A 72,089-nucleotide genomic window follows, 5' to 3' on the forward strand; every position below is an offset into this window, starting at 1 on the left:
CATGGTGTGACAAGACATGGGCAGCGCCAGTGTTTGAGGTGGGGTTGAATTCCTCAAGAGCCTGATGGTGCTTCCAGGAGGGATGCAATGCCTGGGCAGTCCTTGTAGGCTGGGCAGTGCAAGCGCTGTGTCAGGGCTCACCAACTTCATCTTGGTCATGCCTGGGATGATCAGAGCTGTGAGTCATGTCTGAGCAGAACCTCTCATGTGGGCTCACCAAAACCTTGCCACTGATACTGAGATAACTGTATTATATGGTCTAAGCACACTCCAAGCCAGAAAATTGCACATCCAAGTGTGTAACTGCCTTGTTATCCAGTTAGCAAAACCCAAATGATTTCTCTGTGTCAAAGACAAATCCTTGCATATATCCTCTTTCTCCTGTTCCTGTCACAGCAAGGCTTTGGCAGAGCTCATGAGGTCTTGCCTGGAGCTGGCACAGGCACAGGAGGACTTTGGGCATGCTTTGGTGTGCACACTGCTCTGCTCTCAGTGGCACTGAGGTTTTGTCTGGACATAATACTGAGCAACCCAGCAGCATGCTTGGGTCAGGCAGGTCACACAGACCTGTACACTCTGCAGACCCCTACAGCTCAGTGAGTAGATCACCAACGCAGGATTAAAAAGGACTTTTCCTTTTTTATCCTATTATTTCACCCAGGGAGAGCTGCTTTTTCTCTGGGAGACGAGTAGGTCACCCAAATGATCTCTTCAACCCATAGAATTGATATAAGCCGTAGAACTGTTCCTCAGTGGATTAACTTCAGACAGGGCTGCAAACAGAGCAGTCAGTGTTTGCAGTGACCTCACATGTGTCCTAGGGGATGGAGAGTTGTTTAGCACTGGGTAGCAAGGGGTGTGAGTTGGAGCCCAATGTTTGTGTTCAGGGAAAGGAGGAAGAGGATGAAAATGCCCCCTTTTCCTGCCAGTGAAGACAAATGACACCTGTGGATGTAAAACCAGAATGGCAAATAAATAGAAATGTCTCAACATGACATAATCCATGGTTCAAATATATTGCACTCTATCATGAGAGGTGCTGAGGGGCTTTGGCTCTACCATCCTTGTCCTCTGCACTGCTGAACCCCTTGCAGCACAGTACAGTGCTGGAGCACTGGCTCAGGGACAAGGGTTTGCCAGTGGCTGGTGGGCAGTGACACCTTACAAGGAGATACTGATGGTCCAGAGCACTCTGCTCTCCTGACTCACCACCTGTCCTCTGTGCAGGCTCTACTCCAGCTCTCTTGCTTTCACTCCCATGACATGGCAGGAGCAAAAGAAGACTTTGCTGCTGTCCTGGGACTTGATACCAAGGGACACTCAATGTGTCCCTGGTCCATATTCACCTCTACTTCTTGACCACCCATTACCTGTGCATTGCTACAGCCTGATATGACGTGTTGGCCCCCAGTGTTCCTCAGGCAGGGCTTGTTTGGAAAGAAGATAACTGGGGAGACCAGCTGTCGTGTCAGAGGGTCTCCACAGTGTACTTGCTCTCTCCATTCTCTCATTCCCACAGGAACATGGTTCTTTTTTTCCTAAAAGCTTGCCAATTGATCTTAAAAATCCAAAGAGCTTCCTGGCCATGTTAATGCAGCTGTGACCTAAGGGCTGGTCACACGGACCAGCTTCCTGAGCACATCTGAATGATCTATGAGGAGATTTCTGCTCCAACTAATTATTTCATGCACAGGATGAGAACTAGTTAGGGTTGTATTTATGATCTTATTAGACATGTATCCCTTTCCAGCATTGCTTGGGGAGGAAACATTTGTCTAAACTAAAGGGTAGGAGTCAGATAGAGCTGTCTGCAGCCATCAAGCACTCTATCTCAGGAGTCAAGGGAGATTTGAGGCAATTCTCTGCTTTTGATGCTGCCAGACAACTTTGGGAAGGTGTTTTCTTCCTAATCTGTGAAACAGTGAGAAATCATTAGGTGGTGCAGAAAAGCAAGGACACAGGCATCCAATGTGCCTGTGCTGGCAGAGAGTCTCTGCCAGTGTCACCTGGGAGGGAGACTACTAAGATGTGTCTCTGTCAGAGAAGGAGAGCACACACACACAAAGGTTCATCCCAAGCACAACAGTGGTTTTGACATTTGGTTCCCACAAGATTTTCCTTCTCATTAGTGGTCGATTTCGCATTTTGTGTTACTAACAAGTATCTTAACAGTAAAACTGGGGGGAAAGAAAGAAATCTGCAGATCTATTTAATAAGACACAAGCACAAATGGCATTACAAGTTAATTCTCTAATATGTGAAAATTAAATCTGATGGAGAGCTTATGCAATAGAATCACTTACTTATTTAGATGTTCAAAGCACCTATCCATAACAGTTAGTAAATTAAAAATACACAAGCAGGGATAATCCCACAGGATCAAATCACTATTAATCTCTCATCTTCTTGCTGGAGAAAGATTTTTTCCTTTCTCCAATATTCTGGCTCAATTTGATCCCCATTTTGCATGAGGCAAACGTTCCGTATTGCTGTTAAGTTCCTGTTATTAAACCACAATCAGTCTGTTGTAAAACTCAGCCCTTGGAACTACACAACGAGATTTGGTTTCCTCTCCTGGCCGTGATCTACCAGGGATGTCTCTGGGGAGCGAAAGCAAATGCAAGGTTCTTAAATAGAAGAGCTTGTCTCTTTCCCTGGCATTTCAATAGCTAATTGAAGGTGAAGGAAAGAGCTTCAGGCTCTGTGCCAGACTCTATGCCTATAGGAACCCAGACCTTTTGCTTATTTCCTGTAACATTAATATGAATTAAGTATGATTAATTCTTCCTTTTTTATTATTCCTGCGCTGATGCAGCTTCATTATCTCAGCTAGGTAGGCAAGCAGTCTGTTCCAGAGAATGAGGAAGGGAAAGGTCCAATGAAGAGGTTTTAAATACCACCTGTAGGCAAATTGAAAGTTTCCCCTCAAAGTGCTAATCTTTCCTTTATTGCTTTAATGACAGTATTTGTGTTCTCAGCAAATACTGCTACATTTATTTAAAACCCAAGCATAAAAAAACCCTGAAGTGCTTCTAGTAAAAAAAAAAATCAAACCAAACCCAATATTTTATTAATTTTAAACTGTTTTCTCATAGTTGCAGAGAGCCTGTAATTAAGGTGTTGCCGCTTGCAGCTGCAGGGTTTGCTGCCCCTATGCTTTGCAGCACAGGGCTCTGAATTCAAAACTCCTTTCAGAAAGAAAAAAAGTCTGGAGAGATTTAATTTTAGCCTAACAGGAGTCACCCAACAGAGACTTAATATTCTTGCAGAATCAATGGTTAGCAGCCACGGAAGAGACAAGAGAGCTGAGGTCCCATTAATGACTAATGTGGTCATAGCAGAATTCAGGTTGCAGAGTTCTTCAGGAGGTCTCTAGACCAACCTCCTGCTCAGGCGGAGGTTGCTCAGGGCTTTAAATCAACCTGATCTTGAAACCTCCAAGCTCAGAGACTGCACCACCTCAGACATACACATCTGCCCTGCATGGGGACACATAAGTGTTGATCTCTTAGTGCAGGGCCAAAATCCACTCTCAGTTCCATGAAGGAGGCTTTTGCTGGGGCTTCTCTCTCTCTCTTGCACTGGTAGGGTTTATATATATCCCTGGGTGGAGTCAGGTCCTTCTTGAAAGCTTTGCTCTCTTAAAGGCTCCACAAAGACCCAAAATAATCAGGCTACATATAAATGGCTCTTAATTCAATTAATATAATTGATTCAGGAGGACAGACTAGGTGAGATTATTGCTCTCACAAGTAAGAGTTAGAACTCTACCATCCAAAATTTGGGCATAGTCAGTGTCAGTACTTCTGTTTTAGCTTTTTCCCCTGCATCTCCTTTTACTGTCAGGACAGAGAAACTGAAACTTCAGAACAAGAATCACCCATCTGGTCCTCACCCAGGGTCCTGATTCAGGGCATCAAGCCACCCACTTTGTTTTCCCATGGAGGGCCAGGAAGCATTGCTGATGCTCAGCTTTATTCATCCCAGCTTTGGGCAAAGAGCAGTCTCCTATCACCCACCTCACAGAAAGCAGCTCTGGTCAGGCTGTAGTGATGGGCTGGTTGCAGGTGGTGCCTGGCAATGCAGGTCATCAGGATTCTTCAGGAGAGGCACATCAGGAGCGGAAGCTCTCACTGAGGTTTGTGGGCAGCATGTCTTGGTCATGAGAGAGGTGTCTGAGTTACACCATCACAGAATATGATCCAGAGATTTCCACAAGCTATTAGTACCACCTGGGGTATAAGCAGACTCAGCCTGTGTCTGCCCAAGCACCACAGCTTTGTGTCTTAGACGAGCTACCACATCTGTTGTGGCAGACAGACCTCCAGGATGGGGAGTGGCATACTCTGGAGCTCACATCATCAAATGGTGCTGGCCTGGCACATGAACTCTTCCTCTGCCACCCACCTTGATGCCCAGCATGTTGAAAGCTTGGGTGCATGATCTTTGCAGGCTGGGGCTGATCTCTGGAGAACTTCACAGTCTCATACGAGTAGGATGTACCCACAACCTCACAGGGCCTGATGACTGTTTCCACCTGTTTGTGGCCTGGGAGGGACTCTGAAAACAGTTTCTACTATAGACACAAGGCTGGATCTTCATACAGGACCCTTCTCATCCTCTGCTCTCTGCCCTGAACCCAAGATCCCTGCAATCTCAGAGCTGGAACCCATCTGCTAGCTGTCCTTCCCATCAGGATCTCTTCCTGGATATTCAGGCAATTTGGCTCCCTGCCTTCCTAAAGGTAGATCAAAGCCTCCTAATGCATTTTTGTCCAAGGAGAATGAAGTGATTTAGAGCTCAGAGAACCACAACTTGTGAATACCTCAGCTCCTTGCTCTCCCCTGGATGGCTGAGCCATTATAAAACCCAGCTCCTGATAATTTATCCTGACGAAACAAGGAAGATTTTGGTTTAATTGCAGTTGTTAATTAATTTTATCACTGCAGAATCTGTAGCCTGATGGGAAAAGGGAAATTACTTTTAATGAATGGCTCTCATCTATCAGCATCTGGTCGACAGTTCAACAGCATAAGGCATTGACATTCCTGTCCTTGGACAGAGCTGCCTGTCATGCTCCTCAGCTCCTCTTCTCTGAAAGCTCTTCCAAGTTGGGTAAGCTCAGGCTTCCAAATGATCCTCCTTTCCCTGTCCTTCTTGCTCTGGGTCTCTGCATTTACAACAGAAGCCAAGTGGTGTCCAGACTTGTGCATAAAAGTGTTTGGCAAAGGCATGTGCAGTAGGTTCAAGGCTGCAAGCTCCTTGTGAAGGACAATTGGAAGTCTTACTGTATATGAAACAAGAGATGAGTTCAAGCTCTGATTGTCTGTCAGCAATGAAACCAAAGAGATTGTGCTGCTCATGAGGGGATGCATCCTCTTAGTGAACGAAGGTACCACCTTTCCTAGGAGAGCAGAAGAAAATCTTGGTTCCCATAGGTAGCAGCAACAAGATTCTGCATGCAGGGAGCTGGCATAGGGGAATTAGAGCTCCTGCAGGAATGACTGTCTCCAACACAGTCTGCCTGTGGGAGGGCAATTTGGTCATTTTTGTTCTCCCTCACAGTCCAGTTGGCTTCCAGTCCTCTTTCCTAACCAAGACAATGGAGTTCCACCAGCCTGGTTCTGCTTTTCCTCCTTGCTGCTATAGTGCAAGGTTTGCAACCACCATTTCTGTTTACCCATAATGTCTCATTAGTTCTGTTACCCTCTGATCCTCCTTCTGGCTCCAATAAATCCCATCTTACAACATCCACTGTTTCCCATTAATCCTTGTTTACTAGAGATGTACATATTTATTGCTTTTTATCTTGTTTAGTCTACCAGATCTTACAGTCCCTATTCATTGTTGCTGCCTGCCTCCTGTCTCTCAACCATTTGTCTTCCTCCATTATTGCATCTGCTCAAGTACAATTTGATTATCTCCTGCCAGCTCTTGTGCTAGCCCCACCCATGCCCTGTGCTGTGACTTGATTCTACAGAACAGCTGGTCTCTCAAAGTCATCATTACCTAAGTTACAGTGAAGACAGAAAGAGATTCTCTCCAAAGATCTGACGTCCTCTCTTCCCTGTTTTGGGGGCAAATGAGGTTATCTGTTTTTGGGGGACGCCTAAGATTTTCCTAGCTATTTTGTTCCACAACTCCATGCACTCAATAGGCAAATAGCCACGAGAGGTTTACCTAGCTTGGTATCCCTGACAGTAACCTCCAGAAAATCTGTAGAGAAAAGCTTTAAGAAAAGTTAGACATTGAAAACATGGTCCCAAAATGCCTCTTGGCTTCTGTTGTCCTCCTCCATACACCCTCCTGCCAACGAACACCAGGATCTTTGCTTCACTTTCCTTTGTGATGCTCTTGGCTCTGGTCAGTGCTTGCTGTAATTCTGAAGTGATGTCTCTCTTCCAGCTTTCAGGAGCCCAGACTTACTACCACAGAACTTCTGCCAGCACTCTTGGATACTGCAAGGCCTGAGCACAGTCCTGCATGTGCATGGAATGTGATCCCACTGGATCACCTCTTCTTCATGGGAGCCCTGGAAGGAACGTCTTTGCTATGGGACCGTCCACGACCAACCAGGGCTTTTATCTGGGCCATATGAACAAGCTACTGTTTGCTCATAGGCAGCCACCTCTGTCTCTCTAGCCAAAGACAGAATGATTGGGGGTGGACAATTGACTATTCTGGGAAAAAACAAACAAAAAAAGAACTATGAGACACGTGGTACTCAGGCGAAATTACAGACTTCTTTCTGAGCCACAGGTGATCCTCAGCAGAAAGAAGTGGACCTGCAAGGACTGACTAAGGCTTTGAAACTACACCACACTGATTTCAGCACCTCTGCTGTGGCCCTTTTTTCCCAGAAAATGATCCAGAAATTGAACCTGAAACAATCCTCTTTCCATACACCCTGCTGAATGGGATACCAGCATCAAGTATGCCTGGTTTTACTGAGTCCATAGCATGTGCTCAAATCCACAACTCCAGCAGAGGAGGATGATCCTATAGACAGGACAATAGGGTAGGACAGGACTCTGAGTTTCAGCCTTGGTAGGGAACAGACTTCTCACCTGATTTCAGAGGAATCACTCAGTACTAGAAGGGAAAAAAGCAAACCAACCAACCAACCCACCAACTCAAATTCCCTGGCTTTACTGCTTGTAAGTCCCCCACTGTGACACAGCATCTTCAATGAGAAGTGGATCTCCTGCCTCAACTGGGAGCTGAACATGTCCTGAAGGGCTCTGGAGGTCCTGGGAGCTGTCAGCAAGGGAATCCCTGAAGTCCCTTGGTAACTCTGGACACAGGAGTCAGGTTTGACTTTGTAGAGATCTGTACCTCTCTCTAGGATGCACAGCCAGAACTTCTCAAAAGGAGAAGTAATCACCCCTCCCTACCTCAGTTCACCCTGTCCAGAGAGAGTAGGAATCTCTGATACAGTCCTCCATGGCAGTGGTGACAACAGGTATCTTCAACAAGGACATTCCTGGCTCACTCCCAGTGACACTGGAGCAGAAGGATCCTCTCTCCTGGGAGGCTTTTGTGAGAGAAACAAGAGTGGGTGCTCCCATCCCACCTTGGCAAGGGAGGGTAGCGAGCCCTGATCCTGCTGAGCTGTGCTATGGTAGGACACAGGATGGGGTGATTAATGATTATAATAAATATATTAACCTGCAGAAATGAAATATTCCTAATTAAGAAATGTCTTCTGAGGCTTTTGCTGTTTCTTTCTGAAGCTGCTGTGTGAGCACTGAACATCTCCATCCACCCCAATGTGATTAGCAGAGGGACCAGTGGTGCCAAACACACACCATTCATCAAAGTTCAACAAAGGGGATTATTCCCAGCTCCTTCTCCTTGGCAGAAAAGCATAAGTGTGCTCCTGCATCGCTGACTCTCTTCTTGTAACAGTATCAGCTATGCTGGAGAAAAGTAGGATTTAAGCTAATAAAAGGATTAGAATAATCACTATGTAACTCAGGGCTCCATAGCTGCTCAGGATCAGGGTAATATAATGCATAAAATGTAAAATATAATGTCATGTACAGCCACTCATCAGCCACAGCACACCTGTGCAACTGCCACCAGCCTCAGCCCAGGCCCCTCTTGCATGTGCCACATCACTGTCCAGGAAGGGGCTGGGTCAATGAGTCCTCTGAGCTTTGCAGGGATGTCTACAGGGCCCTTCAGTGCTGATTCTGATCATTATTCCACCCACCAGTGCCACACACCAACCTTGGATGTGGATATCATGGCAGTACATGCTCATGCCCATGTATCACACAGCTCATATTACCCCATCCTGTCAGTGTCTCCATGGAGGTTCCTGAATGTTTGCTCTACATTTTCCACTCATGCTCATATATCTTGAGGGACAATAGAAAGGTCCTGGATTTGAAGGCAAATGAGATCCCTGTGTCAGGCTAGACTGACCTCTTCATGCAGTTCAGGCCAGACAGTCCCATCTGGTGTCTCCTGCACAGACCCCATCAGAGAATCACAGAATGGTGGGGATTGGAAGGGACCTTTAGAGCTCATCCAGTCCAAACCCCTTGCCAAAGCAGGTCCCGTCCAGATCAACTCACACAGGAATGTGCCCAGGTGGATTCGGAAACCTTCAAGGAAGGAGCCTCCACATCCTCCCTGGGCAGCCTGGGCCAGGGCTCCCAATTCTCAACAGGGGAAGGGTTTTTCCTTATGTTTCAATGGAACCTTTTGTGTTCCACCTTCATCCCATCATCCCTTGGCCTGTTACTTGATACAATAGAAAAAAATGCTGCCTCAACCACCTGACATCCAACATTTAGACACTTATAAATACTAATGAGGTCCCCCTTCAGTCTCCTCCAGACTGAACAGCCCCAGGTCCCGCAGCCTTTCCTCATAAGGAAGATGCTCCAGTCCCCTGATCATCTTGGTGGCCCTGCACTGGCCTCTCTGCAGCAGTTCCTTGTCCCTCTGAAGCTGGGGAGCCCAGAACTGGACACAGGACTCCAGATGAGGCCTCACCAGGGCAGAGTAGAGGGGGAGCAGAACCTCCCTTGACCTGCTGCCCCCAGGCTGCCATTGCCTTCTTGCCAACAAGGGCACGTTACTGGTTCATTTTCAGTTTATTATCAACCAACACTCCCAGGTCCCTCTCCTGGAACTGCTCTCCAGCAGGTCACTCCCAGCTTGTCCTTGTGCATGGGGCTGTTCCTCCTCAGATGCAGGACTCTGCACTTGTCCTTCACTTCTGTGCTCTAGTATCTCTTGTGTAAAAAGTGCCAGGATTCAACTCACTCCCTATGATGGACCTCTGAGGTTAATCCCCGTTAAATACTGCATTATGTATCCAGCCCAGATACATCCACTTGCAGCTTTTAGTTCATAGGTGCCTTTGCCTGCTGAATGCAATGAGAAGCCTGGCTCTAGGCAGAAATTTCTTTGCTGGTAAGTCTCCAGGAACTGCAGTCATATCATCATTTCACATTTTCATAGAGCATGTCAGTCATGTAAGGGTTCAAACCCTCCTACAGATGTAAGCTCCTTGGATATGTCTGTCTTACCTGACTGGACATCAAAAATTTAGCCTCAGTCTAGTGACTCTGAAAAGTGCAAAATGTAACATCTTTGTCTTTTACTAAAAGACTTTTGCAAGTCTTTCCCGAATTCTTTGGTTTTGATGCTTTCTTAAATATGGACTGTGGAACCAGGCTATATATCATGCTCACTGTCATACAGGAATGGTTGTTGACAAATTGGAGGGCGATGAAAGGGTGGAAGGGATGTTTACGGCAAGGCAGGAAAAAGAAGCTCTGTTGGATGAAAAGAGTAGAGTCTGCTCACTGTTGCTCTTTCTTCTTGTATCCTGGACATCTTTTCTTGCTTTGAGGGCAGAACTACTCAGGTAAGAGCATCACACCGATCATTTCAACATTTAAAAAAAACCAAAAAAACCAACATCCTTTCTTCTGAACATGTTTTCTGTTGGAAAACTCTTTTCTTTTTCAAAGCAAAATTTCAAAGTAGCAGCTATTCTCGGATGAAAAATGCCATATCCCTTTTGTGAAGTCTTATCTAATGGCATAACCATCTGAGTGGAATTATATACAGGGTTAATATCTCAAGAATGGGAACCAAGAAGAAAAGGTTGGAAATGACAGAAGAAAGCTAAAAGGTCCCATTGAAAAAACCAAATTGTCTTACATGTTAGAAAAGTTGTGAATGTAGCTACAGGGAAGTAAAAAAACCCAGTGATCCAGTTTCTAAAGTGGACAAGTTTAATGAAAAGTAAGAATTAAAATTAGATGTTGGGATCTGAGCTCAGCATGGCTTCAAGGTGTCTTTCTGATTAGCTTTCATTCCCTGCAGAAATTATTGCCAAAGTTTCTGGAGGGAGATATATTTTCAGATCCATGATTACTTCACATTTGTAAAGTTGGTCTTAAGCTCCATTTCCTATCAGAAGAAATCTCTTGTGACAAACAATGAAATGGCCCATTCATTAGTTGCTTAGTTGCCTTTGATTCTCTTAAGCTTGTTGCTGTAATTAATGTCTAACTTTATGAAGTATCCTTAAACTGGAATTGTTCCATGTTTAACAGCTGAAATGTCTCATTAAATAAAGTTAATGCAACTGTCTTAGAATGGCAAATAGAGGCTGCAAGGCCTTCCTGTAAGGAGCATATAAATAATCTTAATAGAAAACATGCAAGCTGAAATGTGAATAGAATAATGCCAATATCATTAGAAATAGCCTTTCGCAGGCTTGTGTGAACATGAATTGTTGGGCTTAATGGCTAATTATAACAATAGTCACATTTATATACTGTGATGCACAGGATCACAATACCTGAGCAGAGATGCACGACCTCCCTTCTCCAGCCACCTCCTGAGCTGAACACAAACACCACCATCACCCTAAATCCAAATAGTGCATTGAAGTGACTCCCAAAGGGCAGGAGGGAGATGTGCTTCAGGGACAGATCCTCCTCTGGCAGCAGGGGCTTTGAGTATTGATTCTTGAATCCAACCCAGGACCTCTTCCAGCCAGCTGAGGTTCTGGCTCTTCAGTTTTACGCTTCATGGTGGGAAGACGGTAGCTGGTCAATATAATGGCCCTTTTCCTCTGGCAATATCAATGACGAGAGAAAGGAGAGTGATCTCCAGCCTGCAGCCAGTCAGGCGGCTGCTGGTGTCCCCATCGCTCTGTGCTGTCATACTGGCCAGACAAATGTGAAGTGGGACATGCCTGGCCACTTCCAGCAGTTTCTGTCCTGGCATCACCAAGGAGCAGGCAAAAAAAGATCTCTGAGGTATTTGTCAAACACCAGTTGTACGAGTACTGATACTGTTTTCTGAAGTATTTCTTCAAATTTCTTCACCATTTAGCTCTCTTTTTATTTGCTCTTTAGTTTTAATACCTCATTTTCCAGAAAGTCAAACTGATACATCTTGGTCTGTAAATAAAATCATTAGAGGTTTGTCTCATGGCTTCTCCAGAAGGAATCCAAGACATCTTCCACATCCCACAGGACAGGGGACGTGAATCCTCCAGGGCTTTGGCCATTTGTGGATGAACTACAGTATATATTTTAGGAATACATCCAACTTACTGCACACTTCAAGAAACAGATGAATTACCATCTCCAGCTGTTTTATATATGAATTAACCTGATTTCAGGGTTTTACACTTGATTCTTCATCTGTTCTTGATGTCTGGCTTCAGCACTTCTGTGATTAATTTGTGGTCTCCCTTTCTCATTTAGGTATGAAATTGTGCTCCTTCAGCCTGTCCTCAGCAGAACTGTGACGTTGTGACATGTTTTACTTTTCTACTGCTCCAAACCCTGAGATCCCCCAGGCTTCCTGGTTTTTCTTGGAGTAGTATGGTACACTTTCCCCGGTCTTGAGCTGAGCATTAGGCTGTAACATCTTGCTGTCCATTGCTAATATCTCAATGTTCTCATATACTCTGAGTGTGTGTAGTTATCCTTTTCAGAAATTTGAAGCCAAAGGGCTAAAATCTTCCTGCAACTAGACCTTCTTTAGAAGAATGATCAAAGCATTATAGTCAAAGACTTGTAAAGTGAGAAAAAGGAAATATCTATCTTTCTTCCCTTGAGCTTGTTCATTCTCAAATTATGATCTAGGGGAGCCTGGCACCTTGCTTAGGAGTATGTGTCAGATGACTCTGTTGTACTGCTCACTCAAAACAGCCACTGACTCTCCTGAGAAGGTTTGGCTTTTAGACCAGCTGTTTCTCTTTCTTCTGTGATCGCAAGGCTTTCCTTTCCTTGTTCAAAATAGCTTTGGGAGTTCTGCTGAAATTGAAGAAAAGCAATGTGTCTAAGTGCTTTTGGCAGGATGCCCCTCTGAGTTTGGGAGTCTACCTCCTTCTTCTTTCCTCCAGAAGGTGTCCACTGTCTCAGACCAGAGAGTGGTCACTTGGGAGCTTGTATCAGTAAGAGAAACACCGACGGTTCGCAGATCCTTATGCAAAGATTTTCAGACTTCTAGTTATTTCTGTGGTGATTTGCTGAACTCCTTCCAGTGGATCAACCTCCTTTGAAAACCTGGAACTTATCACTTGATATATGAGCCAGTGACAGTCTCATTATTGCTGTGCCAAAGGAAATGCTATATCTCATCTACATGACTTTGATGCTCATTTTACTCTTTGTCATTGAACTGTGTGTTGACAGCTCACAGTGGTTTGACTTCTGTCATCACTCTGACCTCCTTGGGCCACTGTCCTCCAACAAATGTTTCCACAGACTGGGCCATCTTGATTCTGCTAATGTCATTCTCAACTTGTTTTCTACAAGTTTAAAACATCTGTTGAATCCTGTAACCAAGCAGTAAAGTTGTGTAATTAATTTATTCATCACAGTCATCATTCACTATCCCAACAAATGCCATGACATTGACTAATGTTAGTAACAATATTGAATACTGAATTCACTGTTATCTCAGACTAACTTGTGGTGGAACCTATTAGACGCCTCCAATACACGTCAGATCTCCATGAGAAATATTTATTAAAAAACTTCCCTAAAGCTCTAGAGACATCATTAATTTTTCTTAGTGATAGTCTTTAGATAAAAATCACAGAATCATTTTGATTGGAAAAGCCCTTGAAGCTCCTGGATTCTCAACCCTCCCCTCACCCTGCCAAGCCCACCACTAACCCACGGCCCTCAACACCTGAGCTCCACAGCTTTGGCATCCCTCCAAGGCTGGGCACTCCCCCAGCTCATTCTGCAGCCTGGCACAAGGGCTAATAACCCTCTCAGGGAAAAAGTTCTTCCTCAGCTCCAATCTAAACCTCCCGTGACACAATTTGAGACCATTTCCTCTTGTCATATCACTTGTTACTGTGGAACAGCCTGAAGCATATGGGTGGGAGTCAGCTCACCAAAAGTCTCTTCCTTCAGCACAAATAGCTACAGGTGAAAACATCCATCCGTCTTTCCTGATGGACAATGAACAGGGTTTGATGCTTCATAAAGCAATTTCCTGGTAGGATTAATGGACTCTGATGTCTGCTCTGGTGTTGGGTCTGAGGCTGCTCATCTGCCCCTGTCACAATGGAGTCTCAGTGCGGGTCTCACCTAAGGGATCTCCTCTCTAACACCTAACAAAGCTTCAGGGCTCTCCTGTCACCCTCTGCTGTTACAAAGAAGCTGTTTTTCCTTTGTAATTTTACCTGTTTCTTCTCCAGCATTGGAGCTGTTGACATCTTCCCACACAGATGTTGAGAGATTTCTTCAACCAAAAGAAACAATTATTTTTGTCTATCATCTACCATTTTATTATTTAAATTGCAATAAAGATAGCAAAGTCCTCCCCTCTGTTTGTTCCCAGGTGTATTTTTTGATATATTTAACAAAATACTTCTCCTAGTTTTATTAAGTGTAAAAAGGTCAATTGTAAAACCTAAGAAACAGTCCTCAAAGCTGTTATGTTGCAAATCTAAAGACTAGAAGGGAACTCTGGGGACTTGCTTGTTTTGGGGTTTGTCTCTCTGAGAAAGCTTTAAGGCACGTGGCATTTGATGAGTCTCGTCAGACAGTTTCCTGGGCATGAGAGATGGGGTATTTGGCTGTACACAAATCAGCAGCACTTGCAGGTGATGCTCGGGCATGAGTAGCAAGAATCTGCTCAGCAAATATGCATGAGTTCGGCTTCTCAGCACAACAGAGGGACATTGTTATAGCCAGCAGAAACCTGCCAGGATGCATATTTTCCATCCCTTCATTATTTTGAGTGCTGTGCTCTTGTAGAAGAGCTGGAAGAGTCATAAAATATCTTAGAATTTTTTATATTCAATTTGTTTAAAATCTCCTGTCTGGCGCCTGTAATCTGATTTAGCAAGATACATAAACCAATTTGGTGCAGCCAGTGTGACCTCTTTCCCATTCTGCCTGCACCCAGTGCTGTAGAGGAGGCTGAGTATTGGGTTTTTATTTGCATGTATGAAAAGAAGATAAATAAACATCAGAGGGAAAGATTTTGCCAGAGTCTCTGTTGTCAGTGTTTCAACATTCTTAGTTAAAAATGATGCTTCCTTGAATTGAAGTTTAGGGCAGAAGTGTGTTTATTTTTCCATGTGTGTGTTGAATAATCGTTCTAATTACGCAGAGAAAATCCCAAGAGAGGGGTTGCTGGGTATGCAGGGAAAAGCCCCTCATCCTATGCACCAGTCTGCCCTCACTGGGTGTGCTGAAATGGCACAAGAAACCTAAGGATTAGACTTAGGCTGGTACCCAATTGTCCCTCTGTCTTTGCCCTTTGCTGGGGCCAGTTTGTTGTGATATTAGGGTTCAGACTCCACAGTCTTGCTTGGATAACAGGAGGGTTGATGCCTTTTCTCCCAGGACTGGTTAGCATTTGCATAGTAGTTAATGTGATTCTGAGAATCAGGGTCATTATTTCAAGCATGTCTCTCCAAATGAGAATCATTATTTCAAGTATGTTCCGTGGGGTTAAATAATTAGTTTTAAAATAATATGTACACAATAAACTGTAACAACGTAATTACTTAAAGTTTGTTGCAGCTTCCTGGGACATCGTTCTCGGGAATCCCTAATCACTTCTGATCATTTCTGATCTGCTCTGTTGCTTCCAGCACAACAAACTGACTTGAATCAACTGGAAAAAGCATAATGGGCTGACTAATAGGAAAGAGTGGAGATATTCACAACCCAGCTGGATACAGCCCTGGATTGCTTGCTCCACTGAATCTGCTTGAGCAGAAGAATTTGTGGTCTCCAGAGGTCTCTGACCTCAAATATTCTGGGATTTTGTGAAACTATAGAATGGTTTATGTTGGAAAAGACCTTCTTGAACAATGTCCATCCTTCCTGAACTCAATTGCCCTTCAGAACTGCCTCCCAAGGGACTCTGGCAACCAACTTCTGTAACATGTCAAAGTCTACCCTCTGGAAATCTAAGGTAGCACTTCTACTGATCCCACTCCTTGCTTCTCTAAGAATCCGGAACTTGAACCTTCCTCTTTTTATCTTCTCAAACAATGCCTTTATTTAGTTCTTAAAGATACAGAGAGCTAACAGCCTGACAGGATAGGTCTTCTCCTTTATCCTGGCATGCTGTTGATGATATTAATTAATTATCAAGCCAACAGTATTTTAAGTAGGATGCTTCCTAGTGAGGAATGAAACAGGTACCAGCTCCAGTATGCGAAGGCTGGCAGTACCTGCTCCGTTAGTGAAAACATTGCTTACAACACACAATGACAATAGCTCTCCCTATCCATCATTATGATGTATTATACATACCTGGTGGTTGGTTTGTCACTACCTTAAAATTTGTCCTTCATTTTTAGGTCTTTACATATTTGTCTTTACATATTTTTGTGTTCGGGTCTTTATATATTTGTGCCACTATTGGGCCAAGGCAGTAGCATCCCTCTTACAGCTCTAACAGACTCTGAGCATGTGCGAATTCTGCAAAACACCTGTTATTCCAGTGAAAAAACATGTTGAGCTGGGCAGGTCTTTAGAAAAGATTCCTCAGCGAGGCAGTGTGTTGGGTTTGTGTGGAGGTGGGGTTTTTCTGGTAACAGGGAGAGTGGGTTGCTGTAGTGGTCCCTGTAAGAAGTTACTAAAAACTTGCCCTAGCTCTCAGTCAGACCTACTCTGTCCCAGACTGGGTCAACCTGACACCTCTGCCATCACTATGTAAGATGGGGAAATCTGCAGTGGGAGGAGGATGAAGGAAAGTGATCATGTGGACCCCAAAGTCAGTAAGGGATACAGCCCTCATTCCTCACCTCCAGAGCTGCTGAGGGGTAGGAGGTAGAGATATCAGCATTAGGTGTGCAAGCCCAGGAAGAGGGGAGGGATGGGGTGGTGGAGATATTAAAGGATCGGCTGTATTTTTCTCATCCGACTGTTTTGTTTTCTGTTTGTTCTACTTTTGGATGGTGGCAGATTAAATTGATTGTGTTTTCTGCACTAGGTCAAGTAGTTGAGTCTGTTCTACTCAGGACCATAATTAGTGAGCAAACCCTCCATGTCCTTGTGAATTTCCATGAAGCCCTTGATTACCTTTACTCTTTCTCATCTCACCACAGGGTGCTTGTGGGAAGGAATGAGCAAGTGTCTGTGTGGCTCTTTGTGTCTGTCTGGGCTTCAGCCACAATGGGCAGGCAAATATATCTGCAAATGTCAGCAGATCATGACCAAACAAGATCTGTAGTGGTTGTTGGCAAGACCAAATGCCATAACATCAGCCGGGCCATAACAAAAATAATGATAATGGAAACTCTTTGGAACACAAGTAGAAAAACGTCACCTGAGTTCAGTCATGGCCCAGCACTCCCTAATTACATCCGTGTCAGCCAGGGGAAACCGCAGTGCACTCCAATCTGGCTTATCCAGCCTCCCCACCACACAATTGTGCACAACACTATTGTGGACAGTATCCCACAAATGTTGCTATGACATTTGCTGTGCAGATCAAAGCAAGCACAGTGTCAGAATCCATGTCCTTCTGCTGTTATTTTAATTTCTGAAAGTCAAACTGGGAAAGCTCAACTGAAAAAATTGATGCTGTCTCACAAGAGACAAAGCAGTAGGGAATCACAGACAGGTTTTTCATAGTAGTGTGTGCTCTCTCTAGCAAGCACTTTCCATTTGTTGTAGAAGGAATTACACATCAAGATTCTTATCTAAAATAGCTGAATTGTATATGAAAATTAGCATGTGCATGAAATGGCTCCATTTTCCAAAGAAACTATTGCAGCCAGCAGAGAACTGGTTAATGCAGTGATGGAAGCAGTACAGTGCCATGACAGTCCAGACTCATGGATGATAATGTTGATGGAGGATGATGATGTCTTTCTGAAACACCACCACTTCTGATCTCTGGTATTCATTGGTAGACTGGAAAAGCACTGCCATGCACAGAAAAATCAGTGTCCCAAATGATGCACTGCAGTGGGTATCTAATACCAGTTAGTTTGGGCAGTCAGTATATGTGGACAGGAGTGCACCATGGCATGCTGCTGGAGCAGGCAGCAATTAGACTAAATACACAAACCAAAGAGTGCACAGTCTTGTTGAAAATCACACAGTCACTGTGGGAGTGTTGCCAGGATTCGTAACAGAGAAGAAGGACTTGTATGGCTCCTGCTTCCTAACTGTTCAGTTTGGAGGACTGCTTGACTTAGGACCTCTTGAACAAACTTGCTCTCATTTGTCCTTATCTGTCACAATGGCTTCATCAGTAGTGATGTGGGATCTTCCATGCAGCGCAGGACTGTGGCCAATCTTGTACATCCACAAACTAACAGCAGGGTCTAGAACAAGTGCTGGGACTTGTTCTATATGAGAGGTTTAACCATGACCTCTGTGTGTTGGCTTTGAAGGTCGTGTTTCCTAGTGTTCCTTGATAATCAGATGATTAAGTTAACTGAACAAATTCACCTGAAATTGTGAAATGGCTGTGGTGTTGGTGTTTTTGGTTTTGTTTTTTTTTAAGGGAGTTATTTCTTCTTGCGATGAAATGTTGAGATTTGGTAACCTCTGAGCTGCAGAAGTTCCAAATACCCTATGCAAGTACTGAGTCCATCTGCTCATGCAGAGGGAGACCAAGCAATTCAGCCTCCTCTAAAGCTGTGATGGTCTATGATGTCTCTGATAGGGGGATGAATTGGTTTTTTTTGCTAACCACTCTAATTCACTTATACTAGCAAAGGAAAGATGTGACAGTAACCCTTCTTCCACTTTACCAATTCCACTTCTCTTACTTCACTGAGCATGCTACTGTGGGAAGCACAAGCTTATTTTTACACTGTAAATGGAAAAATAATTAAAAAATATAGAGCTCAAAGATTCAAAGGTCAATGGTTGACCTGGGACAGTTGACTGCCCATTTCTGGAAATCATTTTCAAGGAGGACAACCGAGAGAACAGAAGACATCAATGACATCCAAAAATGCTTAACAGGCTTTATAGACTAAAGATTAAACCAAGTCATGTACAAGAATTACTCCAAACAGCACAGCGAAGCTGCAGGCAGCTTTGGGGAGTGGATGGTAAAAGGAACAAAAACTGTGGGTGGGATCTTAGGAGAAAAAAGGTCTGACATTTGAGAGGAAAAAAAACCCTTAGCATTTATTGAGAGCTCATTTCTCAGTTGAATTATTTAGATTTTCATTAGCTTAATTTCATTGGGTTTTTTTGTTGAGTAATGAAAGTATTTTATTTTAAAAAGTTCCCAGGTTCTAAAACCCCAAAACCTCCAAAGGTTTGATTTAATTTCTTTAATTAAAGCCTCCCTTGTTTTTTTTTTTTTTTGATAGGAGAAAGTGCTACTTTAGTCATGTGGGACATAGGATGAGATGTTGCAGGCAAGGAAAGCCTGTTTAGGAGATGTTCAGGAAGGCAGAAGGCAGAAGCTGCTGAGGCAGTGTGTAAGGAGGGCTACTGACATCAACACCATCCCTGTCCTGAAAGATGCTATGGGCTTTGAGATAAGGCAAACACCCAGAGCCTCTGCTTTAGTTCTCAGACAAGTACCAGCACATGCAGACTATGGTAGGTTCAAGGCTGGAGTCTGAGTCCAGAGTGATGCTGTTGTTCCATGGGATCCTCAGCACATCTTCCTGTCACTGTTCTAGGTGAATTGTCTTTAAAATAGACTTTTGTTATTGACCCAGTTTGTAGCCTGGATCTCACCCAGTGGCACTTAAGTGCAGAGAGATTGGGAAGTTGCATCTTGGGCAGCCCCTGTCTGGCTTTGCTGCCACATTCACTTCTTTTTGGGGGTTTGGGAATGGTGAAACACCATTTTATTTGAGAGGGAGCTATGGCAGAATCCCTGCACAACCCCTCTGAGCCCTGACAGCTGATACACTCCTAATCTTTGGGATCATCAGTGATGCTCAAAAATTGGCAAGAGTGTGAGGTAAGCACAAATGCTGCTGCAGAAGCACTGGATACTTCATACACTTTGCTCATGCAAAGACTTTCTCAGAGTTTTTCTTTGCAAATATCTGGACATCGAAACTCATGTCCCAAAGAGCAGTCAACCAACCTGGTCTAGAAGAGCTGTTCACAGCTACTAGAGAAAAAATGGGACATGGTACATTACATAGATCCACATTAGAAATGAAGTGGGATTTTGTGTGGAGAGCTTTGTATAAGCTGTGTGAGGAATCAGTCAGGACAGGGTAGGGGTGACCTGCTGGAGAGCAGCTCCAGGAGAGAGACCTGGGAATCCTGGTTGATAATAAACTAACCATGAGCCAGCAACTTGCCCTCGTGGGCAAGAAGCCAATGACATCCTGGAGGCATCAAGAAGAGTGTGGCCAGTAGGTCAAGGGAGGTTCTGCTTCCCCTCTACTCTGCCCTGGGGAAGTCTCATCTGGAGTCCTGTGTCCAGGTCTGGGCTCCGCAGGTCAAGAGGGACAGGGAACTGCTGGAGAGAGGCCAGTGCAGGGACACCAAGATGATCAGGGGACTGCTTCTGAGGAAAGGCTGTGGGACCTGGTGCTGTTTAGCCTGGAGAAGAGGAGACTGAAGGGGAATCTCATTAATATTGACAAATATCTCAATGTTGGGTGTTGGGGCAGCACTTTTTTTTCTGTTGTATCCAGTATCAGGACAAGGGGTGATGGAAAGAAGCTGGAACACAAAAAGTTCCATTGCAACATAAGGAGGAGTTCTCTCACTGTGAGCTGAGGGAGCCCTGGCCGAGGCCGCCCAGGGAAAGCGTGGAGGCTCCTTCTCAGGAGGTTCCCAAACCCACCTGGACATATGTGTGTGCATATCCAGACATATATCTGTGCCCCCTTGACTGAGACGAACTTACTTTGGCAGGGGGTTTGACTGGATGAGCTCTGTAGGGCCCTTCCAACCCCCCCATTCTCTGATTCTGTAATCTAATCTGCTTTTAAAATTAGGGTACTATGTGGTACACTTAACATGCTTTTTTTCCGGTGATGACTTTTTTCCTGTGTAGTGGGTCTGGGACGGTAGTGATGCAGGAGCTGCTGTGGAAAATCACTACCGTCCCAGACCCACTACGTCCTGTAGTGCTTATATTCAAACATATTACACACAGAATTCTGTTAAAGTTGACCAGATATTAATTAACCAGATATTGTCAGTAAGAAAAGGTAGACAAGTAGATATCAAATTAATTTTAGATTTCTTGGGAGAATTATAATGAAGCACATGAGGTCTACACAGCCCTGGTTCTAGTGTGGTAGAGGGAAGACTAATACTCTTTTTGCAAAAGGCAGCAGGGGATTGAGGCTCAGGAGGAATACACTGTCAGGCTGTCAGCACTGAGACACTGGGCTGAGCTTCACAAAGATAGGCAACCCCCAGGACAATTACAATAAAGGAATAAGTTGGTCTTGTTAACATTTTTATACATCTTGTATCATCTTCTCTTCAGTAGTGTCGATTTGAATAAAAAACTATGCATTTTATTTGTCAGGTTTGCTTGACACTTCAAATTGTGGAGAACATCTTGGGAAATAAATAAATTAACTAATTAATAAAGAGGTCTTTAAACTAAGGAACTTGGGGGGTGGAGGGAGAAGCAAAACAGAACAAGCTGTCCCCTCTAGCTGGGAAACAGGGCAGGACAGGGAACGCAATGATAAGTGTCCCTCATCTGCACACTGGGCTGAGGTATGGAAGGCTGAGCACCCTGAGAAAGTGTCAAACTGGGGAGGAACCTCCTGCACCCGCCCAGGGAAACCTGCGTGTTTGAGTCAGCCCCTGAGCTGCCTCTACACCAACGCAGCAGCCTGGGGAATAAGCAGCAGGAGCTGGAGGTGTGGGTGCGGATGCAGAGCTACGACCCCATTGTGGTCACAGAGACATGGTGGCACAGCTGCCATGGCTGCAGCACGGCCAGGGAGGGTTATGGATTGCTCAGGAAGGACAGGCTGACAAGGCGTGGAGGGGGAGTTGCTGTCTGTGTGAGGGAGCAATTAATGTGCGCTGAACTGTGCCTGGGTGGGGATGAGGAGTGGGCAGAGTGCTTATGGGTGAGAATCTATGGGCAGGGCAAGGCAGGTGATGTCGTTGCAGGAGTTTGCTACAGGCCACCTGAGCAGGAGGAGGATGTGGATGAGGCCTTCGACGAACAGCTGGGAGCTGCCTCACCATCACAGTCCCTGGTCCTCATGGGGGACTCCAACCTCCCTGATATTTGCTGGGAACCCCACACAGCCAAGCACACGCAGTCCAGGAGGTTCCTGCAGATTGTTGACGACAAATTCCTGTCACAGATCATCGAGGAACCAACGAGGAGGGGTGTGCTGCTGGGCCTGGGGCTGATGGATAGACAGGGCCTGGCTGGGGATGTGAAGGCTGGAGGCAACCTCAGCTGCAGTGACCATGAGATGGTAGAGTTCAAGATCCTGTGTGGAAGAGGCAGGACACAAAGCAGGACCATGACCCTGGATTTCAGGTGAGCCGACTTTGGCCTCTTCAAAGACCTACTTGGACGGATCTCATGGGATGTGATTCTAGAAGACAGAAGTGCCATGAGAGCTGGTCAGTCTTCAAGCACCACTTCCTCCAAGCCCAGGATCAGTGTGTCCCAATGCACAAGAAAGGAGGAAAAGGAGGTAGGAGGCCTCCATGGATGAGCAAGGATCTGCTGGGACAACTCAGGCAGAAAGCAGCCGTCTATGAGAGGTGGAAACAGGGGCTGTCTCCTTGGGAAGAGTACAGGAACATTGCCAGGGCATGCAGGGGTGCAACTGGGAAGGCCAGAGCCCTTCTAGAATTAAATTTAGCTGGGGATGTTAAGGCAGTAATGAGGCATTTGTCAAGTACATCAGCAGCAGAAGGAAGACAAGGGGGAATGTGGCCCCGCTGCTAAATGCTGAAGGTGTCCTGGTGACCAAGGATGCAGAGAAGGCTGAACTACTGAATGCCTTCTTTGCTTCAGTCTTTATGGCCAAGGCCAGCCCTTGGGAAGCCCAGTCCAGCAGGGATAACAGGATGGCCTGGACAGCAGAGGACTTGCCCTGGGTGGAAGAGGAAGAGGTTAAAGACTTGTTGGCCAAGCTTGAGGCTCATAAGTCAATGGGTCCTTATGGGATGCATCCTAGAGCACAGAGGGAGCTGCTGATGTGATTGCTAAGCCTCTCTCTATAATTTTTGAACAATCATGGAGGACAGGCGAGGTGTTTGAGGGCTGGAGAAAGGCCAATGTCACTGCAGGCTGCAACAAGGGCAGGAAGGATGACCCAGGAAACTACAGACTGGTCAGCCTCACCTCCATCCCTGGAAAGGTGATGGAACAACTCCTGAATGTTATCACTGAACAGATGAAGGAAAAGGTGGTTATCAGGGGAGTCAACATGGATTCACCAAGGGGAAATCCTGTTTGACCAACCTGATGCCTTCTATGAGTGCAGAACTGGCTGGCTGGATGAGGGGAGAGCAGTGGATGTCATCTGCCTTGACTTCAGCAAGGCTTTGAACAGTCTCCCATCACATCCTCATCAGAAAGCTCAGGCAGTGTGGCTGGGATGAGTGGACAGTGAGGTGGATGGAGAGCTGCTGAATGACAGAGCCCAGAGGGGGGTGACCAATGGCACAGAATGGAGTTGGAGGCCTGTGACCAGTGGAGTTCCACAGGGATGGGTTCTGGGGCCAGTTTTGTTCAACATCTTCATGAGACCCTCAGCACATTCCCTCATGACACCAAACTGAGAGGACTGGCTGATTTCCCAGAAGGCTGTGCTGCCATTCAGCGGGATTTGGAGAGTTGGGCAGAGAGGAACCTCATGAGGTTCAACAAGGGCAAGTGCAGAGTCCTGCATCTGGGAAGGAACAACCCCCTGCACCAGGACAGGCTGTGGGTCGAACTGCTGAAGAGCAGCTGTGCAGAGAGAGACCTGGGAGTCCTGATTGATAACAAGCTAAACATGAGCCAGCAGTGTGTCCTCGTGGCAAAGGCGGCCAAGGGCATCCTGGGATGTATCAAGAAGAGTGTGGGCAGCAGGTCAAGGGAGGTTCTTCTCCCTCTCTGCTCTGCCCTGCTGAGGCCTCATCTGGAGTCCTGTGTCCAGTTCTGGGCTCCTCAGCTCAAGAGGGACAGGGAACTGCTGGAGAGAGTCCAGCGCAGGGCCACCAACATGATCAAGGGTATAGAACATCTTTCATACGAGGAAAGGCTGCAGGACCTGGGGCTGTTTAGTCTGGAGAAGAGGAGATTGAGGGGTGATCTTATTAACATTTACAAATATCTAAGGGTGTCAGGAGGTTGGAACATCCCTTTTTTCTATAGTAGCCAGCAACAGGACAAGGGCTGATGGGATGAAGCTGGAACACAAAAAGTTCCACTTTAATGTAAGAAAAAACTATTTCACTATGAGGTGAGGGAGCCCTGGCACAGGCTGCCCAGGGTGGGTGTGGAGTCTCCTTCCTTGGGGGTCTTCAAGACCCACCTGGACATGTTCCTATGCAACCTGACCTAGGTGAACCTGATTCTGAATGAGAATTGTACTAGATGATCTCTAAAGGTCCCTTTCGACCCTCACCATTCTATGATTCTATGATTCTAGAAATGCATACGATTGGACTGGAGTGGACTTCCATGGGGTTAACAGAAGAACAAGTTGTTAAAAGATTGTGATCCTGCAGAGACTGTTTGCTCAAAAGTGAGCAACTGGAAATCCATGGAGGAATTCCACATCCTTCCCAGTTGCTCCTCCCAACTACAGTATCAAGTGGTCTTTTGGGAAAGACCTCTCCTAGTGGCAAGGAAGCCTGTGAGTCACAAAGCTGCATGATGAGTATTCCTGTCAATTACCTACTATCCTTTGTAATATTGAAATTATTTCTAAAATTATAGTGTCCTTGGGGAAGAAGAAAAACTGTATTCCACTAAGTAACGTCTTATTAATCAGATTCTATATGGCACTAAATGAATGACTGAAATCAAGTCTGTCCATTAGAAAGGATCATGAATGTCAGATTAGCTCAGTAATTATTGAAATGCTCAGTAATACAGGTCTTGAATGAAGACATGGAAAATTATTTTCCTTCCTTTGAATCAGAGCCTTGTGTGCCATGAGGACTTTTTTAGAACATGGTACTTTGAGAAGGGCTGAGTTCGCTTCTATAGAACAAGGCATATGTTTTGTATGCAAGTCTGTACTGAAGGAGCTTTACAGCTCACATCTAGCAATACGTTTGTAGCCACAGACTGCTCTGGAGATGCAGGAGATGACAAATTGCAGCTTTGCGAGAGACAGAGTAGCTGAGATAGGTCACAAGAGCAGGTCTTGAGAGAGAAACTGGTAGAGGATGTTCTGAGGCAGAAGCAAAGGCAGGCAGATCTAAGCACCAGCTTTGGTGCTTTCAAAGGGCCTGGCAGGGAGGACTCTGTCATTTGTTCTTCAGGCAGTGACTCTAATCTGTGGTTCTGGCTTTGGCTTGTCTCTAGATAAATGTCAGAACAGCCAGGTGCAACCTGACAATATCAGTGGGCTCTGAACAGTGGGCTCTTTTTGTCCCAGTCAGATTTGGAAAAAAGATTGAACTCTTATACATCAAACTAAGTTAAAAAAAACCCACAAACTTTAACAATCATTCTGGAAGAACTTGGCAGTGTTTTTGGGTTTGGTGTAAAAGAGAAGAACTGACAAGATGCCTTGCTGAATTTTGTGCATTCTCTATCTGAAAATGCAAAGGCTGACAAGTTATTGTTTTGAAAGGAATAAGTAAAACATTTTGTTGGGAAATGTTCTACTTTTCAAAGTCGATTAAAACTTCAGCTGAAGAAATCTTTGCATTTTTGTCTGGTTTTGCAAAAGGTTCCAGCAGGCAAACAGAAAGAAAGACGCAAGCTCCTCTCTGCCTAGAGGATTTGCTGCTACGCCAAGGGAAGCACATTTCTTCCAGAACTGCTGGACTGAAGCTCTCCAGCTGCTCTTGTATGGTACCTGGACTCTCATAGCCCTGTGAAGAACAGCAGAAGCATACAGTGTGTTGATTCTACCAATTGTACTTGAAGATTTTAGTTGAGGGATCCATGAAAAGTAAAAACTATATCTCAGCTGAGATTACTGCCAGCACAGGGACACTAGGAAGTGAGCTTATCTTGAACCTTGGACTCATCCAGCTGCACAGACCTGCACAGAGATGCTTGGAGGCAGCCAGAGCCAGGCTGTCATTGACCTGTGACACAGAAAAACAATCAATACTCTGATATCAATCCAGGGATATTAGGCCAGAAGATGACAAGGCTACCAGTGAAATGATCTCTAGGCTAGACCAGAAAAAAAGATTCCAGGAAAGAAGTTAAAATGCAAATGCCAGGGTCATCCTGGTAGATCCCAGCTCAGATAAATTGTTTTTAATTGAAAGAAGAGTGTAATGTTTCTGCCTAAGGCACAGAGCATGACAACTGTACTCCAAGCCAAGTTTTTGATTAAGAGTGAAGACTGTACCAAGGCAAAGTCCTTAATTCCCCAGGAGATCAGCCAGTGTAGGACACTGACCCTCCTGCAGTGTCTTCTCCAGAACAAACTTTCCTGTTGGATTCAGGGACACATCCAAGGTAGGACTTACCTTTCCTGAAAGCAGTGAGCTCTCTACAGCATCTATTCATCTAGTCATAGATGCCTAATTGCTGTTGCAATCTAGTCTGGTCACATCTGGCTCCCCTTCTGTCTTTGCAGAAAGGCAGGTGCCTCAGAGCTGTCCCCTTTAGTGAAGAGGTAAATATTCCTGGGTACCTAAGATGAGTATTGGCTATCCAGACTGCAAAGCTAAGGCAGCAGAAAGCTACACCCTGAACACAAAGCTGTTTTGTGCTGGTTGGATCTGCATGGAGACGAACAGCACCATGGCTGACTGCAGTCACTACTAAAATGCTACAGAGCAAGCAGCAGCAGCAACAAAACATCATCCCTTTCTCTTCATGCAGGAGAATGTAAAAGATCAGAAAAGGGATTGTGAACAGGTCTCTACTCTTTTAATTAATTTTCAGCGAACTACATTGAAATTGTGCCTCAGAGTGTTTATCATTAAGACAATTATTTTAGGCTGACTCTCTCTGTCTCTTTAATAACATGGGCCACATCATTAGATTTGTACATGAGCAGCAGAGAAAGAAAGCTAATTGGTTGCAGCCTCTTTAAGAAATAAAGCAGCTTAATCGTTTGCCTCCTCACGTTCTTCCATTACAGCTGAGGAACTGCAGAAGATGTTCACTGATTAGTCTGTTGAATTATGAATTAGGCTTCTGGTCCCAGTGCAGCTGTTTTCTCCATGTCATTCCTAGCACTTTATTTCCCCATCTGCTTATAAAACCAGGAGCTTGATCCTGCAATAAACACTTCAAATGCTTTTTTTAGAGGCTAATTAATTGTGTTGCATTTCTTGAATGCATATAGCTACCCTGGCTTGCATCAAATTAACAATGCTAATTTCTCCACTGCTCTGTGCCCAAACAATCCCTCCTACAGCTGAGCTGGAAAATAACGAGGAGTACATCAAACAATTTTTATGTTTCAAGTTCTTACCATTTTGATCATTTTTGTGCACAATGCAGAAGGAATGTCATCAGAGGAGCTGCATTTGCAAACCAGGTTTACCACTCCCAAAGCTACTTGGACTGATGTCTTCTTGCAGGAGCCAAAACAGTAGGGTAACATTTGCAACTATCTCATGCCTAATGTTTGGTCCTAATCTCCAGTTGCTGCCTTGGCCATTGGGCCATGTGAGATGGAAAGGGCACTGCTTGGCACCTGTGAGCTGGATGTACAGTTTCAGATGACGTGGCTCTAATGGGGTACATGGTGGCCTGACTGAGTGATGAGTGAGGCTGCTTAAAAGCAACAACTAAATAGGAGACTAGTTTAAATTAATGATCCCTTTAACATATACAAGGCACTATGGCCCACAGTAATTAGATGATAAATGGTATCTTACAGCCCATATGGAGCTCACCGTGAACCAGCTCCATGTGCCTTGGGTTAATGTGCAAAGACATTGGACATAGCACCCTGAGCAAGCCATAACATTTAGTGCAGGTGAGATTTGGGTGCCAATGGTGTGTTGCATATGCAAGCAAGTGTACTGGCTTTCCAAGCTCACTTAGAACTCACATGAAGTCTCAGGGACTCACACAAATCAGCTGTCTGGGCCTGAGTCTGTACCTGAAGGAGAAAACCAGAGGGTGAGCAAAAGCAAGCACAAGAGACACCTCCTTTCTGAGGTGTCAACATCCCTCTCTTGCTCCTAACTGAGGGCAAATCCATTCCTCCAAGCACAAGATTCCTACAAGGACATCTTCCTCGGTTTTAATGAGGAGTCTTCTTTTAATTTTTAATTTTCCTTTTCTATAAGGAAGATGCCAAATGTTTTGATTGGAGGTTGAGGTGATATTGCAGGCCCTGCTTTCTCTCAGGCAGCAGGTTTGCAGCCTTTGGTGGTCATGGGGAGGAAACAAGAGAAGTGTGTGTCATGGGGAGGAAACAAGGGAGTGATGTGAAAGCCAGACAGTGCAGGAGCCATCAGTCCCAGCTGATACATCCCAGTGGAGGTGTATTTTTCTGCAGGAGTAGCCTTTGCTCTCAACACAGTCACCAAAAACAGGCATCCTGAGGGGCATTGACACAAGCTGTATTAAATGTTTCCTTTATCTTTCTTTCTCCCTCCCTTCCTCCTGCTTTTTGAAGAGGGATTTTTCCAAAGATTAAAGCTCAAATCCTTTTTTTTTCTTACCATGCAGATGACTGAGGATTGGAAGAGGCTGTCCATGAAGGATGGGGAGTCTCCACACTTGCAGGGTTTTAAGTCAAACCTGAAAAAAAGCTCTAAGCAATCTTGTCTCATAGCTGACTATGCTTTGTGCAAGAGGTTAGACTGGAAACCTCCCGAGGCCCCTCCCAACTCAAATAATTTGATGATGCTTTTTCATGTTCCAGCAAGTTTACTAACTTTTTCTGCAGCTGAATCAATGTACCAAATTTCACTGTCTTTCATGACTTTCTTACCTTCCACTGTATGAGATCGTGCATTTGAGAGAGTTTGCTAATTGTTGAATAGTTGCCCTGATCTTGCTAGTGCCTGGTCTGAGGGAAGCCCTGGAGTTCTGCAGAGTGCCTGCTGTGATATATAAAGACTCTTGAACTGGACATAAGCCTTCTTCAATATTCATCTTGCTCATGGTTGAACCTGTCACCATCTTGGTCCACCACAGTCCAAGTGTGTTGATGCTGAGTTCACATAAGCAAAGCGCATATGTCCAGCATGGAAAGAAGAAAAGCAGACTGAGAGTCTTGCCTTCTAACTGGAATTATTTCACCTTCTTAGTGCTATGCTGCTGCAGGTTTCTTTCTTATTTTTGTTGCAGAATTCTGGTTGTTGTGTTTTGTTAGCACTAAAACATTCAGGCCTAGTAGTTCAGAACTTGGGAGTTTCTTATAAGATATGGTTTTAAATGTCTACATGTAACTCAATCAATCAGTTAAGCTCAAGGATGAAGACAGGGTCCAGGCTGCCATAAGTCTTAGCTCCATTTCTGCTCCTTAGCTAAGGCTACAAAGCCTCAGATTTATAGTTTTACATTTGTAAATACTTCTTTTAAATCCAATAAATGAAACTAGCCCCTAGTGTATCCTTGGTGTTTGAGACTGAACAAGCCCAATTAGCCTGTGAAGAGCTGTTCCCTGCAGAATAATTTCAGTGCTTGGGTCAGTTCATTGTGGAAATCTTTTACAGCTATACCTTATCACTGATGGTTTCTCATTCAACACAAGAAGCTCCAAAGATGACTTGGTTTCTTGCCAGAACTTCTTTGTTGATTAACTCCTGTTCTCTCTTCCACCATCCTGCTTCTTCAGCTCTGTTTTTCAGGGTAAGCAAAGGAGCAAATGCATTTTTTAAGGAAGCCAGATACTTTTTTTTTTGCTACTTTTTGTGTTTGGATGTGTGCTATTTTGTCATGCTTGCTTTGTGTTTGTTTGATGTTCTGGGTGTGTCTGTACACATTCCATGCAGTGCATGAATGACAATGACCCTCTGTGTTAGCACTAGCTCCTATTAAAAAGAAATTAGGGAATCTGCATTAGATTTATACACTATGTCCACTCTCTTGCTGTGTTGTGTAACCATGGACCTTGCAAAAAAAATACATTAGGCCACCTAAAGCCCAGTCTTCAGAGGGAAGGTCAGAGAATGACAGAATAGATTGGGTTGGAAGGGACCTTTAAAGGCCATCTAATCCACCCCCCTGGCAATGCGCAGGGATATGTTCCACTAGATCGGGTTACTCAGAGCCCCATCCAATCTGACCTTGAATGTATCCAGGGATGGGGCATCCTTCACCTGTTTGAGTAACCTGTGCCAGTGTTTCACAACCCACATCATAAAAATATTCTTCCTTATATCTAGACTAAATCTACTCTCTTTTAGTTTAAAATAATCACCTGTCCCCTTCTTTCTTGTAAACTCCTTTTAAGTACTAAAGGTACTTTAAAAAAGTAAGTCCATGGTTTCTCCAGAAAATCACAGGTTTCCCTGGGTCCAAACTGCCCAACCTGGAAGCCAGATTCACCAATCTGAACACTGAAAGCTGAAGCAGCATTTCCAAGGTTAGACAGAAGTTGGAAAAAAGGAGCATGAAGAATACTGCAATTTCAGACTTGGGCTTCTAAATCTAACGAGCTCCTATTTTAAGTGCCCCTGTCAGATTTAGCTATACAATTTTGTCCAGAGTGGGAGTCTATAGCCAAGAAGTTGATATGCATACAAATCTTGCAATTGCTTAGCTAGAAGCTGAATCTCAGCTATACACCATGTCTTAGACCAGCAGGATTTGAGGCTCGGTATCCACTTTGGCATGACAGCTGTGCCCTTCTCCTGTACAGCATTTGGATTGCTGAGTGAAGAGTGCTGACTCTGATGCAGAATGAGACCCTGTGAAGAGCTCCAGACATGGATAGTTTTGTGGAATTAGTAAGGTAAAAACGAAAAAAAAAATAGTCAGTGATATTTTGACAATGGAAAATTTCTGATAGCTGCCAAATTACTCATTTTCTCTGTTAAGTCAATCATAAATTGCATTAGTGCTGCTCCCCGTGGTTCTCTGTCACCAAATCTGCAATAAAAACTGAGGAGGTGGTGGGCTGCAATGGAGTGGAGCAAATGTCAATCAGATACATCAGGTCATGTGTCCTCCTGCCTCCTCTTTAAAGCAATGATCTCAGTTGGACAGCACTCAGGAAGAGCACACAGGCTTGTTGTCAGACTGTGTCAGAAGTCTCAAGATGAAAATGCTGAGAGCTGGTCCGAGTGTTTAAGAAGGAAATAAGACCTCCAGGCACTGTAAGGTATGAGAATTGGAGTGCCCAAAGGCCATTGCAATCTGCTGGTATGCTGAGCCAAAGGCATCCTGTCCTACTGACACACAAACAAGTGTTTATCAGCTCATTATATCACTTCCTAAGTGCTAAGTATTTGCAGGCAGATGTTATTTTGTGCAGATTTTATGGAAAATTGAGGATCACAAACTGTGCTGGAGTTCATTAGGTGCACCATAACTACCCTAGAGACCTCAGCCTTTTCTTTACTCCTCTCTTCTCGTTTTTCCCTGTGATTTCTCTCCTCGTTACCTTCCTTGGTATTTCAGTGCTGAAAGTCTTCCCTTGGCAGGCTTTGTCATCATCATATCACCTAGTGCACAGCGTTCTTGAAGAGCCAGGGCCAGACCCTCAGCATGGCACTTGGGGCTCTTCCCATTCCCTGTCTTCCAGGAAACATGGAGAAACGATCTGATGCGAGTGCTGGTCAAGACATTGAAGAAAGCCTGGTGATGGGAACACTTAAACAGCTTTGAGAGAGGATTACTGAGTTGTTTAGCGAAAAATTGGAAAAAAAAAGATGCTTTTCAGCTTTTATCTTAAGTACTAATGGGGTCTGTGGTTGACCTTAGACAACCAAGGCAATGGGCACATGTGGTGCAGAAGATGATGTGATGTGTGTATGACTGTGTCAGGAAGAGACAGAAGTGGACCATTCTGACCAAAAATGAATGAACAAATTCTGAAAGCAAAAGCATTCTCTGTTGACCCTGCACAGAGTATTTATGTGAGACAGGAGGTTTCTGAATGCTCCAGCAGTGGGACAACCTGCAGCAGGGGTTCTCTGAAGTCTTCCTGCAAGCCCATGCTGTGCACATCTCCTCACACCATGTGCCTGCTGCTCTGCAGACATGACAGGGTAAGTCCTGGGGAAGCAAAAGCAGTTTGCAAGAGGCCATCAGCTGTCTGGCCATAGCATAATGTACTGATACTGGAGACTAGTTTTCCAGCACGGCTTATTTGTGCCCAGAGAGTGAAATTACAGTTGAATCTGCTCTGCCATATTTGAGATGAATGTGAAGATGCCTCTATGTGTATGCTCTTCCTTTGGGAAATGTGCCATTTCAATCAGAGTAAGTTTATTTTGAAATGAACCATGTCTGGAAGCCACAGGGGTAGTTCTGCTTAATATCCATGAAACAAAGAAATGACCCCTGCTCCCATAGGTAAATAAAATGAAAAACAACCTTTGTTGGTTTATTCTAGGATTCTATAGGAGCTCACGATTGTTACAATTTCTCACCTATCTTTTTTTTGTTCCTTGACAGTTCTCCCACCTTTAGAGTGAGCTATGTAGGCCATTACATATGCAGTTTTCATTTCATAAGGGTGAAGTCCCATGTCCACAAAAAATGGACAGACCTGAGCTGTTTTGCTGAAGATATATTTAAAGGTAAAACATTTACTGATCCATCAGAGGTTTCCCAATCACATTCTCATCCCATAATACACAGATCAGAGCATGAAGGGTCTCATGAATACCTATCACTCATGACAATAATCCTAACAAAATAATTTGTTAGGAGTAATGGGATGAAAATGAGGGAAAGGATAGTTAAGCTGACTGTCAGCGAAAGTCTCCCTGGAGATCAGTTTTACAGGGGAAGAAGTTCTGGGAGAGAGATGATTGAAACTTCATCTCTTCAGATATGATCTCGGAAAGTAATAGAGTTCTTATGTCAGTGGCCAAGCTTGAAAAGCCAAAGAAGTTTATTTTGGAAGACATGTTCATTGTTCTTGTTGAAAGCACAGTATTTAAAAAAAAAAAAAACCCAACTCTCGATTCATTTGGGTCAGTTTGCAATGTTTCCATTGAGAGGCAGATAAATACAGTGCTTTATTTTTGGGCTGTTTGCCTGATTTATACTAGTCTTGCTCTTTTGGCCACTTTTACATTAAAAAGATGTGATTTAATAAAAAAAACAACCAAATAAAACTCTTCTTGCATTTCCATAGCACAGCATTTTTGCTTTGAAAGCATCTAGATGGAACACTTGTGCATTTTCAATTTCCTTCATTCCTTTAGGCCCAGAAGACTAACTGAGTTTGGTCAACAACAAAACAGTCTCATGCACTCTGAATCTAATTTTTGGAATAGTTTGCTTATTAATTGCATCCCTTTTTATGGTCTTGTTTTACTTCAGATGCTTAAAGCAAGTCTAGATGTAGCTGAACAGGACATTGGTGCCAGGAAGCTAACAGAGAGCTCCATGCTGCCAGACAAAAAGAAAAAAGGAATCAAAAAGCTCAGATGAGACTTTCCTTATCTTCCTCTCATCATATTATGGCCTGCTGAGCACTTGTCATAAACTGGAGCAGCATGAAATGAGTCAGCTGTCAGCAGCAGCAACAATTAGAAATGTTTTATAGTCCATTGGCACAAACCTCAAAGGAATGATTTTTTTTACAGTGCCCATTTGATGACCCAATGTCAATCAAATGACAGTAGATTTTATCCCACCTACTTGTATCTGCCTAAAAATTCAATGTCCAATCCACAAAATTAATCATCGATAATGAAAGGTTCCTGCCTCTGACAAGCAATGCATCCCATGATAACCTCTGAAGAACTCTCTCCCACCCAGGCTGCTTATCTTACAGCAAACGTTCTGACTTAGCCTGCAGAAAGTCAGAAGCACTCAGCGCCCTGCAACCACAGCAACAGACATATGCTAATTACTTTTCTTGAAATATATATTTTTCATAAATTTCATTTTCAGTGTTTGCAGCTTGAGCTCTTTCCCAAATAAAGCAGCCAGTGATTGAGCTTGGGTTTATTGCTTCCACAATCCAAATTACAGCTATTATCGCCATCTATAACTTGCAATTATCCTCAGCTTGCATATTTCATTTCTTTATTGAAACATACTTTGGGCTGATGAAAGGTGATAGACTGGCAGCCTTGGCAGGCAACTTCTTTGCTCTGAACAGCAGATGCAAAGCGAGATGAGCAGAAACACAACCTTTGCTCCAACCTCCTCTCTCACGTTTCCAGAAGCAGCCGAGTGCTCACTCACCAGCATTCAGGGATATGGAGAGCATTGTCTTGATAAGAGGTAGCCTCCGTGATGCACCTCTGAGGATCAGCTTTACCTAGTTTCTTCTACCTTATTCTGCCCTCCTGCAGGCTGGACTGGGGGAAACCTCAATTTCACGCATCCATTCCTGCTGTTTTATCCAGCCAAATGTTTTTTTCCCTCTCTCATGGAGCTTGGTCTCTCCTTCCCTAAAGACAAGCTCTTCAAACTACCTGACTTGAAACTTCAACAGAATGAAGGGTGACTCAGCTACTAACTGGAGGCGGTTCTTCAGCGAGATGCACCTTCTCAACTGACAGACTGATGCTTTTGTAGATGAGTTATAAAGATTTGGTAGCCCAAAAGCTGGAATCTAACTCCAGTTAATTCAGTCTCAGTAGGATGGGAATGTCCTGACCCCATGTACCGAGATACTTTAGATAATAAAGTGCATTTTTCTAGCAAAAAAAAATGCCTTCTTCCAGTAAGGATGTCCCCCAAGCATTCAACTACACAAACTTGATTTCATCCCACAACCTAAATTTTGAGTTATTTTTAGGGTGCCAGCTTGCACTAAATTGGAAGAAAGTACCTATTCCCTCCCTCCCAGCTACCTTTTTCCAAATAGCCACTTGAGAAGCAGTGAGAGCCTTCCTGAGGAGGAAGAGATATGGTTTCAGGATATCCCAAAACAGAAGAGCAAATAAATACCCAGCTCTTGCAGCCTGGGTGAGTGTTTCTAATTTAAGATAAAAACTGCTTAGTGTTAATACAAGCTATTACATTCCTGTTTTAACATGGCTTGCACCCACACCCCTTTCTTCTAAAGATATTTAAGACAGACTTTATTTCCAGAAAATACAATTCATGTACCTTGTGATGAAACAAGAGATACACCTGTGTCTTGTCTCCTGGTTTGAGATGGACCAAAACAGCTCTGTCTTTTTTGACAGTACCATTGAATTAAAACACAATAGTGACAATTCTGATCTCTGAGCAAGTTTCTAAATGTAAAAGGCAAAGTGTCCTGACAGACTGCCTTCATGAGGCTCAGTAACAACTAAAGTAAGTGAACTTTAGTTTCAGAATGAACTAATCTAAAATATTTTGCTCTGATCTGCAGTTCAATAGTAACTATTTTGTCACACATCCATTCTTTTAAGAATGAACAAAGTTTCAAGATAACCCACTTTCCTTCAATTACTGGGTTCAATTGACATCTCCAGTTGAAATCCCCTTTCTGCTTAACTCAAAACAGACCTCTAAGCATTTGATCCACCTCTCCGCTGAATTCCTCTACCTGCAGATGGACTTTGGTGTGATACATTGATTGTTCCACTTAAAATAATCTGGAGACTAGGATGACCCTACAGCTGAGGGATGTGGCAGTAAAGGAGGCATTTGCTTTCCTTTTTCTTTTTCTTTCCAGTGAGCAAAACACAGGTGAAACAGATTCACTATGAAACACAAGGACATTGTGTGGTGAGTGAGTGCCAAGACACAGGTCCAGGCTAGGCTAGTGCTGAATGTAATGAGCTGTTGAGTGTCAAAGTGCTAGTTTCCAGGTGGTTTTTCCTCAGAATGACCCAAACTGGAATAAAACTTTTTGCTTGTTTGTTTCTAATCACTGAAGTGGAATTGTTTCATTTTTCTTTTTGGCAAGGAAACTGGAAAAAAATCTACTTTAGTTTGGATCAGATTGTTTTTTTTCACTTTTTAACCTGGTAGTTGAACTGAAAAATCAATTATTCATCCAGCCTTACTCCCAACACATGTCCAGGAGAAGAAACTGTTGTTTTTATTCAATATCAGGTGCTCAGCAATTTGAGCAGATGAATGGTAGGGTAACAGCCTGCCCTATTGCCTCACCTGACTCTTACTGTCTCAGCTATCGAAACACAAGAAGGGTTGCAGGGAGAGACAGTGAAGTATCTATTTTCATTGATGTTGTGCCATGGTTGTGCCTACTGAGCCAATTTGGCTGGCAATACAGAATGGGGTCTTGGTTTTGATCCTGAGAGCTGCTGTTGTTGATTTTCTAGCCTATGTTTTAACATTAACATAAATTTCTTTGGACAAGATAACAAGGTTCCCCTGAGAAGCACTCAGATCATTCCTGCTTCATAATCTCATATCATAACAGCCTCCAAAGGAAGGAGATTGTCACTAAATGCGAAGTGCTAATGACTGTAATGTTGTGTCATAATAAGAAACTGAACAGAAAAACAACTTCATCAATGGCACATTTCCAAATAAAGAGTTCTGCTGGAAAGTACTCTCCTTTTGCATATTTCAGGCATTCCTAATACTGCTGGCTCTCTTGTGTACCAGCAGTGATGGAATATCCAGGCATTTGTTTCACAGCTGTATTTCTGCACTTAAAACTCCATCTATGCCATGTCTTTGTTGTGGTTTTGGGTTTTGCTATAGTACTGCTGGAGAACAGCAAGTGTGGTCCCTCTACTCTGCCCTGGTGAGGCCTCATCTGGAGTCCCAGTTCTGAGCTCCCCAGCTCAAGAGGGACAGAGAACTTCTAGACAGAGTTCAGTAGAGGACTATTGAGATGATCAGGGGACTGGAGCATCTTTCTTAGGAGGAAAGGCTGCAGGACCTAGGGCTGTTCAGCCTGGAGAAGAGTGAGGGAAGGTCTCATTAACACATTTAAAAGATGTTTGTCAAGAAGATGGGGTGACACTTTTTTTCTATTGTCTCAAGTGACAGGACGAGGGATAATGAACATCAACTGTTCCAGTGGAACAGGAGGAGAAACTCCTTTGGTGCTGAGGTTAGAGAGCCCTAGCCCAGGCTGCCCAGGGAGGGTGTGGAAGTTTCCAAACCCACCTGGACACATTCTTGTGGGAATTCTGTGATTCTGAGGAGAATTCTCACACATTTTTAGTTTTCTCTTGGCGGGATATAATGGTTGCAGAGGGTCCAGAGGAGACTCAAGTTTGAGAGTGCTGGAGGTGATCTGCTGTCCTCTGGCTGCTCTAACAAGCAAGTGACCTGGACCACCAAATTCCATGGGAGCTCCTGGTCCCTTTCTGTGCTTATGGTAGATGATCTGAGTCTCCACACTGCAATCTTCCCTGTTGGATGTATGGCAGGTGGAAGACAGAAAGCTATGCCTCAGTCCCCTTTATCACTTAGTACTGATCTGGAGGAAGAAACACTGTGTGAGAGACGAAGGCCAGGCCAGCTCTCTGGATCTTTGCAAAAGTCTATCTTTAGTGCTTAATCCACAGATGAGTCCTGCAGAGTCACCACACCCAAGGGGAGGGATGGCATTGTTCCTCTGTGCCCAGGAGGATGGCCTGCACGAGCATGGCCCAGTGAGTCCTGCTGACCCCAGGATGACTTTCTCACAGGGACATCACAGATGCACCACTGCCAGTTTAAGAAGGGGAGTTAGTCCTGAGCATTGGTGGCTAGGACAGTTCTGTCTTACGCTGGCTAGTGAAGGAGGGCTCTCACCTTCTGCCATCCCACCACATTCACACTCCTGAGCTGCCCAACGACAGCCTGCAGCACAACCTCACATCTGTGCTTGCCCCTTCTCCACCTCACTCACATCCCTGCTCTCAGCACTGGTCAGTGCTGTTGAGTTATGGGTGGTGTCCAGTTTGTGCTACAACTATCCACTCCAGATTTGGATGGAATCTCTCTGTTAATGCTTTTGCTGCACAAGGTGTTTAGTCAGGAGCTGAGAGCAAATCCATCACTTGGCAATGGCAAGAGGAGCTGGCAGCTAGGTCTAAGGAGAACGTAAAGCATCCTAGGTGCAGACTGCAATTCCTGCCTCCTCCTTTGACCTCCTTTAACCCTGTCCCTGCTTGATGCTTCCTGGGTTTTAACCAAAATGAAAAGTTTGGCTCATAAAATAGCTGGAAAGAAAAACTGATGGCAAAATAATAAAAATGCCAAGAGGTGAGAGCAGACATGTGCCAGCAAAGTAAGCCTTGTCAAACACACCACAGCCAGGGCCAGGGTCTGTGGGCTCTTGTATGGTATTAAAACTGTCCATCTTCACAACAGATGCTTAGAGTTTCTGTCTCAGTAGATCCCCAGGGGATGACAAAGGGTTCCTTTTTCCATTTTCTTCTAACAGCTGCTGGAGGTGGCTGCACAAGTGATAAATCCAGCCCACGCTGCTGCAGCACTGTCAGGGCAGAGAATTACCATGTGGCTCAGGTGGCTGAGCGTGGTCAAATGACGCTATGAGATGGAGATGGTGATGAGCTGGGGACAGCAGAGGGGAGCTCTCTCTTCTTATTACATCTTGTTGATGTCTCAAGATCCCAAACTGGATTAAAAATGCTTGTCAGGAGCAGTAAATCTGTCCTTGCTCTGGAGGTGTTCAGTGCCACAGCCTCCCCTGCCTCTCCTCCTGTGACTGTCATGGGAATGGGAGTCCAGCAAAGGGCCAAGAGCATAATCATGAGATGGCAGCATCTTTCACAGAGATGCTGTGAGAGCTGCGACCGTTCAGCCTGGAGAAAAGAAGACTTGTGGTGGGGCAGGGATGGGAGAACTTACAATGTGTATAAACACTCAGAGAGCCCAGTGGCAGGATGACAGACAATGGCCAAAACCCGAGTTACAGGAAATTGCACTTAGGTTTAAGAAACAAGCTGTTTGACTGGAACGGGCTGTCCAGAGGTGCTGTAAAGTCTCTGTGCTTGAAGATATTCAAAACCCTGCCAGAGATAGTCCTGGACAATCTGGATTACCTGACCTTCTTTGGGCAGAAGAGTCAGAGTAGGTGATCTCCAGAAATTCCTTCAATTTCAGCAATTCTGTGTCTCTACAAAGATGAGGAACAATGAATGGGAAATGAGGAAAAAACATTGTATGTTCAGTAACATAGAAAAACACTGTTCACTTTAGTTATTAATTTGTTTTTCTTTCCACTAGGTATTGCTGCTGCTTTCATAAAGAACACAGATTTTGTAAACTGTAGTATGTTATTTAAAATAGTACAAATTAATCACCTTTAGTGCTTTCTGGAACTCCTAGGTTACTTTTAATGAATTTGTAAAACACTGTTCACATTTATGAATAGAATTAGCTTTAGTTTGCAGACCAGCCTGAGCAGAATCAATGTTTCATAGATTTCTGCAGTTTATTCATATTTAGTTATTCAAGAAAAAAAATTTTCCCATTGATGTCTGGACAACACATGTCATTGGTGGTGTAAGAACTTGATAGAACTATTTGAAGCTTGAATTTCAGACACTTCCACATACAGGACTGCTGGACTGTAGACACACACATGCTGTACTGAGCTTTTCTGCACACGATAGTCCTCATACAAGAAGCAGAATTAATGTAAAGCCTCCCAAACACCTCCTGATTTAAAAGAAAAAAAAAAAAAACCCTTCTATTCATCCTACAATGCAATGGAATGAAACTTCTTTGCTTCTTTCCTACTTTGCCAATGTCTGCTTTTTCAATAAGAGCTGCATTTGTGGCCAAATTTCTTTTTGTCTTTATCTCACATTTCAGTGTCTGCAATACCTCATAAACAGAACACAGGATGAGACTGTTTTAATTAGATGTGTCATAAAAAGAAAATATTTTGATGTCTTGGGAAAAAAAAAATATGTACATACTTCGGTATAAAAGAAGGTCTCTGCATCACCAGCTTTATTACTATTTAATAACATAAAAATTTCCATGTGGAAAGTCCTCCTTTAATGTGCAAAAGTAACTTCTAATAACTTGAAATCATTTAATGATACTTTTAGCTTCATAGAATAGAGGGAAAAAAGGCTCCTGGGGATATCTCTCAAGGTTTTCCAAAATGAAAGATCTCTGTCATGCTGGAGCACATCTCATAGGTTAAGAGGAGTGACTGAAATTGTTTCTTGATGAGTCTGAAGATAAATGTATATCTATGGCACACATTGTTATTTTCTGCTGTATATAAGCTAGTAGTTGGCAGAGGGCACATATTCATTCTCACTTCCTGTTGATTTAGAGTCAGTGGTATCTATCTAAATTAATATTATTACAAAATTTACAAATTACGATGAACAGTCATAGAATCATAGAATCACAGGATGGTGGGGGTTGGAAGGGACCTTTAGAGATCATCCAGTCCAGCCCCCTGCAGAAGCAGATTCACCTAGATCAGGTCACATAGGAACATGTCCAGGTGCGTTTGGAAACCTCCTGAGAAAGAGCCTCCACACCCTCCCTGGGCAGCCTGTGCCAGGGCTCCCTCACCTCACACTGGAAGAGTTTTGGCTTATATTTAAGTGGAACTTTTTGTGTTCCAGTTTCATCCCATCACCCCTTGTCCTGTTGCTAGATACCATCAAAAAAAGGGGTGTCCCAGCCTCCTGACACCCTCTTGACCTGCTGCCCACACTCTTCTTGATTGGCTTCTTGTCCATGAGGGCACCTTTCTGGCTCATGCTCAGTTTATTATCAACCAGCACTCCCAGGTCACTCTCTGCAGAGCTGCTCTTCAGCAGGTCACCCCCAGCCTGTCCTGGTGCAGGGGGTTGCTCCTTCCTAAATGCAGCTCAAAGTGTTTGATTTTTTTAGTATTCTGAAATAAGGACTGCATCACCTTTCTTACCTTTAAAATAATCAAGCAGATGATAATGATGTTGTAATAGATATCAACAGATTTTGTTATTTCCACAGCATGAAACAGCAACAGTAGAGAAAATAATGCCCAGTGTTTATGAATCATTTTCCTCAGATGAAGAAGAGTATGCATCCTTCTTTTGCCCTACCAAGATTTGCCATTTTACTTTTGAGATCTGAGAAAAAAAAGTGTTTTATTTGTTATAAAAATCACAAAAAACCTCTCAGTTAATGATTACTGACAATGCTGGGATATGCTTTTTTTCCTCCAGCAGTTACTTTGTCATTTTCTGTTTTCAGTTTCCTCACACAAATGTTTCAAGAGTTTTCCTCCTACAAGATTCAAGATAATTACATAAAATAATTTATAATTATATTCTACAGAACTCTAATGCCATGATTTTAGCATTTGCACTTGTACCATTTGCATACTGACTTCTATCTGATTACACACCTCAAGCAAGTGAGAACCTACTTCCATATAAACTCCAGCAAGACTATGGAAATCACTGTTATATTTAGTGTTCCAGGGGAGAGCTTCTCAGTTGGGAAAACAGAAAGCTTCTTTCCTTTTAGAGGCAACTTTTGACTTGCAGCAGTCACTCTCACAGTCACAATCCATGTGGGACACAGAAATAGCACTGAGTCACTGCTCTTGGCCATCCTTCCTGCCTTCCAGGCCTGAGTGCACTGGGCCAGTGGACGAGAGACACCTGCCTTGGCCAACCAGTGATTAACTATCATGCACTTATGGATGAAAACAATCCTTATACCAAACAACTATGGACTATATAGTACTATCTAAGCTGTAGACTATCTAAACACACATTTCAAACAGATCACTGTATCTCAGCAGAAATGAGAATACTTTCTGGAACGTGCCTCCAGAGTCATGTAGCCCCTTCATTCTCAAGATGCTGTGTAGATGTTTTCTGACTGTTTGAGGTGAAGTATACTTAATTTGATCCCAAAGTTTCAGAAAACAAGATAGCTTTCAAAGATAACTTCAGTCCAGCTCTTGAGCTCTCCCTGCCAGCCAGAGATGGAGAATTTTGGAACACCAGGCTCTAATATCCAGTTCCTGTCAGAGAGAGATGACCTTGTATGATGTCTGAAAGCCCTGCCCTAACCATTAAACTCACTAAATCCTCGCAATAAAATGTCAGTGTTCAGGTAAGCTAAACATCTGACAGGCTCAAACACAGCAACACATCTATGACTTCTGAGTGCAAGTGCACAAGGAACACTGTATTTGGCAATGCAAAAGGAAAAACTCTTTCCCCCCCAAACTTTATGATTAGTTTCTGTTAAAAGACAAAGTTCCTCCAGGCTGAATTCTACACCAAGGGCAAAGTTTAATCGATGGTGGGAGTGCTTACCCTCCAGGCTGACTAATTAATACGGCTTTCTTGTAACAAATTAAATGAGGGTCATCTCTTGTAAGAAAAAATAATCAATCACCTCAAGGAACAAATCAAAACCATCAGGGATCTGCCTTTAAAACAAAGGGCAAGAAGTCTGCATAACTCTGGCTATCACTTGAACACAAAGGTTTCCATGAGAAGGTCTGGCCTGCATGGCATATCCTCTGCTCCCCTCTTTCTCAGTTGAGGCAGGCATTTTTTTTGAGTACTGGTCAGAGACATGGTTTCAGAGCTAACTTCTTCCCAGCCACTACATGGGCATTTCTAGAGACGCCCTCAGGCACAGTCGAGCACAGCCACATATCTGCAGACTTCATGGACCCCAACTCTTTCATGTTCCTGAACCTTCAGCCCCAGAAAATCTGAAAGTAGCAGTCTTGGCACATTTATTGCAGTAGAGCAAAGAGAGGAATGACTGCAAGCAGCTCAGCTTGACCAGAACTGTCAGTCACCTAATTAGTGTGGGTAGTAACATGTATAAACAGACTGAATAAGAGGTTGCTAAATACACTGAGTACTTGTCTGGGCAGACACTTTGTCATGAAGTCTGTCTTACTGGTGTTGGATACCCCAGTAAGATGGCCTTGGTGGCTAGTGCAAGGAGCCAATCTGTCCTACTCTTAAGCATCAGTCTCCATTGGATGAGTCTCCCATGGTAGTCCATCATCCAGCTCATGACACCAACCTGACCTACCCCTCTGTCATGTACAGTGAGGGAACACCAGGCTTCCTACTGTCAGGACAAAATGAAACATGAAAGCAAATGATCTAATTTCATGTGGATTTGGGTATATTTCTTGTCATACAATCATACAATCATAGAATGGTAGGGGTTGGAAGGGGCTTTTAGAGATCATCTAGTCCAACTCCCCTGCAGAAGCAGGTCAACCTAGATCAGGTGGTTCCTACTGAAAAGTTTTGTTTTGTTTTGTTTTGTCCCACTTCTTGCTTCAGTGAGCTCCTATGCCTTACACTGTGTTGTGATGAAATAAAACATATTTTTGCTTTTTCATTTCTCAGCACAGTTACTTCTTGCTCTAACTTCTTTGTGCTAGGAGAGAGGATGACTGATTACCCATTTTGTCTCCTCCAGAGCATTTGTTGCTCTACAATTCTGCTACACATCTAAAGTAGTTTTCTATTTCACCTGCACTGTTTCGCTCTTCCCTGCTTGCCAACTTTCTAATGAACTTCATAGAATCATGGAATCATAGAATGGTAGGGGTTGGAAGAGACCTTTAGAGATCATCCAGTCCACCCCCCCTGCAGAAGCAGGGTCACCTAGATCAGGTCACATAGGAACATGTCCAGGTGGATCTTGAAGACCTCCAAGGAAGGAGCCTCCACAACCCCTCTAGGCAGCCTGTTCCACTGCTCCATCACCCTCACAGTGAAATAGTGCTTTCTCTGCACATTTCTCTTACTGAATCAACGGTCAGGTAGCCTCTGTACACTTTTGCTGGTCAGTCTGGGGACAGTTGCAATGGTTCACAGATGGCCCACGAAGCCCAGATGTCACAGAAAGAAGATAGAGAAGGGAAAGCAAATGTGCTTAGGTTCACAGAAGGGCTGTGAATTATGCTCAACATATAATAAATGTAGCAGCTTATCAGAAAGGTCCAACTCATTCTCCTAACAGCCTTTCTCCTCGCCTCATCAGAATAGGTGCCATGTGTCCATCATGTCTATGTTTATACTGACTTATGTTCCAGGCAATGAATTGCACTTCTCCCTGTCCAGTCCAGCCACATGAGCTGCTACTCACTTCTGTTCTCAGACAGATTAGGGTATGAGAAGAAATATACTCTGCACTTTGTTCCTTGTGCAAAAATTGCTTTTATGCTGAGCAGTTTGTTCCCTGTGTAAAATGGTTTTTTATGCTGAATGCAATATATTAGAGGATGGAAAAGCTCCTACAAGAGCATGCCTCTCTTGATATGTTACTGTAGAAGGAAGTAAAGACAGAAAAACTACCTCTACAGCCTTTACTGATAACAAATGAACAGTGTAGTCAGTTGGGATAGCAAGTGACTGACCTAGCTCTTCAGGCACCTACTCGTGGGGCAACAGCCTCCAGATTTCAGAACATAGAATCATAGAATCATAGAATGATAGGATTGGAAGGAACCTTTAGAGATCATCCAGTCCAACCCCCCTGCAGAAGCAGGGTCACCTAGATCAGGTTGCATAGGAACATGTCCAGGTGAGTCTTGAAGACCCCCAAGGAAGGAGCCTCCACACCCTCCCTGGGCAGCCTGTGCCAGGGCTCCCTCACCTCATAGTGAAATAATTTTTTCTTATGTTTAAGTGGAACTTTTTATGTTCCAGCTTCATCCCATCACCCCTTGTCCTGTTTCTAGCTACTATAGAAAAAAGGGATGTCCCAACCTCCTGACACCCACCCTTTAGATATCTGTAAATGTTAATAAGATCTCCCCTCAGTCTCCTCAGCCCCAGCTCCCGCAGTCTTTCCTTGTATGAAAGATGTTCTATACCACTGATCATCTTGGTGTCCCTGCACTGGCCTCTCTCCAGCAGTTCCCTGTCCCTCTTGAGCTGAGGAGCCCAGAACTGGACACAGGACTCCAGATGAGGCCTCAGCAGGGCAGAGTAGAGGGGGAGCAGAACCTCCCTTGACCTGCTGACCTCTTCTTGATGTATCCCAGGATGCCATTGGCCTTCTTTACCACGAGGGCACATTACTGACTTGAGGATGGCACTTTTTTGCTCACCACCTTTCCCTTGGGAAAGAAGGACTTGCTTCTACTCTCTGGATCTAGACATTGCAAACTTTGCCCTTTTTCCCCTGAGTTTCTCCCCACTCAGAGTTACTTGGACCACAGTTACCACTTGCCAGGATTCATCACGCCCCAGTGAATACAAGATAACCACTCAAGAGAATCCCCAATTGCCCTGAGATAGACGTATAGACCGGATGAGTTAAGTCCAAGGGCACAGGATTAGCACAGATCAGTGTTCAGACTGGGAAAAGTTTGAACTTTTCCCTGGGAAAAAGACTGGGAAAATTCTCTGTGGCCTTATGTGATGGTAGGGTCACTGCATCCATTCACAGTTGACTTGAATGTACATGCAAGTCACATGTGAACATGCCAGAACATGACATGCAAGACATGAACAACTGTAGGGACAGTCAGCAGTGTCTGTATCTTATTCCATTACTTTTTGGGGTAAACCTATGCAGGGATGAATGAGGATGCTCAGATACATGATAAGATATTCATTGGGGGATTTATTCCTTCTAATTTTTAATGCCTCTGTCTGATCTCATCTCTGTGGGCTTCCAGGAGAGAAAGTAACACTTCTAGATGCCATTAGCTGACCTATTTTAAACTTAGGACAAGATTAATAGTGGCTTGGGCTCTGCTGCTTATACTGATGAGAGCTCCAGTGACTGCATGGGGACACATGTAGCCAGATGAGTCCCACCTCCCAGTAACAGTGAGATGCAGGGGACATCACATGCTGACAAATAGCTAGACAGACGGTTAGATTTTCACCATTTTCTCAGAGTTATTACTACATATTTTCAGCAGACGGCGTAGGTTACACCTGCTTCACATTGGAGTGTGTTGTTTACAGCCATAATGGATTAAATTTTAGCTCCAAATCTGTTGTATAAGAGCTATATCATGGCAACAGCCAGGAAATATTGCAGAGCCATCAGCTGCATTGCTACCATGGCTAAAAATCGGCTATCCTTGGAGTACAACAATTCGACACTGTACAAAGCTGTGTTGTGGGAAGCAAACTCAGAAACAATTACTCCTCAATAATGTCTTCAGATCATGTTTTAGAGGAATTTAAGTGAGCTCACTGTAATTACCTTCACTGGAATTTGACTAGGCCTTTCTTTCGGGGCAAGAAAGGTAATTTGTACAGAAACCAAGACATTAGCTTTATATTTCATTCCAAATGAAGTAGTTGAGATCACATCTCTGTCATTGCCAGCAGAAACAAGGGAGGATTTTGTTCCCAGTGTTGAAAACAGTTCAGACTCTGAGGACCAAGGGGTACAGTTCTGCATACCCATGGGCATGGACACTCAAGGCAGCCTGGGGAGTTGGCAGCCACAGGACACCCTCCCTGTGCAGACTCATAGGGCTGGTGAGAAGCATGTACAGATGGAGGATGTGTGAGACTCCTGCACAGCAGGAGCAGGAGGGGAAGCTCCACACTTGTTGGAAGGAAGGGATAAAATGGAAATAAATGGTGATCAGGGTCCTCAGACACAGGGACAGGCACAATGAGAGGATGTGAGATCTCGGCACTTAAAGACACTCAGATAACAACAACACAAAGCCCTGAGCAACCTGATGCTTTGAGCAGAAGTTTAACCAGAGATTTGCAGAGTTCTCTTCTGACCTCAGATCCTCCTCCTACTCTGAGATGGGGTCTGAGAACAGACTTGAGCCCTCCTCAGCAGGAGGATCAGAGCAAATACTGGCAATACCCATCTTTATTAGTGTCTCTCAGACCTTTTTTCACCAAGGGCCAGAGTCCAGGGAATCACGTCTGTCATTGCTGAAAGCCACTGACATCTAAAAAGAGAACAGATCTTGTTTTGATTGAGTCCATGTCACAATAGTGACAGGAACTCCTAATGACCCCACACCAGTTGAGGGCTTCTCTGTATCTTACATGATTCTAGATCCCAAGGAGACAGAATTTTCTTCTACCCCATTGACAAAATGTCCCAACTCTATAGGCAGGGATTGCAACTGTGAGATCTTCCAGCAGGATTGCAGAATACTTTACATCAGCAAATAAACCTCATGCTCAGTGCATTCTTTGCTCTAAAGGCCATTGTGTGGTTTATGGTGCTCAACTTGCTCAAGAGTGCCACCCACTCCACATGTGTGAGGCTAAAGCTGCCCTGAGGTGCAGACAGGATACAGCCAGGATATCTGTGGACCACAAAGCTCAATTGCTTCAAAACTCTGTCCAGAAGAGCCTAGGATCACATCTCTGGTGATGCAACTCTGCCTTTTTAAACACACAAAAGAATCTCATTTTATACAGTGAAGTGAGTATACACACTAATGCTGACTGCTCTAAAGAAGTACTATCAGTGTTGCCAGCTTTGTGTTTGCTGGACACTTGTGCCCTCAACTTCCCCATCAATAACTGAGAGTCTCATTCCTTCTTCGGTGGGAAAATGGAGAAGGTGATAGAGACAGAATGGCTTCACAAGGCCAGATGAAGTCTATCTGCTCTGTCATCCTGCCTCCCAGCAGCAACCACCCAGACTGGGAGGCGATTCATGTCCCACTGCTGGTCCTGTCCTCTGCACTGTCCCGTGGGCTTGTCTGAGAAAAAACAGCAATTGCCCTTTTTTTTTATTTTCCTCTTCTGCTTCTTTCCTCTCTTATAAAGTACACTGGGAAAAGCACTTGATTCCATTTATTTCATTTGTAAGGCAACTACCTCCTCTGTTTCTTCCAAGGTCCACTCCTTTTCTCCTATCCTACCTCCTCCTTCACCCACTGTTCCAGGCTTTGTCTCCTTCCCATTTGACGTCCCTCTAAATTATGACTATCAGCATTTGGGTAGATCCTCTATGACCAGGATGAATGAGGAGTGTTGCAGTCACTGTGGGATCTGCTTCCCTGCTTCCTCTCTCTTCTCTGCATGTGTCTCCACATAAGGTGCTTTGGAGCATGTCCAGAACTTCCCTTGATGCTTCCCTACCAAGTGTTTCCCTACCAAGCTGTCTCTCTGTGGTGTTCCCCTTCTCTGTCTCTGAGCCTGTCACTTTCACATCCCTTTCCTGTTTTTTATATTTCTTATAATCACCTCTACTCCTTTCTGAAGTCGCCCTCATACAAAACCTTTCATGACCTTTCCACCCAGATGTGCTTTTCTCCACCTTTTTCAGCTCTCCTGGATTTCCTGTTTCAGAGGAGAGACCAGAACTGCACATAGCATTTGGGCAGAGGTTTATAATGGGTTTGCTCATGTCACACACATTTTTATGTATCTAATTCTATAATTAGTTCTATAATTTAATTCTATAATTTGATTTGAGGGTTTTTTTGTACTGAGCTGGTGTATTAATGAACTAGCTGTTATAATCTCACTACCTCACTCCTGAAAGACACTAATCAACTCAGGGCCCATTGCTACAGATGTGTAATTAGTATTTTTGCCCATGCACTTGACTTTACATTTATTTACATTAAACTTCACCTTTCATTTTATCACATTGTGCTTCTATAATTCGTTCTCTTTGGTCCCCTGAGCAATGGTGCCTCAGCAGCAAACTGTTCCCTAAACACTTGTGCTCTTCTCCAGTGTCTATGAGAAAACTGAGCAGCACAGACCCTGGCAAACAAACCCAAGTTCCCTGCTGGCCTCCCTCCACTGTGATGTTGCTCATTTATTCCTAATTCCTCTCCTGTCTTTCAACCACACATTCATACACATGAGGACCTTCACCTTTCTCCCCATGGCAACGTGATTTCTCTAAAATCCTCTTGAAAGGGACCTTACTATGTGTTCTTCTGACTATGAGTAGACCGAATTAACCAGGTCTCCTCTGGGGTGTGACTGTGGGCTCCTTTGGTGGTGTTCAGTAGTGTTTTGACTTCTCCTAACTCTTTTCCAATACACTATCTTTACTCACTTACCTACAAATGAAAGCTCCAATCTTTTAGGCTTATTGTTAGCTAAACCAGAAAACCTGAAACAAATTCTCTAATGATGTGATGGTTTTAAACCAGGGGTTGCTTATAACAGCTGTTTGGTCCTTGAGTTCCCTTAGGACTTGTGTGTGAAGGCTGTGTGGCTCTGGGGAGGGTTCCTGCCACTTTATCATTTTGCTCTATAGCCTTCCTGCTTGCTTTTCAGTTTAAGCCACATCCTCTGACAAACAGATCCAGCTAAGGGCTTTATTTATGCTAAGACAACACCAGGATCTCTTCAAATCCTCCTTGCCCTTTGCAGTTGATTAGTGCAGTGTATCCTACTACAGGTGTCAAAATGCAGGGCCAGATCTCCTGTGCCAGGCTCCAGCAGAAACACTTTCTGTTCTGCACAACTTTGATATTACGAAACCAGAGGATCAGGGCCTGAAAATTACACCTACTTAGGGTTCAGCGCTTGCAGCAAGCATCTTTTGCAAGGTATCTGTCAGAATAGCACAGCCATGCCTGTGGAAGAACCCATGGAACCTTCATGGTGGTGTATCTTATGAAACATCAGTACCAGATGCAAATATTTGATCCTAGGACAAAACTCAGCATCCATTTTCTTCCCTTTGTCTCTTAGTCCTGTTAGATTAAGAGATGCTAGGCTGATAAATTACCATTGTATTCATTTAATATTAGGTGGAGGTTCATAAATACCTGACTGCCACCATGGAGTCCATGTATCTCTCTGATGAATGAAGAGTTTCTGCTCCAAAAAATTTACCATCAAATCATATGCTTTGAGAATGCAAATGAGCACTATTGTAGCAGACAGTGGGCTGGCTATGGTCAGTGGTTTTGTGAGTGCCACAGGACAAGTGGCTTTGGAGGAGGGTTCATAATATCTTCTAAAAGTATGTGATAGGGGTTAATAACACATAGTGACAAAAGGCTTAAGTTATGTAGTAATCAAAGAACAACTCTCAGCAGACCAAGCTGCAGAGAGTTAAAGAATTGGGATGAGAAAATAAGTGATGGAGAGGGAAATGTTCAGAGACATACTAATGCTGCAGTGACTAAAGTCAAGGAGCTCACAGAGCTCATGAGGATGAGATTGTGGAACTGAGTAAAGTCAGAGGCCACCTGATGACAGTGTTTCATGGGCACATCCCTCACTGTGTAACGAGATGATGGATGAAGGCATGGGGGTTAATGGACAAACATAGCTGGGCAGAGACTGAGAAAGAAGAAAGAGCACAAGTCAAAGGCTCAGCACTATCAGAGGCACCCAGAAACTGCAGCAACAGTGGAAGGTGTAAGGACAAGATGCAATTTTCTAGAGACATGACCCAGAAGCCGGTGGAGCAAGTTCCAAATGGTGGCATTGGTGAATATGGCTGAGTACAGGAAAGCAGATGTTGTTCTTGTGCAACATTTACACCATTCTGTGAACTTGCAGCATCTCAGCCCATCCCAGCATCCCAAAGAGGGAGTGTCCAGTATTTTGGATGATTAAACCCCTCTTATGGTCACCTCCTCCCCACCTCAAGTTATCTTATCCTTCTGCTACCTGGATCTCCCTCTTCCAGCTTTCACTGCTCAGTCTTAATGTTAGGAGAGTCAGGATGAGAAAATGTAACTGTAATGTCAGAGTTAAGGATGGTAATGTACTCCTCTTGTGTTAGATTGTTTGCTGCCTTCTTTTATCAATTAACTTGACTAACTCAGAGGCCTTCTGGGAGAGGCCAAAAGTAATTGGGCTTTTTCATTTGCTTTCTAGGAACTGCTTACTAATGCTAAACCTCTCCCCCATGAATCTTCTGAACAGAAGTTTCCTTGACAGAAACTGCCAACTTGCAAGAGCCCTTGCCTTTCAAATGCACAGGACTGGCTCACCATGGGCTGTAGCCACAGTAAGTGGCAAAACCTTTTGGTGATATGGTGGAACCAAGCAGAACCATGCCCTGCTAAAGGAGACATTGAACTGCCCTTTAGTAGCACTGATTGATGCTCTGAATCATTTTTCTCCCCCATTTCCTATGTGAATTCACTTTCCCCTTTATCTCATAAGAAGATATGGTGACCTGGATGTCCTATTCCACAGCAGCCCCTGGCCCTGCCCTGGGGTCCATGTAGGCACCTTATATCATCACATATGGACAAACCTGCTCAAATATTCCTGCTCAGAAGCAGATACTTCTACTGGAGGGGTAAGATATCCCTAACTTTTGCCTTCTGGGAACTTCATGGTGATGTTTCTGGAGTGGGTTAGCCAAAGTGGTGATATGGCCAAAAGAATTTGGACACGTTACAGCTACTCCTTTGAGAGCTGTGTTGTGTTGCTACATCTCTCACTTTGTCTTTTAGATTTAAACACTTGAGGAGTCCTCCATACAATTCAATTAATCCAGGAGACTTTTGCTCCTTCTTCCCAGACTGCAGACAGCTCTTTTGTGGTTTGAGTCCTTGCAAGTTCAAGGGTACATTCTGAGGCTCAAGGTCCGAATTGCTCCTCCAGACAACAGTCATGACATTCACATGTGTGTCATACAATGGGGGATGCTGGATAAAACATACCCTGGAGATTTCTGGACAAGACGATATTGTGCACTCTGCAGAGAACGATCAAAATGGACCATGCAATGATTGTTTATCTGACCATGGATTTCCACTCAGCTTGGGTGTCTGACAGAGCCACTTGCATCATCCAGTTTTTAAAGACTCTGTCTGGAGTCTTCTGTTAGAATAAATAATCCCCAACTATCTTCCAAAGAAGACTTTGCACAGCTAACAAAGCAATCCCTGGAGATCATCACAACAGCAGCAAAACAAGATCTGAAAGAATTTATGAGGACCAGCCCAAGACTGGTCCATTAGGTCTTTGAATCCCAAATACATTTCTTTTTGTAGTGTTTTTACCAAGGACTTTGTTGCTGTTGTCTGTACTATCTTGTCTGTCTTGGCAATCCACATCCCAGACCAACTGTGTAATGGTGCACAGCTACAGCTGCAATAGAGTGCAAAAGCCCAGAAAGGTGGATCTGCTAAAAAGAAAACACCTGAAATACACAGATGAGATGACACTAAAGAAAAATGAAGCGAGATACTTAAGAATTTACAATAATAAAGAAGGCTCTCTGAAAGGTAACATTTGAAGTTGCCGACTCTGCAAATTGTCTTTGCTGCATTAAGGGTATAATGTAGCAATCCAAACAAAATAACTGCCTTCAAAATGTCAGAACAAACTCCAACAAACACACCAAGAGGAGAATACAGAGAACAGGAAGCAGCTGATAAGAGATGAGAAGTCACTACTCTTGCAGGTACTACCTCTCCTGTTCTCCCATGCCTTCCTCATCCAGTCTATATGTGCTCTCCTTCCCAGCCCTGTCTGTTGGAGGTCAAAGGAGATACTCTCCTTGCTGTTGTCTTTCTCCTGATATGGAGTTTCATGAATGCAAGGGAAAGGCCAGCACTCTCCTCACTTTCTCATGAATGCAGGAGAAAGCCCAGCTCTTTCCAAGGGTACTGTAATGCTGACAGTGCTATAAGAGCAGCTGAGATCCCATTACAGTGTATGCAAAACCACCTCAGATGAGGAGTCAGACTCGGTGCTTAGCCAGAAATAAAGACACAAGAGAAAGGACAGGTACAATGTAACAAGTGACCAAAGACAGACAAAGCTCCAAAGCCCTGTAGGGTGGAGAGTGTTTTCCAGTTTATCTTGCCAGCTTTGTTATTGCCACAGCAATGTCAGACATTGAACCGAGACAGCTGAGTTACCCGTCTGAGATACGTCAGGTCCTCAAAACCCACCTGGACACATTCCTGTATGACCTGATTTAGGTGGGATTTGCTTTGGCAGAGGATTGGACCGGATGATCTCTAAAAGTCCCTTCCAATCTCCACCATGCAGTGATTCTATGATTCTAAGCCTGCCTGAAGTGGGCAGGACAGCCTGTGAGGACTGCAGGAGCAAAGGCAGAATGAATGATCTCCAACCTGAGTGCATCAGAAACCCTTCCTCTTGATTCTCTGCAGACACTTCAAAGATATCAGTGTCTCACCTCTGCTCTGCCATCTTCCATGCCCTTTTTCCCAACTCTGCTGACTCCCATGGGTGTTTCTTTGGTCCTACCTCTGCATTTAAGTTTCATAATGAGTGCAATGTAGCAGTACGGTCTATCTCCAGCCTTTTCCTGCCAATGCACAAGCCAAGTCCAAAGAAGCCAAATCTCCCAGTAGTGAACACCACAGGCTAAAGAAGTGCTGTCTGTGCCTGAAAAAATGCCTGATTATTTAACTGCAACTGAATTAATGGGGAACTCAGGAGTTCAACAGATAACCACACAGGTAATAATCAGCAGGAGTGATGATGGTAATCCTTCAAAGGACAACAAAGAGGTACAAAAGACACCCAAGGTATTGCATGGTGAGAGATATGCAGGACAGAAAATATCTAAATATGCCTTCTAAGAATAACTGCAAAGTTAGTGTGTGTTCAGCATATGGATAAAATCATTAACCAATTAAAAAAAGCATAACAATCCATGATGGACGATAATAGCTGTTATAAATGCATAATTCAGTATATAAGGGACCCATTCAGTATCTCTAATAAGAAACTTTAGCTCAGTTTTGTTGGATTTAGAGTGCTGGGAAGCTGAACCACATTATGCACTGCTTGCTCACTGATACACTGGTCCTGCTGAAAAAGGCCTGAGGGTTATAATGCATGCCAGAGTGACTATGAACCAACAGTGTGGTTTTTATTGCAATTAAAACAAACTGCACCCTGGGCTATATTTGGGAAGAAAGTGGCCAGCGTGCTGAGGGAAATTATTATGGCCCTGTACTCGGAATGGGAGAAGGCATGCCTCAAACACTGTGTCCAACTGAGCTTCTCCAGTTCCAGGGAGATGCTGAGAAACTGTAAGAGATCCACTGGAGACACAGCAAGATGACTGAGTCCTTGGAGTACATGTCCTACAAGGAGACACTGAGGAGTTGGGACAGTTTGATCTAATGAAGAGGTGTAGGTGGATCATCTAAAAGCTGCATACAACTACTTGAAGGTGAGTTACAGAGATGATGGAGCCAAGTTCTTCTTGTCACAAGTTTCTAGAATTCTAGCAACTGGTGGATGTCAGCCTCCCACACACAGGATGAATTTATTACAACCATTTCTGCAAAGTTAGAAGATTAGAATATGTAAGAATGATTAGGCAGAAATGCATCGTGTAATATGTGAAAGTCAACTCTGTTACTGTGCAACAGAAGACAAGGAAGCTGGGGGATTATGGGATTCTGGAGAGTCCTCCACAGCTCTTTCCTTTTCCTTCCCACCTCCTCTTGATTTGAAACTACAATCAATGGAGCAAGATTCTCACCAGAGCCAGACATTTATAAGGAAGCCAGTTGTCCTAAGGGATGTTGCTGGGGATGTTGGCTGAGGAAGGCTAGTTAGTGGTCTTGTCCCAAAGCTCAAAGCTTTTGCCAGAATAATTGTCATTATGCAAGGTCTAATCCCAAGCCTAGATGGCCCATGGGCTGTGAGTGAGAATATGGTGACTGACCAGCTGAGACCCAGGGTAAGTCCTCACTGTGTGAATGTATTTGAAGAGCTGCTGGTTAGGCATAGCAACTGAACTTCCACAGGCTCTGCCTGTGTCCCCAGGTGAGACACTTGAATGGTTACTAGACATGTGTTCATCAGCCTTCCAGCTCCTGCCACATCCTGGCACTGATTGTAAGAAACTCCGTGAGAAGCAAACCTCTTACCATCTGTCCTTCCCTGTCCCCAGTGACCAACAAAAAACATCATCTCCTCTGTCTCTGTAAATAGCTCCAGGGTAAGAACTGGGATGTCTAACTCAGAGAAGAACCATGCCACATATCAAACAGGAGAAGTGATGGGAAAAGGAACCAACAAATGTAAAAAAAATGTCAGGAATAGAGGGAAGCACAGCCAAGAGGGTCAAGTGCTGACATGGGTGTTGACAGTCTATGGTCCTCAGGTCCAGCAGCACACAGCTGGGTGAACTGTATGAGGCATTTGGGCTTCCTGAGGCTTCCCTGAGCACCCACTGCTCTACAGAACAATTTTTGCATAGTCCTAGTATGCTGCTGACTTACCATCTCTGCTCATGTCCTGAAGGCGGTGAGCAGTGAGCCATCCTCCTGTGGGAGCATATTATGCTCCTGCCGCTCTGCTCCAGATGAATCCCAGCTTCTGTCAGGTCCCAGGCTGGAATGTTTGAGGATTAGAGGCCCACAGGTAAATAGCAGCCTGGCAGTATAGACACTGCTATGACTCCACCTTCTAGAGAACATTGCCACTGAGCAGTGCAGGGGCTGCAGTTCCAGGCAGCAGGGTACTGCACTACCTCTACTGAGCAAATATATTTCTTTGTACTCCAGGAGCTTGTTCTGCAGTTTGTGAATATGCCTTGCTGGTTGTGAGTAATTTATGTATTTATTGTGCCCCCTGGCAGTGCTGTTTTACTAAAGCTGTCCCTTTTTTTATGTTGCTCTTTTATCCCTCTGGGAACAGGGCCTATATATCTTTAAAGAAAACAGAATTATTTCATATTTCTTAAATAGGATTTTAAGTGGAGTAATGCAGATGAACTGCAGCACACAAACACAATAATGCTTTGTATCTTAAATGAAAAATACCTTTCTCAGGAAGGCATGCAGTGGTGATTTTTCTCTTGGGGCTTTCCACAGAAAGTGCAGGCTGTTAAAGGACTTTACTGTATGTCTCTAACCAATTCAGAGCACATTTTTCCTGCCTAGTCCTGCTCTGTGCTAAAGAGGAAGGCTTTTATCAAGTGTCTTGTGTGTATCTAAATGGTTTCTTTAAGCTCTAAACAGGGCTTAAGAAGATGCTGGAATCTTTTCAATTGCAAAGGGAGCGATAGGGGGGCACGGGTGCTCTCAGACACTGATCCTGGGAAAGTCAGAGAGACTTTCCTGACAAAAGGTTTTAAGCCTTTCCCTGGTGATACCAGGAGCATATAAGGAACGTTGCAGGAATTTTACTGTTGCTGCTATTTATAAAGCCTGTGGAAATGAAGGAGTGCAGGAAGCTTTGCAGAGATCCCTAGAAATGCTGCCATTCTGTGCAGAGCAATGGAAAACAGTTTTTTACAAGAAAACATGACAAGCTGAAGGTGTAGCAGAGAGCAGAGCCCACTGCAGTCTCCTGCCCTCAGATGCAATGTGTCAGAGTGCTCTGTGCCTGGAGACTCAGTCACCTCCCCTGTCAGCTCTGCTGTCTGGTGAACAGGTCAGGCTGGGAAACTGGGACAGAGACTTTCAAGCAAAGTGCAGGAAGAGGAGTAATTCTTCTGAGCCCCACTTAACTGTGTTACTTTAAGAGCAAGAGACAGCTGCTCTCTGTGGAGAGAGGGAATGAGGAAAGTTGCATTTGCAGGGAATAAGTGAGCACTGATCATACTGCCTTCATGCCAGGGAGGAAGGAGAGATTCCCACTCCCTCATGGCCTGGGGGCTACAAAGCAGATACCTTCATGAGAGCTGCTGACTCCAGGTGCTGGTATGGTCCTTGGGAGAAAGCCATGTTTCTGGGGAGTCTCACCTCATCACTGGGCTTTGGGCATCCACTGCCTCACCTCCAACATGATCCCCTCAGCACCATCAGGGCAAAGATGTGAAACATGAATTTCTACCTAATTCATGGTCTGATCCCTTTCTCCCACCAGCCTCATGTCTGCTCCCCTCTGTTGAAATCAAAGGAGTAATTTTTAATTACAGTCCTCTACTTTTTCTGTTTAATTTCAGCTCTAAGCTGACTGGAGCAGAGCAGGATCTCTCATCCCTCCTGAGCCACAGGAATATCTCAGAACTGTCATTAAAGGACAGAAGAAGGGGTTTGAAAATTGTCGAGGGCAGTGCTGCTGAGTGCCTCCTGCTCCTGGTCTGGCTCTGCATCTCTCCTTCCCTGCTTCATGCACAGAGAGGGGTTCAAGGACTTTTGTCTTCAGGCTGGTGTGGGGAGAGAGGGCAAAGTGGGGACAGTGAAGCGTGAGGCATCACCACTGGCAAGCACTGGTGAGGGAGACAGGGCAGAGGTTATACAAGGATGCTAGCTGAGCCACGGAGCCCTACAGCTGCTGGGTTCAAACCAGATACTGCTGCATTCTGCCTGCCATGTAACTCACAGCAGGGCCTGTAATTGCATTTTGGAGATGAAGGTGTTATGTTCTTCATAGCGAGTGCAGCAGTGAACTGTACAGGACCAGTACAAAATGAAGATGGAAAACCAATATCAGATGGCCCAGACTGCACCCAGAGGCTCTGGCTGCAATCAGAGCACCACAACCTTGTTTCCAGCACACTGACGTGCACAATAGCACAAAACTGTCCTTTTGATCAAGCTGCTGCTCTTGATATTTGCATTTGTTAGTGCAGGGATCAAAGTGAGAGGGAGTCTGTTGTAACCATGGCAGTGCCTCAGCCCAGCCCAGCTCTCTCCTTTCAGCTCAGAGCAAATAAATCCATCCTATTGCCCAGGAGCCCCCTTGCTATGAACAAGACCTCATCACCTTCCTGGGCCCACTGAGACACCCCTGTTCACCCTCACCATGGCTACAAGCAGGTGGGCAGTGAAGATCCATTGCTGCAGACCCTTGCAAGGGACCTCCCCAGGGCTAATTCCACTGTCTGCTGTCTTTTAACACCTCCTTACACCAACTTCTGCCTTATTCTCTCCCTCTCAGTCATGCTGATCCAACCTGGTTTTGAGGCAGATAATCCACAGGAGTCCTTCCTGTGCCCTGGAGCTGTGTCCCTGAGGAGAAGGTGGTTGGACTCAGCTGCAGCCATCAATGGGAGTATTACAAAGCTGGTTTTCAGCTCTTTCATGTTACAAACTTGACTAAAGGTCTCACAGTCTCTGATTGCCCTGACACCATCCACTGCACAACAGCTTCGAATCTCCATGACAAAGTCTAAAGGCTGAGTGAGGAGGATGGGGAGCAAAAGGAAAGCCTCTGAAAACTGAGGACTCCAGGAATGGAGGATTCTTGGTTTGAGGGCAATTCTACAGTATCACGGTGTCCCCAGGGTGATTTGTGCTCATCATCAGCAGTCTGAACTTTGCCTTCTGTGTGATCATTAAAAAGAGCCTGGGTAGAAGTGAGACCAATGCTCTCCTGCTGTTTCTTTAGTATGGTAAGAGATGAATTTACAGTCAAGTCGAAGTTTATCTTCTGGATGTGCTCCAGTGTCAGGAAGAAGGGGTACAAGGGTCTTGATACTCTTTGCTCTGCTTTCTTGGGTGGAATCCCAGGTTTTCAGCTCAGTTAGTCCTTACATCTTGAGACATTTCTGCCCAGGCTGAACTTAATACCAGGGGAGGGACCTTTGCTGGCCAAATCACTTCTATTGTTGGTGTCCTGGGCCTTGGTGGACTGGAGATCCTGAGACAACGGTGGTCGTGTTGGTCAATCATCTCTCTCTTTTCTATCATGATCTTTGGCAACTGGTTGTAGGTGGCCCTGCCTGAGCAGCGCAGTTGGACAACAATCCCAGACATACCTGTCAACCTAATCCAGGTGATCATGCCCTCCCAGGCAACTCCATGGTGAAGGCATTTTATCATCTCTTCACTTCTGATGTATCCTGCCCATTACAGAGCTATTATCACTGACACAGGTGAAATTTGGGGATCAAATTGAAAGGAATGAGATTATCAGCCACAGCACAAAAATCAGATTTTGACCAGTCAAGCCCCACAGAAACACAGACACAACGTGGGAAGTGCAGTGTTAGGGAAGCACCAAACTTTCTCTGATGGAGAACAAGCACAAACTCACCAGCCTGCAAGCAGCAGTCTCTTAGATCTCCCCATTGTTTATCACCCTAGCAAGCAGGAGTAAATCAGAGCCACAACAACACTTAGCTCTTAACAGCACCTTCAATCAGAGAACTCAAAGCTCTTTGTAGCACACAATTAACCTTCTAGCTACTAAAGTAAATTACAGCACAAGGCAAAGAACAAATCAGAACCTTGCCTCAAAAAATGAGGTCAGGATTCTATCCTTTTGCTGATGCTCAGCCTGACTACACATCCATTTCACTGGGGCATAAATAGGGAATAACAGTATAAAGAAGAGCAGGAACAGAAAGCAGACTCATGCAGGACATTAGGGAGGGAATGAGTGAGTTAGAGACTGCCATGGGCACACCACTGCCTTTCTCTCTCTGGATAGGCAGAGGCATCACTCTCCTTTTCCATTTCTCTAGCTCTATAGAAAGTGAGCTGGGACCATCCTTGAGCCTACCAGATCTTTTAAACTCAAGAAACTGCACTGTTTCCAAGGAGTGTAGACATAGTCTGAACCTACATAGCAAAATCATAATTTCATTTTCACCCCCCTCCCCTCCCACTCTGGTTTTCTTTTACCAAACCCCCGAGCAGTGAGTGTCCTCAATACCAGCATCTCCAGCTCTTGTGGGACATGCTGGGACCTCACGTGTCCCCACATCACTTCTCTAATTCCTGGAAATACAAAGCAAATACGATAACAATTTAATTCACAGGAAGTGTGAATGACTGGCATTTGATCTGCACTATTTGCTTTGTATGCTTTGTAATCACTTTGCCGTTGGTAATTGCATGAGACAGCACTGGACCAACTGCTGTTTATGGCACATTCATCCCACTCATTCCCTTTCCCTCTTCTGTCCCATGGCAGAGTTCAGTGCTGTGTTATTCTGACTTCACTCTGCTGACATCTTTGGAGCTGAAACAGCATCACAATGGTGTCACACAGCAAGTCAGACCAAGTGACTCATCCATTCCCATGCATTCATAGCACACTCTGTACACTCTGTACAACTCATCTGTTTCTCCTTGTTGATCTTGCTTTCTCTTTCAGTGCTTTAAGAGAAAACTTTTATAGCTGTGCCACAGAAACAACTCCATTAACTTAATTTGGTTGCTCCCACAGACTCTGGTCCATGAGACAAGTATCAACAAGTATGCACCAGCAAAGATGGACAGCAAGACAGAAGATGGCCAGGAGTCGGGCAGACCTGTGGCTGTGCCTGACACTATGATTCCCATGTTCAGAGCTGTTTGTGCAGACTGAGTGATAAAGTTCATCCTCCAATCAAGTTCTGTTAAATCCAGCAACTGAATGAAGATGATTTATTTCTTCATGCAAATTTGCAGGTATTGTCCTTTTCAAATAGCATTTTATTTTAATCTCTCATTCTTTGAACAATTTACCAAACCTGAAGGTTGTGCTATGTGAAACACTGATACCTGAGCACAGATCTGAATGCAGGTCACAAAGCTGGTATCAGACCCCAGTCAGAACCCTGGACCTGTCAGCATGTAATGTGCCAAACAGGGACATTTCTGGGCAAGAAATGGAAAAAAAATTAGAAGTGAGCACCCAGAAGGGTGATGCAGGAGAAAATACCATTTGCAGTCTTTTGAATGATTCCCAGATGTTGAGAAATCCACAGTGTCTCAGAAACGTGAGCCTACCAGGTTTTACTGTGCTCATCTGTAGTCTGTGGTAGAGGCAGATCCTCCTCTGCAACAGGCTGGATCCACACTTGTGCAACAGGCTGGAAGAAACCACCTAGTGTCATTGAGCTCATCCCCTGCCACAAGCCATGATAATTCCATCATGGTCTGATCAAACCTTTGCATCAAAAAGTAAACTCCAGTGAACGAGATTTAATCGCTTCCCAAAGCAAAATGCTCTTCTCTCTTTTATTATTGGAATTTCCCCCTGATATCTACTCACAATATGTACATTGCCACAGCTCTTTTTCTAAATTTAAATGACAAGATATTTTTTAACCTCTTCAGCTACCTTCAGTACAGTTGCAAACGGGATCATGCCTCCCTTCAGTCACCTCTTTACTTTCACTGACAACAGGTCTTATTTTCTTAAAAATCTACATTTTCTAGACGGATGATCTCTCCCACTTCTGCACCCCCAAACTCATCCACCTCCTTGCTTAGCTGAAACAGTCATATCAAGACTCAGGTTTCCAGGTAAAGCCTGAAATACGTTGAGCAGAGCAGTTGTCAGTGTTGGAGTTGCGTCCCACATTTAGAATGGTGGCTGTCATTCCCCACCACAACATGACACTGCAGACCTCTCTGCTTCCCTCCCAACTGCCCATGACTCTGGGACGGTTTCCTGCAGTTCTGGGTGTTCTCTGCCCTGTGTCTGGGCAGCTGATTGCTCCTCTTCGTTGAAATCATGATACACGACATCCATCACTGCACACCTGAGCATAAAGCCTGTTTTGCTGTCCTGAAAGGATATTAAATTGATTTTATGTGATTTGTTCTTGACAAATCAAACTTGGCTGTGATTCTCTGGCTTGTAATCTCCCAGGTGCTCACAAGTGGTTTGCCTGATAATACGACCCAGTTCTTTTCCGGGTATTTCAGGCAGGTGGCTGGTCGATAGATCCCCATTTTAGCCTTCCTTTTTTGAAAGAAGGGCTTTGCATTTATTTTTCCAGACCTCCAAAATTTTATCCTTTCTCCACACACTTTCAAAGATAAAAGGCAACTGCTCTGAAATTGATTCAGCCTCCTTTAAGCACCATACAGTGAATGCTGGCAGGCCCAGGCAATTTGAGAATCTCTAATGTACCTAAGTGCTCCCTCATCCATTCTTCCTCTGTTGCAGAGCTAATTCTTGCCCCTTTGTCACCAGAGTATTTTCCTTAACTGTATCATTGTCATCAGCTCCTTTAATGAAGGCTGAAACACCACCAGGATAAATTCCTTTGCCCAGGGCATCATCAGTTGACTTTTCCACCTCATTGGTGTAGCAGCAGGCCAGAGAAGAGTCTCTTCTGTCTCTTTCTCATTACTTATTTCATTATAGAAGTTTTCCCCATTAGTCTTTATGTACCTCACTCAATATATTTCCTTTTGTGCCCTTGTTGTTTTGATTCCTGTCCTACTTCTCTTTTCTATCTGCCCTTAGCAATCTGACTAGGTCACCTCTGTAAAAGGGCTCAAGCTTGCAAGAGAGACTCAGCCTGAACAAAGCAGCAGTGAGGTATGTGCAGTCCTGGGTGGCAGAGACATCTGCCCAGCAGCACCTGGTACACCAGGAGGCCACAGCCTGAGGACATCAGAGCTGCCTCCAGACAAACTGTCACCATGTCTAAGCAGAGCCCACCCTTGTCTCCTTGTGCCTTGTAAACACAAGTGAAATGCATCAAAATGTAACCTCTTCAGTGCTTTACTCACCTCAGTCATTGCTTTATCTGCCTCTCAGCTCCAAATTGCGAATGTGACTGTACCCAGGCCTCAATTATCCACCTCTGGTCGGATACAAACGGAGCAAAACCCCTTTCCCATACAGTCCTGAGCTCCTTGTTGCTGAGACAGAACATTTCTTCAGAATTGCCTTGGGCAGGTTTCATCCACATTATATTTAGGTCTAGTTTTGTGCCCATCCAGGGAATGCACATGAAGAAGTGGCAGCACCTTGGCCTATATAAAGCGTGATCTGCACATGAAAGATGTGCTGCTATGAACAGCATCTTAACCCAGCACAGCTAAAATTATGCCAGCCCCAAGATAAATGCCCTTACTTTGATAACAAGGAATGGACTAAAGACATCTGGTTAATTTTGCAATAAGCCAGAAGGATCCTCCTCAGGCTTTAGTTGAGTCTGAAATCAACGTTGAACAACTGCATCATTTTCTCATGCAGGTGGTGGCAGGGCAAGTATGTGATCTGTGGGGCAGATGAGGCTTCCCCAGCGCCTGCTGACTGTCCCCTGACTCTAGGAGTTTATCAGCTTACCAGGAATGTGATGCTTTTTCATCCCTGCAGAGTCCTTGGGCTCCAGCTCTGCACAAGGTTTCTCTGCTCTCGACACCTCTATTAATCACCATCTTAGTCAATTATTTATTGGACCCTCTAAGTTGTACTCTGTCATAGGCTGGGCTGGAGCAGCTTGTGCTTCCTGACAGGCTGTCATGTACTGGGCTATCTTTGGAGCTCATCCCCACCTTTGTGACTCTGAGGGAAGAGATTAAGGGTAATTGTCACACCATTGCCGCTGCAGCCCGGAGCCACTCCTGCTGTCCCTGCAGCACTCCTAGGAAAGAGAACAAAAAAAAGGCATTTTCTATGGGTTTAAAAGTCATTGTCTGCTTTTATTCCTGGCAGCATAGAGGATGGAATAATAGGAAACAGGAGCAATCAATTCCAGACTATTAAATAATGACACTTTGATAGGACCATTACATCAATTAATTCCAAAAGAATCATTCAGTTTTAAAGCCATGTGTTGACCTGCCATTTTAGCCTGTATTTCTACTTTCTTGTCTGTCACCCTGCAAGACAAACATGCCCCAAAGGATGCCAGCAGCCTGGCTGTAATAGGAGGAGCCAATATGCAGACCAAGGACCCTTCAGTGCTTTGCAGGCCGATTGCCCCTGGGGGCAAACAAGAGTTGTGGAGCCTTGGCACCTGATAATCACTGTAATGAAAGAACACATATCGTACATCCCTTTGTTATTCATATTCAAGATTCCCCTGTGTCCCATCCCCTTAATGACTTCGTGATGATGATGTGGTCATTAAAGATGGTTATTCGCTCAGAGCTCCTGTACATAAATTACCAGACTAAAACATTAAAAAGAGAGGTTCAGAGCCCTTGCAGAACCATCAGGTTTTCATGACTCCTAATTAATCCAGGCTGTGATTAACTAGAGGCAGCAACACTGGTGACTGCTCCTTTTAGAGGTATACTGGGAACCTGCATGTGGGTAGGATTACTGCATCATCAGACTAGGAACAGATCCTGGTCTTTATGAGTTCCACTTGTGACCCTTGGACTCATAGTGGTCCTCACTGACATAACTATATAGCAAGAGCTTTTGTGCTTGTTACTGAGATCTGTGATGAAAAATCACTCTCCAGACCATTTTTTAGTTTAGACAGCTGACATTAGTTTATTACAGTGCTGGGTGCTGGGGGAACCCTCCTCCTCACAGGCACAGTGGGAAACAAAAGAATCTTCCTTGTATACATCAAAGAAAATGAATATTCATATTACTATCAAGAAATACCCACCTACTCAAAAAATTTGCAATACAGGGTGGTGTTTAACATGAGGAACAATCATATATGTTTAGTGTGTACCTCTTTTAGCTCATTGCCATACTTAGGAGTGTTAATTTTATTATTAATTTTATGGTTAATGAGATCAATTTTACTCTTTATAATACATTTATTAATATTCTCAATATTAATTTAATGGGTAATGACCCCAAAGGTCTCATTCCTGGCATTGTGGCCTTGCTGAAACTATTTTGAAGTTGTTTGACAGCTTGATCACAAGATTTACAGCCAAAACTTGTCTGCTTCTCATGGCCATCCTGCAGCCTCCTCCTCCCAACCAGGTCTGCACAAGAGATAAACCCACACTGATAATTTCAACCCTTTGTGTGCAACTCCCACATAATTCATCCTGTTACTATGGTCACACAATGCAAAGCCCACATTATGCCTGTATGAAATATATACATTTTTTATATATATACACACACACATACTTTGAGAGTATCCCTTATAGTGTTAAATGAGAAGGGGTTCTATGGGGATCTCTTTTGCCTGGTATCAGACTCAGTGCCTGAGCTGAGCAGCATCCATGTCTGTTAACTCTGGCCTAAGCTGTCCCTCAACAAGGGTTTGGTTGCTGTGAAATCCTTAGCTCTGGACTACTAAGTCCTCTTCTTACATCCTTCTTGGCATCACAACGCAGGACTAGACTGTGGAGTGAATCGCTGGTTATCAGGATCAATCTGAATTTGCTTGTGTAGAGTAGGACACACGTGCCTGATCTCTCTGTGCTCCATCTCTCACTTTGCAGGGGCTGGGCGTAGGGGTTCACATGAATAGAGTCTGGAATACCGTCAGCATTCTGCTCCTGTGTGGCTCAAAGGCAGAAACACTGCTGACTATTTCATGGGATGTGATTCTAGAAGACAGAAGTGCCATGAGAGCTGGTCAATCTTCAAGCACCACTTCCTCCAAGCCCAGGATCAGTGTGTCCCAATGCACAGGAACGGAGGAAAAGGAGGTAGGAGGCCTCCATGGATGAGCAAGGATCTGCTGGGACAACTCAGGCAGAAAGCAGCCGTCTATGAGAGGTGGAAACGGGCTGGCTCCTTGGGAAGAGTACAGGAACATTGCCAGGACATGCAGGGGTGCAACTGGGAAGGCCAGAGCCCTTCTAGAATTAAATGTATCCAGGGAAGTTAAGGACAGTAATGAGGCATTTTTCATCAGCAGCAGAAGGATGGTGAGGGGGAATGTGGCCCTGCTGCTGAATACAGAGGCTGCCCTGGTGTCTGAGGATACAGAGAAGGCTGAACTACTGAATGTCTTCTTTGCTTCAGTCTTTATGGCCAAGGGCAGCCCTTGGGAAGCCCAGTCCAGCAGGGATAACAGGATGGCCTGGACAGCAGAGGACTTGCCCTGGGTGGAAGAGGAAGAGGTTAAAGACTTGTTGGCCAAGCTTGAGGCTCATAAGTCAATGGAACCTGATGGGATGCATCCTAGAGCACAGAGGGAGCTGCTGATGTGATTGCTAAACCTCTCTCCATCATTTTTGAACACTCATGGAGCACAGGTGAGGTGTCTGAGGGCTGCAGAAAGGCCAATGTCACTGCAGGCTGCAAAAAGGGCAGGAAGGACAGCCCAGGAACCTACAGGCCGGTCAGCCTCACCTCCATCCCTGGAAAGGTGATGGAACAACTCATCCTGAATGTTATCACTGAACAACTGAAGGACAAGATGGTTATCAGGGGAGGACAAGAAGGACAAGATGGTTATCATGGATTCACCAAGGGGAAATCCTGTTTGCCCAACCTGATGCCTTCTATGAGTGCATAACCAGCTGGCTGGATGAGGGGAGAGCAGTGGATGTCATCTACTTTGACTTCAGCAAGGCTTTGGACACTGTTTTCTATCACATCCTCATCAGAAAGCTCAGGCAGTGTGGCTGGGATGAGAGGACAGTGAGGTGGATGGAGAGCTGGCTGAATGACAGAGCCCAGAGGGGGGTGACCAATGGCACAGAATTGAGCTGGAGGCCTGTGGCCAGTGCAGTTCCACAGGGGTCCCCTCAGCATATTCCCTGCTGACACCAAACTGGGAGGACTGGCTGATTCACCAGAGGCTGTGCTGCCATTCAGCAGGATCTCGACTGGCTTGAGAGTTCATGGGGTTCAACAAGGGCAAGTGCAGAGTCCTACATCTGGTAAGGAACAACCCCATACACCAATACAGACTGGGGGTTGAACTGCTGAAGAGCAGTTAGAGCTGTAGTTAGAAACAGGACAAGGGGTGGTGGGATGAAGCTGGAACACAAAAAGTTCCACTTAAATATATGAAAAAACTCTTTCACTGTCAGGTGAGGGAGCCCTGGCACAGGGAGCCCAGGGAGGGTGTGGAGGCTCCTTTCTTGGAGGGCTTCAAGACTCACCTGGACATGTTCCTATGCAACCTGATCTAGGTGAACCTGCTTCTGCCAGGGGGTTGGACTATTGATTTCTCAAGGATCACTTTGGGTCAACTATGGCCTCATCAGTTTAAGAGAGAACTAATGGGCTTTTTCTTCTGTTCCAGGGTTATGAACTTATCTTGTTGACAGCATTCTACCTTACTGGGGCAGATTTCTGGTGTCTTTGCTGGGCTTTAACTCAAATACACTCCTTTTCTGTGCAAATCTCTTTCCTTCCCTGCTCAGCATTAAAAGCACAATGTTATCATACACCAAACAGATGATAATTTTCCCCCTTTTTTCATCATTGCCACTCTCCTCCTCTGACTCCCAGATCCATACTCTTGCAAGAGGAACACCTCTGTTATGCTCTGGTGCTGTCAGCAGCATTTACTGGGAACCAGAGCTGCTGTGTATGTGCAAGTTTACTGCTTCTGCAAAACAAAACAGCCCTTGGTGGAAATTATGCATGCTGCTATTTGTTTAGCATTCAGAACTAGGATATACTGCACAAACCATGGGAAAAGTGTCTGAGAAAATATATAGCAGTAGGAAAAAAGAACAAGCCCTCAATGGGTGCTTCTAGTGACCTGTGTGTTGGCAATCACTAAATAAAAGCAGTTCTCAGGTACTCCTGTTGGACTGCTCATGTTGTTCACAGCCACAACATAACACTTACTGTGTGCAAAAAAAGCTTGAACCAGAAAATGGTGAAGCATAGCATGGGGCTTCAAAAGTAGGCCCAACTGGACTCAAAAGTTTGTATAATGTGTGCTCCTGGGGCTCTTTCCTAGAAGAAAGGCAAAGGGGAGGAGAACAGAGACATCCCAGTATATTGAGTTAACTTCAATCTTGTTTAGTTTGGCAACTTCTCTGGACAATGGATCTAATTGAATTGACAAGGGATTGTGTGTCCTTCATGTTCCAGGAGGCTTGTTAAATGGGGCTTCTTATCAGCAGAGTGCACCCAGCCTGGACAGGATGAAATTGGAGTTAATAACCTCTCTGACTTTCCCACCTTTCAAATAACAGGAACTTTATGAACACTGGTCCCTAGGAGAGTTGAGTGATGGAGGCACATCTACCTACCTCCAAGCCTAACACAGATCTTCTTGCTGGGACACATGTGATCCTTGCTGTGTAGTTGCAGCTTGTGAGAGCTTGGCCTCTGCTCCCACGCTTCCCTGTGACGTGCTAAAGAGTTGAAGGCTGGGCATTGACTACAGTGGCACCCCAAGAAACACACTCAGCTGCAGAAGACAGGCAGTAAAGGAAATCTGTCTTATCCAAAGCTTTCCTCTGCAGGGATTCCAAGTGTGGATGAAATAAGCGTGAGGAAACCAAGTAGATCTGTGCCCTTCAGCTCAGGATGGTGTCATGGTTTGACATGATAGTCTTTTCTGGTAAGGGGGAAGGGGCTGTAAAGATGACTCCTATAAGAAGTTGCTCAAAACTATCTCCAGCTCTGAGCCTGACCCACTGCTGGGGCTGAGCCAGTGAGATGCCTCCACGATCACTTTTTAAGAAGAAGCCGGAAGGGGAGGCTTCTTCCTCCTTCTTCTTCCTTCTTCTGCCCTTTCTGGCTGGTGGTGCAAGGAGTAGGAACAGTGAGAGAAACAACCATGTGGACCCCAAGGTCAGTGAGGGAGGAGAGGAGGAGGTGTGCTGGAGCAGAGACTCCCCTGCACCCTGTGGAGAGACCTGGTGAAGCTGAGATTTGTTTTCATTTCGTTAAAGACCCCACATCAGTGGCAGAGACTCATTTTGCTAATGACCCTGTTTCAGGGGCAGAGACTCATGTTGCTAAAGCTGGCCCCAGACCAGGGGCAGCGATTCACTTCATTAAAGGCCCTGAGCCAGGGACAGTGACTATGGCCAGAGGAGGCCGTGTCCCATGGGGGGACTCAACCACTTCACTGCAGACCCCGAGCCAGGGACAGTGATTTTCTTCTTTAAAACTATGCTGGAGCCGGCCGTGTCCCGAGGAAGGGACCCAATATCCACAGCTGTAACTGTGGGGAGGAACCCACACCAAAGCAGCTCATTAAACTTATGCCCAGAAGAGGCCTTGTCCCGAGAGAGGGATCCTGTAACTGCTGAATCTGCAACTGTGGTGAAGAATCCACACCAGAGATATTCACCAAGGACTGTCCCCCGTGTGAGGGACCCTGTATGGGCAGAAGCTGCAGCTGCTGGGAACAACCCACACCAGAGAAGTTCGTTCAGGACTGTGTCCCGGGCCAGGAGCAGGGGAAGAATGCCAGGAGTCATCCTCATTTGAGATGACAGAAGTGGCAGAGCCAATCTGTGAGAGACTGACCACATCCCCCACTCCCTGCCCCCCTGAGCCACTGAGGGGGGAGGAGGGAGAGATCTGGGGAGCAGTGAGCTGGGCCCAGGAAGAAAGGAGGGCTGGGGGAGGGAGATCTTAAAGTGCTGGCTGTAATTTTCTCATCATCCTGCTCCCTTTTTGCTTTTATTCCGTTCTGTTTCTTGCAGAATAACCTTTCCTCCTTTCCTCTCTCAGTCCAGCACTGGAGTCTGTTTTGCCTGGAGCCATAACTGGCAGCCAGCCCTCCCTGCTCTTGTCTCCATCCACAACAACCTTGCTTGTCTTTTTTCTCCCATTTGACAGGGGCTTCTGCCATCCTAAGCAGGGTGGGGGTGAATGGGGGCACCAAGCGAGAAACTGTCATGATGCTTCTTTGCTATTAGGACCAAACTACGACACCCCTTCATGTAGGGCCAAAACCTTCCTTACTGTCCATATGGTGTAAATGTACTTGAATGGCTAAAAAACCCCAAATCTTCCTGTCCCAGTGCCCCTCAGGTATGAGCTGGGGACTAAGACCTTCAAGGTAATGCATCAGGAAACATCAAATATAGAAAGAGGTGGCTTTGGAAGAACTTGGCTATAATTGTTAATCACGTAGCACAGCAAAACACTTCGAATATTGCAACACAAATATTTGGCAAAAACTGTGTACAGAGTTTTCGACATAATTAAAAAAAAAAAAAAGCAGATGGTTTTAGTACTGAAATTCCTGTATCCCTCCCTTATTTCCATTGGCAAGGAGTGAACTGAAGCCCAGGAAAGGGCTGTCTGTGTTTCTCCCATGACAAGAAGCAGCTCTTGCCACCTGCAGTGAGGGTCTTGTCTGACCTTCAGGCCTATCCTCCCTGTCCCTCTGCCTGGGCACAGAGCTTGAGTGCCAGCACACGAAGGGTCTTCAGCCCCAGCACTCCTGCCATGACTTGCTGAAGTTCCAGTTCTGTAGAAGAAATGCATCCTGCTGTGCAGAAATGTCTCTTCCACTTCTGCCTATGACATGTGGATGCAAAGGAGGGTTGGTCCCTCCTGTGGAGCTTTGAGCTGAGAGATTGCCTCAACGTGCTCCTCAAACCCATTAGGGCTCCAAGGGCAAAACTGGTGGTCTTAAGAGCTCCCCACCTAGTAGGTATGTAGGTAGGAAATGATTTTTAGGAAAGAGAAAACAGTGTGCTTTGCATAGCCCTTGTGGAAGGGTGCAGTGTGTTTCTACAGCTAATCTTTAACATCTATTTGGTTGAGCACCAGTTAAGTCCAGAGGAACACAACCATATCAGCTTTGCTGTGTAAAAGTAATTTATGAATTTACCCACTTCTTAGCTTTCCATGTGCTGTCACATTTTTATTTTATACACAAATAAAAATATATTGGTGAGGAATGAAGTGCAATAGCTCCAGAATGGATGAAAACAATTTCACCAGCAGAGAATGAGGTGCAGGGGCTCAGCTGCATGTGGGAATCCTTGGTCTCCTGTTAGTCAGCGGGGGAATGAATCCTTCACTCTTACTAAATAAATAAAGAGACCAACTGCCTTGGAAAGAATAACACGTTGTATGTCAAAATATATTTGAATGGGCCCATGCCAGCATCAAACTATAAAACACAGTGCGTGGGGGCTTAACTGCTCTTGTGTTCACAAGCCTCCATGTTTTTGTGTTCCTCAGAAATGCTGCTTAAACAGGTAAGCCGGGAAAATCAACTTTAAAAAGCTAAGTGTGTAGCCCTTGTTCCGAGCGCAGGAAAGGCTGGTGGGGAACGATGGAGTGTGTGAAATCAGTGCTGTGTGGAGATGAGGTGGCGAAGGCAATCAGGGCCGACGGTTGGAACAGGAGGTGCTTAAGCTTCAGGCCAGCAGCGGGGCTGCAGTCCCTACAGACATGTAGATAAGCACATTCCCAGGTTCCTAATGCAGCTTTTGAGGAGCTAACAGGTCGGTGTGGTATTCTAAAGCCCATGACAGGTCCAGGACGAATGCTCCAGCTGCTGATGGGGCTCGGACCACGTCACCCCAAAGCCCTGATGTTATAGCTCTGCAGTTCAATTCCAATAATGAAGGATGGCATGGAAAATGAAACCCTGCTCAGACAAATGGGTTAATTCAGGGCTAAGGTGGAAAGCCCTGAAAGGAATTTGCAGAGTAACTGCAAATTTACTGTCTTCCCCATATATTAAAGGAAATAATTTTGCTCTGCGATGTCCATGTGGGCAGTGCAAAGGGACTAGAGTCATCCTGTCCTCTGGGGCAACTGCCTAAACCACAAGACAGACTGAGCTGGGCAGAGAACAAGCAAAAAGCACACAGATCACAATCCAAATGTATGCTAAAGGGGTTCAAAGCTCCTACAATTGATAAGGCAGGAGGTCGAGCTGACGGAGATCCTGGCTGCCAAATGAAAGGGGGATAGAAATTGGATAATCTGCACCAGATGCTTGTGTTTTTTTACAAGCTCATTCACTTCAGATGAAATCCTTTCAGGCTGGAAGATAGCCAGCTCCTGCTACTAAAGGGAGCATCTGGAGGCAGTCCCAGCAGGACGCAGACGGAGGACCTTCCTTGTTTTCTTATCACTGTTGTGAAACAAACTGTCACTAAAAAGGAAGCAAGGCAAGCTACTTCTGATGCCTGGGAAAACAAAACACCAGAGACATGAGTAGAGATTCCTGCAGTAAATTATCACCTTGGAAAGGCTTTCTGATACTGACTGTCTCCACCACAAAATGCTGTGGTCGAGAAGGACTTTATAAAGTTTTCAAAACAACCCCAACGGCTCTGTTCTTTTGGATGGGGAGGAAGCTGCAGTTTTTCTTGCTGCGGTTGAAATCTATTTCTGATAGAAATCTGATGGACGCAGTACATGTTGTTTTTGTGTGTTTTCATGTCAAACAAGTGTCTGCTGCTGATTAATGCATGTTTGAACAGATCCAGGCTGCACACCTCTGAGGGATGGAGGCTGCACTCTACAAACTCCCTCTGGAAAAGTCCTTTTTTTAGTATCATCATAATCTATGTGGGCCTTTTAAAAAAAAACCCCAAACAACAAACCAAACAACAAACCAAACAACAAACCACAAAATGCAAATTCTAAATCCAACAATAATCACCTGGAAATTGTGGCTCTGGTGGCTTCACGAGCACGTTGCCCACAGGTTGTGAAGGCTCCATCCTCAGGGTTTTTCAAGACCAGAGTGGATAAAGCCCTGACCTATCTGCTCTGATCTTGTGGCTCATTCTGCTTTGAGCAGGAGACAGGACTAGGAAACTCCTGAGGTCCTTTCCAGTCCATATTAGCCGATGATCCTGTGCTTATCTTTCCTTCCAAGGCTATTGCCATGGTCTTTTCCAGGCCTTCAGAAATCCACTCCTTCTCCAAATCCTCTTGGACACTGGAATGGGCAGCTCTGAGGGAACTCAGACCTGCCTGAAACACTCTGGGATGAGTCACATCAGGTTCAGATAATGTCAGAATAACAAACTTATTTAAAACTTCGTCACTTTTCCCTATTTCAGCCTGATTCCCACAGCTTTTCCAGTCGTGTCAGCTGCTCCAGTATTCTGGCTTTTTGTAGAGACAGAGGAAAGGTATTAAACATTTTACTTTGTGTCCTATCTTGGGAGCTTTCCCTGCCCACTGAATAGTAGACCTTTTTTTCCCCTTGTCTTCCTCTTCCATGCACACAGA

This window comes from Colius striatus, chromosome 17 (genome assembly GCF_028858725.1).
Source record: "Colius striatus isolate bColStr4 chromosome 17, bColStr4.1.hap1, whole genome shotgun sequence".
NCBI lineage: Eukaryota > Metazoa > Chordata > Aves > Coliiformes > Coliidae > Colius > Colius striatus.